At 32.1% G+C, this 72,089-nt stretch overlaps 6 protein-coding genes and 1 pseudogene across 7 annotated transcripts; 2 read left to right on the plus strand and 5 right to left on the minus strand.

The window, feature by feature from the left end:
- Positions 1-6,549: 6,549 nt before the first annotated feature.
- LOC118044157 (DNA repair RAD52-like protein 1, mitochondrial) lies at positions 6,550-9,649 on the minus strand. Of its 2 annotated transcripts, none has more exons than XM_035052346.2 (4): positions 9,136-9,643; positions 8,603-8,640; positions 8,407-8,501; positions 6,550-7,016 (listed from the first exon to the last, which is right to left on the minus strand). In XM_035052346.2, exons 1-4 carry the CDS (start codon positions 9,432-9,434, stop codon positions 6,873-6,875), a joined length of 576 nt encoding a protein of 191 aa, XP_034908237.1. In that variant the 5' UTR covers positions 9,435-9,643; the 3' UTR covers positions 6,550-6,872. The 2 variants fall into 2 exon arrangements, with proteins under 2 accessions (XP_034908237.1, XP_073262859.1); XM_073406758.1 differs by lacking the exon at positions 6,550-7,016 and adding an exon at positions 7,025-8,165 and having other exon boundaries at positions 9,136-9,649.
- A 3,082-nt stretch (positions 9,650-12,731) lies between these two features.
- Positions 12,732-24,704, minus strand: LOC118044286 (dynamin-2A). The gene is made up of 22 exons (XM_035052521.2): positions 24,249-24,704; positions 23,439-23,489; positions 23,234-23,354; positions 22,614-22,706; positions 22,320-22,381; positions 21,981-22,098; positions 21,048-21,381; positions 20,433-20,580; positions 19,833-19,934; positions 19,605-19,724; positions 19,071-19,154; positions 18,813-18,940; positions 18,365-18,449; positions 18,145-18,268; positions 17,613-17,689; positions 17,130-17,186; positions 15,911-16,058; positions 15,657-15,817; positions 15,219-15,332; positions 15,075-15,142; positions 14,673-14,845; positions 12,732-13,373 (listed from the first exon to the last, which is right to left on the minus strand). The coding sequence occupies exons 1-22, from the start codon at positions 24,393-24,395 to the stop codon at positions 13,123-13,125; spliced, it is 2,766 nt and encodes a 921-aa protein (XP_034908412.1). The 5' UTR covers positions 24,396-24,704; the 3' UTR covers positions 12,732-13,122.
- Positions 24,705-29,457: 4,753 nt separating this feature from the next.
- Positions 29,458-35,173, minus strand: LOC118044376 (uncharacterized). Its single transcript, XM_035052647.1, has 5 exons — positions 34,942-35,173; positions 34,643-34,703; positions 34,163-34,538; positions 32,906-33,952; positions 29,458-29,562 (listed from the first exon to the last, which is right to left on the minus strand). Exons 1-5 carry the CDS (start codon positions 35,171-35,173, stop codon positions 29,458-29,460), a joined length of 1,821 nt encoding a protein of 606 aa, XP_034908538.1.
- Positions 35,174-37,770: 2,597 nt separating this feature from the next.
- Positions 37,771-39,725, plus strand: LOC118044365 (DELLA protein RGL1-like; annotated as a pseudogene).
- Positions 39,726-41,554: 1,829 nt separating this feature from the next.
- Positions 41,555-46,523, minus strand: LOC118044275 (SUN domain-containing protein 4). The gene is made up of 5 exons (XM_035052511.2): positions 46,025-46,523; positions 45,308-45,530; positions 43,197-44,470; positions 43,019-43,104; positions 41,555-41,811 (listed from the first exon to the last, which is right to left on the minus strand). The coding sequence occupies exons 2-5, from the start codon at positions 45,465-45,467 to the stop codon at positions 41,568-41,570; spliced, it is 1,764 nt and encodes a 587-aa protein (XP_034908402.1). The 5' UTR covers positions 45,468-45,530; positions 46,025-46,523; the 3' UTR covers positions 41,555-41,567.
- Positions 46,524-56,382: 9,859 nt separating this feature from the next.
- Positions 56,383-57,834, plus strand: LOC118044087 (uncharacterized). Its single transcript, XM_035052247.2, has 4 exons — positions 56,383-56,538; positions 56,624-56,835; positions 57,109-57,289; positions 57,400-57,834. The coding sequence occupies exons 1-4, from the start codon at positions 56,505-56,507 to the stop codon at positions 57,558-57,560; spliced, it is 588 nt and encodes a 195-aa protein (XP_034908138.1). The 5' UTR covers positions 56,383-56,504; the 3' UTR covers positions 57,561-57,834.
- Positions 57,835-62,880: 5,046 nt separating this feature from the next.
- Positions 62,881-68,031, minus strand: LOC118044094 (TMV resistance protein N-like). The gene is given in 7 exon segments (XM_073406891.1): positions 62,881-63,161; positions 63,370-64,072; positions 64,187-65,284; positions 65,380-65,647; positions 65,649-65,685; positions 65,823-66,916; positions 67,260-68,031. Coding segments are annotated over 6 exon segments (3,678 nt in total). The 5' UTR covers positions 67,778-68,031; the 3' UTR covers positions 62,881-63,161; positions 63,370-63,409.
- Between the last annotated feature and the right edge of the window lie 4,058 nt (positions 68,032-72,089).

Here is a 72,089-nt window from a genome sequence, read left to right on the forward strand (position 1 = left end):
AAAAGTGCATTTTTATCAAGGTTTTATATCATTATTTTGCACTTAAAGTATCAATAACTCCTTAACTAAGGCATATTTTATAATAACATACCTAATAATATAAGATAACTTTAATTTATGGTAAATATTCATCTTAAATGCAGGCATATCACATAAATAAAAGGATTGATTGATGAGTTTAAGTATTGAAATTGAAAGGACAAAGAGATGGCCAAACCTAGAAAAGAGATGTTGGTGCAGTCCAAACTGGAACACTGTTCGGTAATTGGGTCATATCTAGACCTGTAGATCTCGGATTTAGGTCTGCTTTATATGGATGGAAAGGGAAGACATAGGCCTACAACTTTCATGTGGAGTCCCAGATTTAAAAAGGCAAGACATAGGCCTACAACTTTCATGTGGAGTCCCAGATTTAAAAAGGCTGTTTTCAAGTCCAAATTATAGCAACAACAGAAAAGTTTGAATCTGTCCTGCAACCCAGAAATTGTTCAGTGTTCAGCCCATATATCGAGTTCTAGAAGTCCAAATGAACTCAATTGTTTTTTTCCTGGAAAGATAAGACAATTTCCTATAACTTTCATTAGTACAGTTGATTCCAGTTCTGATGTTAGCAATGACGTTTTATTCAGACAAGAAGATAAGGATTTTCACCAAGTCAAGAGTTGGCCACCCACTCAACAATTAGTCATCAAATCAATAGTTTTAAATTTTGGCCTATAAAAAGGGGCATTTTCCATGCATTTAGAAGCTTGATTGTTCAAATCAAGAACTATCTCTTGCTCTCTCTTTATATTTTTTGTAATTCTTAAGTTTTGCTTTCATTAATACCTTGTTTATGCTTTTCATTTCCTTTTCTTTACTTAGTTAAATTGTATCTTATTTATGTTATTTTTATTTATTTTATGTTTCTATTCTTCATTATGTTTAGCTAAGTTTATTATGTCAAGGTGAAAAGGTTACACTAATGGTGTAAGAATAAGTATAGTGTAAACTCAACATGGACTTTAATGTTTGATACTACCATGTTTTGTATTTGTTATCTTGTTCACTCTTAATACTTTGCTTGTTAAATGGTTAATCTAGATTTGTGTTGTATAACACTAGGTACAACAAATGTTTGGCACTTTCATAGCCCAACCGGATGGTATAACCTCCACATGTGCTATGAAAGGAACTTGATTTGTTGTTAACATAAGTTATAATCATGAATACCTGACAATATTTACAAGTATTAGCATTTTTCGAATAAGATAATTAATGTAATCATGTTAATAATTTATAATCCAATTAGAACCTCCTTTGTGTGTAGTTTTCAGTTGAGTAATAAGAGTTTATAATATACTTGTTTGAAATACCATTAGTGGATTATCTAACATTGACATTTGTTTTTATCATTGTTTAATTCTCACATTGATCTTCCATCTCAAAATTCTCATCAACTTCTTCTTTATTATTATTATTATTATTATTGTTATTATTATTATTACTACTACTACTACTACCACTACTACTATTATTATTATTAATACTACTACTACTACTACTATTATTATTAATACTACTACTACTACTACTACTACTACTATTATTATTATTACTACTCTTACTATTATTGTTGTTATTGTTGTTGTTGTTGTACTATTGTTATTTATAATTTATACAATTAACCTTCATGTGGTTCAACCCTGGTCTTGCCGGGTTATTTATTACTTCGACACTCCTGCACTTAGAAGAAGATGTCAATCTTTTGATCGTGTCAGAAACCATATATTAGATACACTAAAATTAATATTTACAAGACAATGCTTAAAGGCAAAATCCTAAATTTTCCTTTGAATGTGTGTCAATTTAAGTATTTGAGATATATAAAGGATATAATAGCTTAAATATAAACGTGGTAAAAAAAACATGTAAAAACAGAGAAAATAAATATAACATATAGATTAATAAATTTACCCCTGAGAAAAGACAACTTGTAAGATTTTGAGCAACGAACAAAAATGGCAATGTGGAGATACGAAGGCATTAACGAGTGCATACATGTTATATTTGGTAATAATGGCTAGTTAAACAAACCTTTGATGCATACATGTGATGCATACATGTTACTGGACATAAACACCTTCATCTTTTTATAGCAAGAAAGCTTACACAACATACAGCCTAATACAACACTACTAAAACAAATATGGTTAAAAGGATGAGTCTTTTATTTGTGATTTTGCATGATTTTGGGCCATAGATGACATAAATAGAAACAATACCAACAGCTAACATTCATAGAACATTACCAGAATTTTGCATATTATCGACAGATTTTTCCATTGATATTTAAACACTCATTATGTCAGAGAAAAATTTACTAATGGAATCATAGATGGTAATTGCATGTCAGAAAACTTTATCATTAGTGATTTCAATTTTGTTAGTGATTTCATTAGTAATAAAATCATTGATAGAGTTTTAGATGGAAAAAAAAGAGCCAAAAAAAAAAAACTTTCCAGCATCATTCTATTGGTAATGCCATCAGAGATTTATTTTAAATTATCGATGAAATTAACCCATCAATGATTTGCGTGCTGGTAGTGGCATTTCTTGTAATTTTTTAACTCTATAAAACTCTCTGAAAGACTTAATCTTCAATGATTCCAATGTAATGATCAATGGTATTTCATGTAATTTGTTTTCAACTCTCTGGAATTTTTTGATGGACTTAGTTCGTCAATGATTCTGTCTATAATAGGCAGTAGCATTTCATGTAAATTGTTTTCAACTTTCTGGAACTTTTTGATTAACTTAGTCCATTAGTATTCCCGTCAAATAATGTGTTTAATACTTTTAAAAAAAATTAAAATAAAGAGAATAAATTAAAGAAATAAAACTAAAATAAAAAAACCAAATATTTATTACAAATTTAAAAATCATCAATTTGAATACAATTTATCTAGAGGAAAAAAGTTAGAGGAAGAGACAGATCTTCACTAGGACTGCATGGGTGAGGAGGTGGACCACTTATACCACCGATGTTTGACAACAACTCCATATACAATTATCCAAGTTTGGTCATCTCATCACTAAGTTGTTATGTATTAGCAGTAAACTGGGTCATTTGAACTTTAACTTTTTATCATAGAATCGCTTGGAACTTTGAACAATGGGAGCTTAAACTCGATTGGAAGGAACCAACAGTTAATACATTAATATGGCCCGTCTGCATATAATTAGTCGTAGTGTTTGAGATATCATACACATGATTTTTATCTAGTCCACTAGATGATCCATCAACCAACCACAAATTCAAATTAAGATCCGGATGGATTGAAGGATTGTCCTCGTATCTCTCTTACAATCTAGTGGTATATGTTTCCAAAAAAAAAATCAGTTAGATAATTTTAAAAAATAATAACTTATGGAAAAAAACAAATATGAAAATTCAACTTACCATGAACTTTTGAGCTTGGCTATCTATGAGTTGTTGCACCCATTTTCAACGATTATCATTTCACATGTGAGTTTCTACAAAAAGCTTTATCAGTCTTGGTTCGCGCGCAAGAACTACAGCATGCAAAAAGTTGTTATTAGTTAAACATTTTCATATAAAATAACAATTTAAAAAGTTGTTATTAATGGCAACACATTTTACTTAATAATGTGAGCTAAACAAATTATCAGCACCCAACTAATTAGCTATTATTAGTTTAACTCAAACTTACTCAATCTATTTTTATAGTACTCTTAAATAATTAATAATTTTGTATAAAAATTCAAATTCCTCCACGTTTACCAAAAAATTCAACTTAATAATAAAATTGATAAAATATGAAACATAGCCATTAAATAAGACATTATTTATTTTATTACAAAACACCTATATCATATAATCAAACTCAATTTCATAAAATTACAAGCAAATATAATTTTTTAAATTTTCAAACAAACTCTAACATGCACAAATAATGTATTCAGACAACAAATATCCATAGAAAAAAGCTATAAAACAAGTAAACACACATATATTCTACATAAAATGCTAAAAAATTAACGTTTTCAAAATGGACTATAACAAAAAATGGTTGGTTTTATTTACTTGGTGAGACGACTTTAAAAAAAAATCATAACAAGAATGTTGACAAATTAAATGTTAGGATGATCAGATTTGTGATGATAAAAATTTGTGATAAATTATGGAGTTGATGTGTGTTGTTTTCTGCACAATAATAAGAAGAAGAAACGGAGGGAGATGAGAGTTCGTTTGTCATATTATAACTTAAATATTAATAATAGATTTACTTACAGATTTTAGCAAGAGATATACTCTAATTTCATTGTAGCAATGTCATGTCCTCTCTCTTACTCTTTCTCTTTCTTCTTTTCTTTCTTTTTTTTTTCAATTATATTAATTCTCTTAATAGACATAGATAGACACTTTCTGTCAATAAGCACCAATGAACATACCCAAGAAATATTCCGTAAGTAAACATCACCGTAACGTAAATTACAGAAGAGTTTTGTTTTGTTTGACAATTTGCTGATGGTTGAAGAGATACTGAAAAGGAGTCCAGGCTAGCAAATAATAAAAGAAGAGGAGTGGGGCATGATGGGGCAGCTGTCTCCGACATCTTTGACGGGAAAGCATCATCATCCATCCAACCCTAACCAGGCAACCCCACTCTCTCTCTCTCTCTCTCTCTCTCTCTCTAAAAGTATGGATGCCCTCTCTGTCATATTATTGGGTATAGCAGGCATCACCGTATTTTTATTTTTATTTTTATTTCTATGAATTGAAGAGGTAGCAAACAGACTATACGATGCTTTCTTTCTCGGAGAAGAGTATAGACTAGCAAACAGTGTACTTTCTTTCTTTCTTTCTCTCGTGTGTAGGCTCAGGAAGAAGATGCAGAGGTGTGGGTGAGTGTGCGAGTGACTGACTCATACACATGCATGTCTCGCAGCTTTACCTCCTTCGCACTTTCTTGCTGGCCCCATTGCCTGCTCTCTTTTTTGAGAATTTGTTGCGCTGCCAATTAATAATACAATCTTATAAATTATTAAATTTATTCAGACCATTAATCTATAAATTATATTTTATAATGTGAATAAAATGATAATAATTAATAAGTCAATTATAAAATGATTTGAATAAATTTGATGGTATGTAAAACTTTTAATTGATTGCATTCATAATCTTAGATATAATCGGCTAAATTCACCAAATAATTAATTAAATTAGAATATATTTTTTTGTACAAAAACATTACAATATAAACTACAGTCTGATGGCAAAAATGTTTTTTTTGTTGGTACAAGCATAAATATTATGTGATCCACCAGTTTTCACTTATATCCATATGGTGCTTTTTTTCTTGGGATCCTCTGACAGCTTATCATTGGTTTACCTTATGGATTAACTTAAAATCTAGTTGGTTTAAAACATGATATATATTTATTTTTAAATTAAAAAGTTAATCCAATCAAATATGATTAACTTGATCTGTTTGATCCTATCAAAATTTAATTTAATTTAAAAAATAAAATTAAAACAATATTTTTTAAATTAATTTATATTAACCTACATAACCTATCACCCAAGCTTTAAATCAAGAGTAGACTTTGCTCAAGACAACGTTCCCTTCTTGGAAGATGGGGAGATAAAAGCCATTGGGCTAGTATCCAAAATGGCCCTTTAAATCTTTGGGGATTTTTCTTAAACACTTGTGACATAGCGTTATTCGAGTTTGTCCACCTCTGGGGAACTTTTTTAAATCAACACAATAAATTAAAAATATTGATGAACTAGTATAATTTAAAAAAATAATAATGAAATAGCACTGTGTGTGTAGAGAGAGAGAGAGAGATTGGGAAACACAACATTTATAACTTCTTATTATTTAGAATAGCAATGTTTTAAAAAATATAAAATAGGCAAGAGAGAAAAAATAAATAGATCTTGGATGTATATCAAAACTCTAATTATAATATTATTACTATTACTAAAAAAAATTTATGATATAAAATTAATAATATCAAAAAAGATTCTCAATGATGATCAAGTGGGTCACAATTACTTCAAAAGCAAGTGAATCATTTACCATCTTTAAACGACAAAGTATAGCATATTTAAGTTATCATTAGTGATTTTTTTTTATTATTATTGAATTTATCTTATAAGAAATTTTTTACTATATCAGTCATGGCGAGTTAACAGGAGATCACCGTTACCAATTCTCTTCATTTCAAAACTAGCCACCATTGGGGCAGATTCTTCCTGATATTACCCTTGAGATTCTAACCTTTGTGGCTCCATGAACTTGGTGTTCATTATTTCACCTATTGGCCATTGGATCGATTTGGTGACTTATCCCAACCATTTTGCTGTCCACATTGGTTGGCAATTGGACACCCAAATCTTCAAAAGCCTCATTAACAATGGGCTGAAGATGCAGTAGTGAGTCTAACTTTCCCACCCTAATGTAACAAGAGAAACAAGAAAACGCTTGGACTCCTACCACGAAAAAACGGAAAAAAGAAGGGAGCAAGAACAGCAGGCGATTTCGGCAAAATCAAGTAAAATTGCTCTAGAGAGTAGAGATACTTGAATCGACATTATCAGACTAGTTATCAACACAAGATGTTAACGATGGATAGATATCATTAAGAAGTAGTTAACCTAATCTAAAGCATTTAAACACTGGAAGTGGTGCTCTAAAGACAGGCACCAAATTAGCAACCAAGTGCTCCTCTGCTTTCCCAAAAAATGAGATGAGATTTAACATCAGGCCTTGCCCTTCCTGTTCTTCTAGAAAACATTGCGCATACCAAAAACCCTCAAAGCAAACGAGATGAGTTTAACTTGTACAACATAAACTGTTCTGCTAGCACATGTCTTCATGATAAAGATGAAGTCCAAGACCAAAGCGTGCACAGGCTCTACGAAATGCCATTGCTTCTGCCTTTTGCACAGGATCTCCAAAACCTGTCTCATCCAATGCGGCAGTTCCGGTCGACTCCCTGTGTAGCTGGTGGAATTAAAAAAGAGTGAGTTAACAGGAGATCAATGTTAGCAATTCTCTTCAATTCACGCAACTGAACTCAATGGAAATATAACTATTAGTAATGTGGGTAAAAGATGGCTTTCAGAAGGAGATAAATTTTATAAATTCTCGACATGAATATAAAAGTTGGACAAAAGCGGGTCATGGCTGATTAAAGGATCATGTAAAGAAACCCACTTAAGTAGACATCTAAACATTTTAGCGAATGTTGCAATACCATTTTACCAGATTTCAGGCGAGGGGGAGGGAGGAAAATGCAGTAAAAATATAACAAACAAATCAGCTACAATTTTTCATGACAACTAACAACTACATCAATGTTCCAAAGTACCAATTCTAGCCACCAACAACCTGAAAGGCTGAAACTATATTCACTTTCACTTTTATTTTTATTTTTTTTCCTATTTTTACTTTTGAAGATTTTTTTTTTTTTTTTGTAAGATACGTTGAACTTCATTCATTATATTGAAATCTGTAGTCTGCCTCAAACCCTATCTTCAGTTAGCACGCTATTCAATCAACAAGGACAGTTGCTCAGGTTGGAAACACAGCAGATGTATAGCATTCCACGTAAAGAAGGCAAATTACCAAATCACGACTTTCAGAATTTCTCTAGAAATTCAACTTCAGTTAACAAAAGGTACTATACCTTAACTGGAAAAGTATATCTCAGACATGGAGTTTGAGACCCCAAAATTTCTAATGTTGTTCCTTATTTTGGACTCTTTCACCAAACCGTTAGATTCTGTTAAGAACAAGCCACTTTCGAAAAACAAGAAACTGAAGAACTAAGAAGATCAATAAGAGAAATCTCCCATGTCATGAGCTGTCCTATTAGCTGTGTTGTCTACTCATTCATCAGAGAAATGCAGCGTCAATGGAGTTCTTAACACTCAATACTTTATGTTCTTAAAGACACATTTTGTCTACCTTAGTTGAAAAGGTCCCCCCTTACCTCTCAAGCAAAAAATATGAAATAAGATCACCTAAAGTAAAAAGTATCAACCAGTCTGCTCAGGAATGCACATCTTCTTGCTCTCAATTTTATTAGCCTTATATGCCTTTCACAACTACTCCCTCTGGTTTAGGCATCAGAGTTCGATTAAGACACAACTACACCATGCCAAAAGATTATGAGCATATATTAAGCAATCTTTCCAGGGAACCATTAAAGACAATATATCATGTCATGATTTCCAACTCCAGAGCCAGAAAGTAGTGATAAGGCAAGTGTGAGGCATCACAACTCAAGAAATCAGTCAGCCTATGCTGGCCATGAGAAAATGGCTATAGAAATTGAGCATACCATACACTAAAAACCACAAACAAAACGTGGGTAAAGCAAGAAAGATACCTCAGCATCGGTTCCATAGAGAGTGACACGGTAAACAACAGATACAGACTTGCTATCAGGTGAATAAGTGATGTTCCGAACCTCACCAGACCATTCTGTATGAGGTAAAGAAAGTAAATGTTAGGCTTGGATATCAAGTTCAAATATAATCATTAGTGAAAAACTTGTGTGATGTGTGAATTAACTCTTAGCATACCTGGAGCATGTAAATTCATAATCCTGTTAACAAGATGCCTAATAAAAACAATAGAAAACGATAATAAATAACAATAAAATCAGCCAATAGCCTTCTAAATCATTATAATTAGAGATTGTTTGTTTTCTGTTTTTCCCAATTGATTTTCAGCTGAAAAAATATAAATTAATATTTTTTTATATTTTTTTGTAATTTTAATATACTGATATAAAAAAACAAAAAAAATTACTTTTTAATTAAAAATATATTAAAATAGCATATTTTTTTAATCTTTTATAATTTTAAAATTAACGTATCAAAACAATTCAAAAACAAAAACAAACAAAAAAAAAACCCAATACCTCGCCGCAATACCTACCAAACAGGGCATTCTCCTCAAGAAAAGTCAAAATGAGATTGTACGATTAAAACAAAATGACCCTTTACCGAAATACTAGACTTTTTTCATCTTTCTACATCATAAGCCTAAAACCCCATTTTTTTCAAGGAAAAAAAAAAGTTGAAATCAAAACATATAGAGAGGAAGTAATTACCAAGGAACATATTTGATCGAAAACCCATTATCAACACGCTGACTAACTAGAGTATCAGGGACCTTTTTGTTGAGTTCTTTGAGTATTTCAGAGAGTGGCCTACTTATTCCTGAAGTGGGTACAGAATCGTTTTCATCGATGTCACTTAGCTTCTCTGTTGCTGTGTTTTTGTTTCTGGCACCAAAAGCAGAAGACTTGGTAGAGTAGTTGAGAGAAGACAAGAAAAGGAGTGATTGTTTCAAAGGAGAGCTGGATAGTGGGTTTAGAGTGAGGAATTTCCTCGTAGACATTGCTGCCATTTTTTAGCGAGAGGGGTAGACAGAGAGAGGAAGGACAAAGGTCTGTAGAAACCAAACTCTCTTTTGTATGTGGTTTTGTTGGATTCGAGACAGGGCTCTGCTTTTTCTCAGGGTAGTCCTTTGTATTGTGTGCCTGTATGGGCTTCTTATGGGTTTTGAAATTGATTGATTTTTGGAAAACTACATCGTTTTCTTCGTTTTTCTCCCATTCTTCGAGCATTTCTCATTTTGTTTGATGTCCATTCATTTGTTTTTAAATTAATACATTTTTATCATAGTTTACTCATTAAATTGCATTTGATTAATGTTTGACGATAAAAAACAAATAAAAAAAAAAGTATTTAATTATAAAAAAAAATATAAATACAAATAAAAAATATTTCTAAATTTCCTTTGTTACAGGCAAAAAAATATAGACAAGGATATTAAAAATTTAATGTGTTATCACAACCGATTATTATTATTATTATTTTATTAATTATATATATTGGTTTGTTTATACACATCTTAATTAATTTTTTTGAGATTTTAAAATTAACAATTATGTAAATTTTTAATAAATTAAAAATATATAATCAAACTAATATTTTTTACAAAATAAATTTAAAATTTAATTAATTAAGCTACAATTTTTATAATTCATCGCTTGTTATTATTTATAAGAGAGAATATTGATTATTTTAACAATGACTTTTTAGGTATTATCGGGTAAAATAAAAACAAAAAGCTACATATTATCTGAATTCATCTAAGACCTAAAAAATATGTCAATTTCTACAATGCAGCTACATATTATCCTAATTCAGGAAAATTGTTGACATGAGAGCTCTAACAGCAGACTAACTGTGAATCAGCAATGGTTAAACAACTACAAAAAGAATCATCAGACAAACAAATGTTTCTCTTTAATCCAGAGCCGTCCACAGCACATTCTTCTCTGCGTAATTGGATCTCTTGCATATTGATATACAGCTGCAACCTATTTCTGCACAATTCGCTCCACAGGAAATTATTGAGTAAAATAAACAAGGAATGGAACTAAACATCGATAGAGCAGAACAGAACATCGAAAACAGGAAGCCTTGTTTTCGCAGCACAAGGCAGTGGTTTCAAACCCCATCTCCGATGATACCTCGCCCTACTTTCTGAATCTACAAGAACCTCGACAGCCCTAGATATGATCCGATAGGCTAGTTTGGCTGCAAACGAATAATCGTTATCATCATCAGAACAGATCAATTTCCCCATTCGACAAAATCTACTCAATATCTTCTCCTCGGATTCCCAATAATAATCAACCCCGAGCACATTATACCAATTTATCTCCCCGTATCTATTTTTCAGTAGCGTAGCAGCGTGTACTCGGTACGCAGCGACGCATCTATGAACACAGCCATTCCCAAAAGATGGGTCCGCTAACAAAGCAATCTTGGCCGCATCATAGGCCTCTTTGAACTTATTTTGCAAGAACTCAGACTCGGCAGAATCCAGCAATTTTTCCACTACATTACGCGAATCTCCAAGAAGAGCCATTAACGCGCGCGTTGGAAATAAGCTCGTAGGCTCCTCGCGCAGCCGAGGAGGGATTGTAATCAGGATGTACTACTTTCAAGTTTTAATTATCTCTTTGCGTGATGCCCTGCGATCTTTGATCCCAAGAACGCAGTGCCAATCAGTATCGCCAGTCGCCAGCGAGACTGTTCTTGCAAAGCGAGGACCTGTGGACTCGATAAACTGCAAGATGCTTTTCAATACAGCCATCGCCAAAAAAGGGGTCGAGGGTTTTAGCGACCATGGCAGTGTCATAAGCCGCTCCGAACCTTTTGCCGAGGAACTGTTCCTCGGCGAAACTAAGCATAACATCAGTCATTTTCACAGCGGTGATCAGAATTAGGGTTCCGAAATTGAGAGGATGGGAATGAATGTGATGAAAGTGGTCGTTAGGGTTTCTGGATTTTGATGGAATTTGTTAGGAAGACAGAGAAGTCGTAGAAAGAACGCTGCAAATTTCGATTTCGAAAAATATCTAATACATACTAACGGCTAGGACGGTCATATTAAAATCTAGCCTCGCGCGCCTTCCGTCTTCTCAGGTTTTATTTTTGTTAACTATTTTTGAAATTGAAATGTTTTTTAAAACTACTTATTTTACATTTATTTGTTAAAAAAATGTTTTAATATTTTTTTTCCTATGAAGGTAACACATTTTATTTTCATTAAAATAGAGGCAAAAAAAATATAATCAAACCATTAAATTGCTGGTTTTCTCCGAAGTTTCACTTAGAATAACTGGAATTCAATACAAGTTCTATTGGGTAAAATCAATAATTAGAAATATTAGGGGTGTAATATTCTTAATCTATTCTCAAACTTTAAATAGTTAAGATGGTATGACTATTTACACCATAAAAGTTTTAAATAGGTTATTTTTTATATATCTTTAACGTGATTGATTTTGATTTACACCATAAAATTTCAAGATTTAAGCATTTGTCTCCAAGAATCTCCACAATTATATGTAAATATTATAACTAAGTTTGGTTTAAAATATCATATCAAGATTTAAGTACATTAATGTAAATAAATGTGCTTTTTTTCATTTTTAACTAGTGGAGGGATCTTCCTTAGCAAATTACTCTCAATTCTCAAACAAGATTATCAAGTGAAACTCTTATCAATTCTTCCTTTTTGGCAATACTGCCGTTAATGTTAAAAATAAGTAATAAATAAAAATATTTTAATATATTTTCAAACAAAAAAACAAAGTATTTAATATTGTAACACTTAAAAAATATTTTTTGTTTGTATATGTATTAAAAGAATTTTTTATATTTTATATTTAACATTAAAATCATTAAAAATATTTATAAAAAAAAAATAATTTAATTGTTTTTTAATTTCAAACACAAATAAACAGTGCCCGATACTCAGATCCAACACGACGGGCATATTTGTACCCTAAATAATTTTGTTTCTATAATTCTATTTTGATTTTTTTTCTTGATTAAAAAAACCACAGTTCAATCAAAAAATTTTGTTATTTTGACTAATCAGTTATGAACGAATTGAGAATTAATTGCAATTCAACTCGAAATTAATTTCAATTCAACTCGAAAAATCTGGTATATTTTGTACACATTCATGGGAGTGCACCCATGTTTGTGCTTTACAAATATGATATTTTTAGGGCATTTCTAATGATATCTAGACAAGAAAAACCAGACAGAGTACAGACCGGCAAAATCAGAACTGAACAGCGGCATTCAACAACCACGCGAAGAGGCAGTAGTCAGCAGCCACAAATCACAACTGGAAATCATAATATAGAGCTCCCCTTGATGGAAATATCACAAATGTTATACTGAGAGTTTTCAAGCACAAAAGTATTTATATATCAGAATGCAAGCAAATTGCACCTATAGCATGCAAAAATGTAGGGGCAATTTAGGGGGAAAAAAAGAATTAGAACTCTACTAATAGGGGGCAAAAAATATAATAGAAGGATTTCAAGGATTCTGGGGCAAGCCGTAAGAAACCCAGTATTGAGGAACTGTAGTCTTATGTACACAGACATGCTCTCTTCTTCTAATGATTCTTCTAAAGTATAGAATTTGAAGTGGGTTTTCCAGAATCTCACCCTCCAATAATGCAGTGGACGTATGAATTGTCAATTGGGATCTGCCCCCATTTAATATCTGTAACCTGAAGAACCAGACTGTGGAGGAGCGGGTGGAAACCGATTAGGAGTGCGATTAGGAGTGCGACGGCTGCTGGAGTTGGAACCGGTGCTCGCATCACCATTGCCGTAATATCGACTGTGACCATTTGATGCAGGTCTTGATAAGCTTCCATTGTCTAAAGGACTGTTGGCAGCTGCATCAAATGCAGATCTCCAGTCATCGCCAGCCGAACCATTTGTCCTTGGGCTTGGGGTGCTCTCTGCAATTAGGGTAATCCAAGAATTTCAAGGACATTAATAACAATGACAAATTGATATTCATTATGTGTGTGTGCGCGCGCGTGTCAATTTCCAAGTCATCATGCATGTTCCCTTCTTCCATAGTTTTAAATTGCAATTGTCTCAGTTGCAGATCACAGACTTCATGGATGTTAAAAAACAGTCACAGCTATCATTGTGAATTCATTAGTCTTAGCAAACTTCTGTAATACATGTTTTTCTCATTCGTCTGCTAAACATAGTCAATATTAACACTTTTAGCAGGTAAAAACTTATAACAATATATTATAACTATCAAAAAGTATAAAAAAAAACATTAACTTGAAATACAAAAACTATCAAAAGATCAATTTTGTAAGTGTACTGTTAGTGGGCTGTTATTGACCCGTTATATTTCACTACAACAGTCGATAACCACCACCATCATCACATAACAACTTTATAACCATTATTGTTCGGAATCGCCAATAACAATACTATAACACTGAATAATGGTAATGGGTGCTCCGAATCCATTAAATAAATCCCATTACATTATAATGACTGTTATTTAAAACTATGCCTCCATCCATGCATTGGTCAGGAAAGTGAATGAAGATGGACAAGTAAGAGTACTACAGTGAGTCCCTAAAAGGAGACATGAAAAGGTACTAAAACAAGCAGCTATCAGGGCAGCAAAGTGTTTAACTAGGCAAGGTAGCTAGGGGTTTAAGGCTCCAGGCATCATCATCAGGACCCTATATTTTAACAGCAAAAAACCTTGACTATGATCCATATGTATGGCTAAAAAAACACTGATCTCCTAAACAAATGTACTTTGAATAAAAGAGATTAATAAGCAATCAAAATTTATGATAGATTGACAGGTCAGGTGCCCTCCAGGTAGAGAAAAGACATCACAACATATAGAGACAACTGCAGCTTCATCTACCCATTCACATGAAGAGAAAAACACCTAATATGCTAATCTCCTTAGGGTATCCAAAGTCTCAAACCCATCAAATGACAACCACTCTCATCACATCTCTTCTAGTTATTTTCTTCCTCCAAATAATAGAGTCAAGGTTAGGGGTAACTTTCTCCCCTTCTATTGTAATTGTTGTGTGGAAAGATTTTGGAGCCTTTGAATAGCACAACCCACATCTTTCTCACAAAGATTTGGGAAAATTTGTCGGCAGACAGCATTAAATGTTTTGAATAATTTGACCAGTAAGTTCAACATTTCAATGTCCATGTGCCTTTAACCCTTTCTATCTGAACAACAATTTTCAACTACAAACCTGCTCCATCACCACTAGACCAGCTAGAAGCAGCAGAAGCTCGGTTGCCGTGGATGCTGAGTTGGCGTGTTAGCTTTGAAAGGAGAGAGGACTGTTTCTGGTATCGCTCCCTCCTGCGCTTTACATTCTGGTCCTCTTGAAGAAGCTCTTCAATCCTTGTTGTGCTTTGAGCGCTGACCATAGACAAATAAAAAAATTGATGTTACAGTTCCCTTAAAATAGTTTCAGAAATTTATGTTTCAACCATAGGCAGATTCCTGCAGAACAGGCATCCATGTGAAACCGTGACAAGATACTAAAATAATCACATGTAGTGATCTAACAAATAGCCATGTTGAATGAGCATCCTAGTAAAGCAATGAACAAAAGGCACCAAATGCAGACAAAGATAAAGCACCAAACCTGATAGAGCTATACAACTGATTTAGCATATCTTCCTTTGCCTTCTCAACTTGGCATAGAACAACTGCCTGATTGGTCAATTACAAATGTTATTAAAAGCCTCTCACAAAAGGAAAACATATAATAGAATGATGAACAGCTTACTTTGGGAACATTAGCAGCTAAGCTATTCAAAACTGCCTCTACATATCCACGCACTTCTTGGGACATCCATCGAAGTTCTTCTTCTGGATCAGCAGGTCTTCGAGCCATCGTATCCTGCACACAAAAAGTTGTTTTTAGGAATTTTAAGTCTAACTCAGCAATGTCCAAGTTTTGTACATTTAACCTTTATGCACATGCATATGGGACCAAAACTGCTAGCTGAAATTTCAGTGAGAAGATTTCCAGATACGCAAAATAAATAACTAAAACAACCCATAACATTGCAAAGAAAACATTGGAGGTAGCAAGAGATTAATCCAAGGAAGAGACTGTCAAATATGCATAATGAACTCTAAAAAGTTAGTAACTGCTTTGAATGCCCACATCACACCACCACTAATTCCCTAAAAAATCAAAATGCACAGCCTGTAATCATACCAAAGAGCCATCAGAAAGACTATGCCGCATTGCAGGACCACCTTCAGGAGATACACCCCTCATTTTCCCTCCTTTAGAAGGTTGAGCAATTTTTAATATCTTGTTTATCCACTCAACTTTGTCAGCCATACTCTCAGCCTTCAAAATAACAGCACTGTGAGCTGCAAGATAAAATATGGTTAAAAGTGTAATGGTAACTTCAAAAAGAAATACAAAGTAAGAAAATCCACCAGAGAAGTATATAAGATGCATACCTTTCAAAACGGTTTTGTATGGAACCTTGCTGGTAATCTTAAATACAAGACTGGGAGCTTTAGTATCTGGTCCATTGACTTTCTTCTTATCCTTTGAACTCTTTGGAGGAGGTTCTTCCTCATCTGGAACCTCTTCAATGTTGCATTCCTGCAAAATAAATAGATCAGATGGAACAAATCATTTGCATGCACAGCCATTTAAATGATCATAATTTATCCAGTCTTTACCCTGCAAAATGCATGTATTGTCTGACAGCATTTATCAAGTATAGTGCATGTAGAAACATAACCTGTTAGGGAGGCCACACATGGCTTTCTTAACTAATAAATAAAAACAGGTAATGGCATAACCTTTACTTGCTTAAAAGGCAAACGAGATGACACAAATACCAGAAGAAAGAACAGAGCAACAAAATGGGTGCACATCAGACTTAGTCCATCCCTCCACCAAGATTTTGATAGAGCAGGTTTGGTACCAGGTCTATCAATACTTGGTAAAAAGATTTGAGTATAGCATTCTTCAAACTACAATTTCACTGCATACTGGCCTCCTACCTTCCAAAGCATAAATTATATTCTAGGCCCAAAAAGAGCAAGAAGCAGGTCTTCAAAATGGCTATACCATCAATTCAACACAACCACAATACTACTGTGCCTGAAGTACTGCGTTCTCTTTTAAATTTATGGGAGCATAAGCTCTGGGGATAGACCAATGCTATTTCTGGAGACAAAATAAGTCTTTTTTTTCACTAAAGGAAAATGATCTTAAGTTGCAGTCTTCTCCATCTCAACAACGCACACCTGAATTCACATTGGGATCATAACATCAATTTATATTCTTTAATACCTTAACATTTGATATAATGGTGGACTTCAGGTAGGAAATAGACAGATGAATAAAAGCACAACTGCTAACATATGATTTCTCACCTCATGCACTACTCTTACATGTCCAATTCCTAAATAATCTTTGTTTCTAGAAACCTCCCACACAATAGACCAATGCTTCATCAGTAAATTACACTGCTGAACACCCCCCCCCAGCAACCTGACCGCACACATACCAGAAAAGCTATCCTTCATAGCACTATACATGTTACTAATAGCAGTCCCAAGGTAGTAGAAATTTAAAAAGAAAAATGCAGAAAAAGATGCCAGGAAATCCAGAACCATGCAATTAGTAGTGATACCAAATTAAAAGAGTGATTATTGACCATACCTCCAAAGTGATGACACCACGAAAATGTCTCTCCTCTTGTGTTTTTGTGTAACCAAGCTGTTAAATAAGATATAGGTGAGTTTTGTCCTACCCATCATCTATATAATAGTCATGTACGATTAAATACTAACAATTATAGCAATTCAATTAATTGCTTCCGCACTGCATACTCTCAAATCTTATTTTCTAAAATGGATACATAGAAACAACAGGATGAGAATGCAAGTCACTTCCAAACCATCAGACCACAGAGATGTGCACAATAAACATGCTTTAATACCATCCTCTAACAAGTATTTGCAGCAAGAAAAACAAAGGTGACACTATCTAATGAATGTTCAAAATTAAGTCTTCCCAACCAGCACATGTACAGGGACATAAATACCAGTCTTCATTTTAACCATTAAACAGAATAAAAAACAGAGTACACATTATACTAATTTAGTAACATGGAAGAAGAACGTGCCATAATATTTTACATACCTTCCCAGTCTTCTCGTTCAAAACAAACCATCGCTTGCTCCATCCATTAGTCTTTGCACTTTTCTTTGATAAAAAACCTGCAAATAACATGCAAACAGCTCACTAAACTTCAAACTTTCCTATCAATAAATAGTTGTGATTGTAGTGTTAGCACATGCAAAAATTCTCAATTATCAAAAAAAGAAAATATTTCCAAGCATGTTTTTGAGAACATGATTTAATATATTTGAAACCAAATACTAAATATGTAATGAAAGGCTCGTCCACATCAAGATCAAATTCTAAACTAGTTCCACACTTAAATTAGGCATCCATTGCTTTGTATTTTCAGAACTATGGTAGCTGTTAAAATTCTATAATGACATGAAAGAATTGAAGCAATTTAGATGTCCATAGCCCAAAAGATATTTCCAATTTTTGAAGGCAACAAGGACAATAAATTTCAGAAAATATCATCATAAAACTCAAAAAGCAGCGGTAGGACACATGGTAAAACTAAAATTCTTTAAAGAAATACAGTAACCCATGAAACCTGCTGTTAGTTCTCCTTCAGGACCAGCAGTCTTTAAGCTAGAAGCCTCCTGCCCTTCCTTATCAGCCTGATTGGATTTCTCTCTCATTGATTTCAAACTTCCACCTGTTTGAGGACTAGTCGCCTAAGGAGAAAATATAAAACAAAAGAAGCAAGGGTAGAGCATCAACAGCACAGAACAGAAATGACACATTTTGGTTAAGACTCCTGTTCACTATACCCTGTTTAATATAGCCTGCTCAGAATCATTTCCTTTCTTTGAGGACCGGTTCTTAAGCTCCTCCTCTCGGCGCTGTCTTTCCATCCTGTAGTAGATAAAAATGAAAGGATAACAATTAAGCTTGAGGTTAAGTTTCAGATATGCACCAACATGTGTAGGATACAATACAACAGAAGATTCTTGCATATGCACTAAAACATTTGGCATGCTCAGGCACACAAACACAAAATACAGACAACCAAGTTAATGCAGAGGTTGGAAACACTACACTTAACAGCTTTATTATTTTTGCACCTTTTCAAGTGACTGAAACAGAGATAGATAAGCATGCCATCACATAACAATAAAATTGCACAGTTTCCTTGTAATTGAGCTGCTACACCCAACATATTACAAGCAGACCTTGATAGCTACTCAAATCTATACAAGCCAGACATGTTCTCAGTACCTCCTTTGCACCAAGCGGATGAAATGTTGTGGCGGCACAAATAATCGCTCCATATCAACCAACGCGACAACCATCTTCTTTGATTCATTCTTAAACCCATCTAAAGCAGCACTTGCAATGGCTACAACCTTACAGCAGTAACCAAAAAATAAAAAATCAACTATACAAAAAGAATAAGATTTTAACCATGATAGGCACCCATGCAGATTCACAACATGCAACATAAATCATGGGACATGTAATTATAGAGCACTGTACCTCTCTCTTGAAAGGAGGGTATCTTCCCAGACCAGGTGTAGCATTTGCAGAAGCAGAAACTATATCCACCAGGACACGATGTACCTGTTATTAGTCAGGAAGGAACTCCATCAATAGCATGCAACAGGACCAGTTATTGATCATAGATCTTCAAAAAAAATTATAACAGAATACACAAGGTCCACCTCAAATCAGTTTCATCTGAATGGAAATTTCAGAAGTTACTTTCCAAAAAAAAAAACATAAACAACATTTTTTGATGTGTTAAAATAAGAAACAAGTAGAAGATAATCACAGAGCCTTCATAAAACACAAAAACAAATCATCAAGTGACTGCTTCATGGCATCAGAACCCAGTACACCATTAAACAAAGTATCGAGGAACACGAATAGATCAGAAGTCAGATATTCATTTGATGTTCACAACCACAATAAACATCAAATAAGGAGAGAAGAGTGGAAATGTTCAAAAGTATGAACTCAAAAGAATGAAGTATCATATTACAAAAAATGGTAGAACAAAATGTAATTTACCTCATCAACACAGAGACGGGATGGTTCTTTTGCAAGCTCCAGCACACCTTTTATTAAGGATCTTAAACCCTTTTCAGGTGATATAAGATATGGTTGATATCCATCTGCTTCTAAGACAATCTGATAGAGCATATATAGAAGAAAAGATTATGCAATAGCACAAGACAATTCCTAAAAGCAATAGAGCATGTACTGAAAAAAGGAAGTGAATAAAAGTGGCACAATTACCCTCTTAACATTATTGATATCAAAATGTCTATCCAAAGGAAGTTGCTTGATCCTATTTGGAAAATTCCCTTCAAAACTTGCAACAATTTTCCAACCAGAACCCTGCAGAAAAATATTTTAAGTAATAGCTAATATTCTGGATCATGAAACTTCACAGAAACCATTTCTAAATTAGTGTCTCTTAACCATAAGAAATCAACAAGTGCATCACTTAGCAGATTTCAGATTGACTATTCATATAACCGAAGCAAATAGCTAATGGTAAGATTTTTTCAAGCTACGGCAAGTCCCACTTGGAGAAACAAACTGAGAATAACATCTGAGATAATTTTAAAAATATCTACCATTTTATCCAAAACAAAAATGAAACATAAGAGCAAAAAACTGCACCATTTGAGTGACATGAAAAAAATAATAATAATAATGGAGGAAAAGAATAATAAGCATAGAATACAAAGATCCATAAATAACTACATAGGACAAAGGTCCATGGAGCACTACATTCTTTATGAGCATAACATCAATACATAACAGATCATCCTACAGGATACAGGCTACAGAACAAAGAACACGGGAATGCATAAGATATCAAACACTCACCTCACCCGTCATAATGTGTTGGAGAAATTTATCCTCAAATTCACGACAAAGCTCCAAAGCTATGGCTCTTGTGCCCTCAGCACTTTGAACCATCTGTTCCCCAAGCCTCATTAGTTCATCCTGAACTGTTTGAGACTTCCCTTGCAAACTGCATAGATACAAAGGACAAATGTATAAGGAAATAGCCAAAAAAAAAAACCTACAAATTAAGCATAAATTAATATATTGGACAGAAAGAAGGTTAAAACTATTGATTAAATTTGTCCCATCCTTGTCTATAATGTGGTTACCTTGACAAAACACTTTCATTTGTCTATTTACAGTTTACAGTCCAAGTGTGGCATGAACATAATCAAGAATAAAAAAAAGTGCACCAATTATCTCCAAATTACAAATAATGTACCAAGGGAGAACAGCAATAATAACAACAAAATCCATGTCGAGAAATTTCTTGGCAGCATGCTGACAACAAGACAGGTACATATAATAGAATATTACATTGAGAGGGCAATACAAGGCACACTGACAATAGAGAAAATTAACTAATAAAGGTAAGGTAAAAAATTGAAATTTCTTAAAGAGAAAAAGGCCACAAAAGAAGTATAAAACAATTACCCAGAGAGAAGATTTGGAAGCCGAACTTTCATGCGCTTACGAATTTGCTGTGCCAGAGCATCTACTAAAGCAATTCTGCCTAGCTTGCTCTGTGGGGCTCCAGTCAGTATTGATTTGAGACTTTCACTCTCTGCTTTCCATGCAGTTTCCAGAGAGCTTTCAGACCCAGACTGCGCAGAAGCAATTGAAACTGATTGACCAATTAAAGCAATCCATGGGATATCAGCAGTTTTCGGTGGCCCCTGATTTAGAAGGAGAGCCTGAACAGCTGCAAGAGCTTTCTGGTCCGTAGTAGCTTGATCTATTTTACTAATTACACCAACAGTTCTAGTACCTGTCATTGACAGAATAGGATACCTATTTAATTACATTAAAGATATGTTTGGTAGGGGGTGAGAAGAGATCCTAGTAACATTTTACCCCTTTCAACTAGTTTGGAACAGAAACAGGAAGGAAATTATCAGGTTTTACCCTCACAAAAAGTAATAAAGCGGGATCCACTAAAACCAATTTTCCTCATCACTTTTTATGCGCAAGTCCTAACAAATATTTACTTACAGTTTTTAAGTATAGGCCCCACTAATATACATCTCTTATCTTTCTAATTGCAGGTCCCACCAGCACCTTTATTTGCACCCTTAGGCATTCTAGATCTACTAAACATCATTGTCATTTACACCTTAATACTTTACTCTTGCAACATTTCTATGAAATTTTTTTGACACGTAATAAAACCAACATAAGAAAAGGCCTTTGGAACACTTAAAAGTAAAAAATTATAAAACACCTAACAGAAAGAGTGATGATGGAGACACACAAGAGTGGAAAGTATGTGCTAAAAAATATGAGTGTCTGAAATCACCCATGTAGCAAAATTGGCCTGTATTAAAACTATCACAGGTATCAGCACAATCAACTTTAACAGCCATTTACCTTCTCCATCATACTCCTTGGCAATCCTGAGGGCTCGATATGAAGCAATTTCAGGTGCCTGGGCTGCAGGCACAATAACTAGCAAAATGGCATCACTGTGCTCTGCATAGTCACCAACCTGAGCAATGGCCATATTGAAAAGTTATTACCGTAACATTTTGAGCACCACACTGAACTAATTACATGCACAAAAAATAAACAAATAAAGGAAACAGAGCCAAAAGCCTCCTTTTTTTTCACAGATTACATGCAAAGTAATGTTGATCACCATGGCAATGATGCTGGTTGATGTAAATTCATAAATGTAATACATGTCTGGAACCTTTAATTAACACTTACCATAGACTCATCCACAATCCGTTGATCCAAGCCAGGTAAGTCAATCAATTTCAAGGAAGGTGCTGAGAAAAAACATGTTAAACAGTAAGTACGGTAACAACAGTATCTGTTTGGCCAAGAGGCACAAGGGCATAGGATTAAATGAATCTTAATTAGTTAACTGAATCTTTGAATCTCCCATCCCATCATGGGACTCTATGACAATAGTCTTACACAAAACAACAGTTAATCCCAAATCTTAAAATCTTTATGCATAAATTAAACATGAATAAACAGTATTTATAATGAATGAACCTGTGCTTGTGCGCAGTTTCAGGTATATCTCATCCCGAATCCTGCCGGTGACACCCTTACTTAGCCTATCCTGCAAAGAATGCCGCAAAGCACCTGCAAAATAACAAAAATCATATTGACATTTTATAAATCTGAAAGGGGTCTTGTCATTTCATGTTTATTGACATTTCACCATATAGTGGTAAAGCAATTTTCCACCTCAGTCAAGTCCTATGCATATTTCTGTTTTCACCACTAACTCCTATATGTAAATTTTCTATATCTTATGAGTCAACTACACATATTGCTTTTAGCCTCACCAGTGGCCATTGCATATCTTACAGCCTCAAACAAAGATGAAAATTCAAAGCAGTGGTCAATATTGTCATCTAACCATGTTAGCAATTAGCAGCTGGGGGTTGTAAGTTATGATGGGAATTGTAAAGCTGCCAGCTCTGCAGAAGTTGGTGGCATTTTCAAAAAAACATTAGATGATAACATGAGATTCCTAAGACTTAAGAGGCTGTTTTGGAGTTAATCCTTAACCATATTATCATAAGCAACTGGCAAAGAGAACAAAATAAAAATATAACTTAAGGAACGAATGGTGCAAGTTTAGCCATTCAATTGCAATCACTAACTTGCAGAAACTTGTTGAGATTTATTGTCAATCTGCAAGACAATGGATTTGCTGCTCAAAGAACCATCTCTCTGTAAGTCAATGCTTATAGGGGCCCGAGTGGCGCCATTTTCACCAGTTGGCTGTACAAAAGAAAGAGAATTTCAGGAATCAACCTACATTCAGGAGAGAGGAAAAAAAACAAAGCCTCATGTAGACTAACTTACCAGAACAGGATGCCCAATTACACTGTTCAAAACAGCAGATTTACCTGCACCCTGACCAAAAACACAGAAGGGGAAATCAGACAAGGATTACATTACCCAAAAAAATTAGAAAAAGACATTTTTCATGAAGGACAAAAAAGATAAAAACAGCAAAAATATGGCAGCTGCAACAGCAGATAAACTAGAATTTTAGTAAGCTATAGAATCTCACGTTCAACAGTTCCTCATAGCTCATAACCACGAATTACATCCAAAACAAATAGTCAGTAAAGCATAATGACACAAAATAAAGAACATCCGTATCATCCAGTTATATTTAACAAATATAGCTCAGACACACCCACTCACACGACAGTAACACCTTCAAAATGACATCCATACTACTAATCAACACATTCAAAAACCAAATTCATTTCATTTTCTTCATACTAAGGCAATGCTTCATCAGCTGATGATTTCATCTTCATTTCCTTTTGGAGTTCAATCTATCCGAATATACAATATCCCTTCCTTCTATGGTGGAAGATAACACTCGTAAAAAAAGAAATCTCAGATCGTTTACGAAAACAAAACGCAGACAGAACAAACATCCTTCAATTCCAAAGAATTCATTTCCCAAATCAATATATTCCACCATAAGATTCTCGTTAACAACAACAAGAACAAGAAATTCTACTTGACAACAACAATAACAGTTATCAAAAATCCCAATCACTCGTAAACCAAAATACCAAAAAAACCTAAATCTAAAACTAAAAACTCATTTTCTTAACTAAAAAGAAACAAATTCAAGTAAAGCAAGTCACTTACTACACTGCCAAGAGCAACAACGTTAAGAAAAGTTGAACTCCGTCTTGAACTTGAACTCGGATTTTCATCAACATCCTCATCAGCAAGCAACGACGTTGCTTGCTTCATCGACTCCGATAACTGAGACAACTCTTCGATCGCTTCCATTTTTTTCTAGTCCAAGAATCGAAGATCTAAACTAACAAGTTCGTCTAATCGAAGCGATCGAGAGCTGATCGATAACCGATGAGATCTGATTGGTTTTTTTAAGAGAGGTCTGATTTTTCAATATTCAACGATTTGAAAAGGCTAAGAAATGTACTCGTAAGACGAAGGAGTCTTTTTTCTTCTTTTTTTTTTTTTTTTTTTTTGCGTGTTTTCTCTCTCCTCTCCCAATTTCTCTCAAAGATATTAGACGACGACGACGACTATTTCTATGCGTTTTGAAATGTATTTTTTTTCAAATGTTTCTCTTTCTCTGTCTTGCGTGTGTTTGAAAATTTAAACTTAAACTCCACCTTTCTTTTTTAAAAGTTAGAAAGATATTTCGGCCAGCTAATGCTGTTTTTTTTTTTTCAAGTGCCGACGACAGACAGTTACTATCGAAATAAATTCTATTCGATTTTAATATTCTTTTTTAATGTATGAATTCATGATGTTGTTTGTTTTTAAAAAAGTTCCCTGAATTGCGTTAAGAAAAAAATATATTTTTAATATTAAGATGTTAAAATTATTAAAAAATATTAATTTATATTTTTTTCAAATCAAACACACCTAAATCCAATTTCAAATACAAAAACAAATATAATTGTAACATTCAGTGAAAATATAATTTCAAATACAAAAACAAATATAATCATAACATTTAATTGAAACAAAGCAAGTGGTAAGAATTTTTCATTATTTTCTTCATTATTTGAGTGTGTGTTTTTTTTATTCTTCCATTATTTTTGTTCAGTTAGGTCACTATTTTTTTTCAATTTTGTATTCTTAATAATTTTATGAATTAATAGTTGTGTTGAATTTTAGTTATTATTGAAATAATTTTTATATTATTTTGTGGAATTTTAGTTACTATTTTGTATTTATTTCATTTAAAATAAGTTTTTTGTACATTTAGGGTCACAAATATTACCAATTAGAAATGATTGTTTTAGTTGTTATTGGAATAATGTTTTTACTATTTTGTTGATTTTTTTTTAATTTTGTTGTTCAATTTCAAATAAATATGTAAGATTAATTTAATTATTATTTTGAATTTTTGTAAATCTAGGATTATATATACTACCATTAAAAAATGAAAATTTTGTGCAAACTTAAATTATTCTAATTTGTTGCAATAAATTGAATAAAATCAATTAATTTATGACCTATATGTTGTGTGTTTATAGATTTAAAAATTTAAGTGGTCTCCCGCATAGGAGAGGTGTTGCTAATTGTTTTTTTAAATAGAAATCATTTAGTTTTTTTTATCCTTTAATTTATGTAGATATTTAAGGAAAAGTCTATTGTTTGTTGTAAAGATAGGATCGTTGCTAGTTCTTCTAGCAGCAATGCTGACAATCACGAGCCATTAGATGCGACGCCGCACAAACATCGAATCACAACGCAGGGTTTTGAGGTGCGACGCCGCAATGTCTAGGAGGAGTCCCATCACAATGAGATCCATTTACTCATAAGTACAAGGCTTAGTTGAAAGATGATTTTTCATTATAAGTTTGTTTTGTTTAGGGTTTAGGGTTTACAAACATTAAGACTACAAGAATAATAACATCGACCTTCAAATCATCAATGAAAATTTCATTGTTTTAATGGAGTCAGGTTTCTAAACATCTTGAATGAAAATTTGCAAGTCGATGCATGATTTTCAAGGTTTAAGGTTAGTAGCAACTTAAATATATTTTTTATTATGTTAATTCAATTAATTGAAATTACTGAAATTTTTCTTTTATAATTTTTTATTGAAAGGGAAAATTGAATGGGAGAAACCTGATAATAATGTTGCAATAAAAGTTTGGGAGAATCAAACTGCAACTAGGTAAAATCAAAATCAAGATAATTTTTTTTATTCTAAATATTTTTTTCATTTACTAACAGGTAATTTATTAGTAATATAGAGGTTGTATGACTTTTGGTACAAGATGCAAAAAAAAACAAAAAAAAACATGCAAGAGAAAGTGAGTTTCCAGCTTAGAGTGACATGGAGGTGTGTAAGGATGTTAGACCGCCATATATCTCACAGACTGCATGGGAAGAATACATTCAACACATGATGTCCATATGCTTCACATGACGGTCACAATCTAGTGCGGAAAACTGACATCGGCATGTTTACGGCTCCATTACCACGCACACTGGCAGCTCTATTCCATTTATTTTGCATGTAAAGCGGATGGTAGGATTTTTTTTTATTTGTTATGTTTTATAAATATATTTAACTAACAATATTTTTATATTATAGACTATGGTCCTTGGACTCGAGCCAGGCCTGATAAAGCTTTTTATTGAAACACATGTGCGGAGTGATGACCGCTAAAAAATGATGCAACAATTCATAGATAGCCGAGATTAGCAATTTGTGATATGTTGGTTTTCAACCATTTTTTTATTAAGTTATAATTTCCTTCAATTTGATGAATTTATTTTTTGTTTCCAAAATACATATAACAATCGCTCGAAGAAGAGATACATGGATGATCTTTTGACCGATCTATATTTATGGTTGGAGGAAGGATCATCCGGTTGACTCAATATAAATTGAGTGTACGGACTCTCTAATCCTATAGTCGAGAACTTGTGGATGACTCGTAGTATTTGGACCATTATATGCTCACAATTGGTTCCGAGCATTCAAACTCCAGAGTTTGCAGCAATGTTAGACCAATGAGTACAAGATCGGACAACCAATCTTAATGACAAATATAAACAACTCACTACAGATTATAGAGATAAAATCATAGATGAATGGTATATATATACTTGTAGTGCCAAAACAACAAAAACTATTATAATTCAACCGCTAACATAGTCCAATCCCATAATGCAAAACTGAGCACTTGTAGTTTTTTGTTAACACTAGAGATTTTTCATTCATTTTTAAAGTTTAGGGATTAAATTGAAGATAATCACCAAAAATAATGTACTTATTTGTAATTTATGCCAGGCAATGTTTCCGCTACTGGTATTGCAATAGTAATTGGCTATTAGTCAATCCGCGTACCAAAGTTAGAAATTTCTTTCAAGGAAGAAAAGTAATAAAACATCATTTTCTTCTCCATTAAGTATAAAATTAAAAAAAAAAATCCTTTTTTTCATAAAAAGTTTTGACTTTTTAAGAGCTATCAGAATATGTTATTGGTGGATGATGACATATTTGTTTGAAGACAAAATTATCAGCCTTTTCACTATTTAAAGCGGATCTTGGCATCATTGACCGTTTTCCTTGTAGCTAGTGGCCTTCGGTGTTTAACAAGAGGTCACTCAGCCAAGCACGCTCAAAGGGAAAAACAAAAAGAACAAGAGAGAGAAATCAAAAGGCATCAAGAAAAGATGAATTCATTAGACATCATAACTCTTTTATTACGAGAAACAAATGGTAAAACATTGGAGGATAAGTTTAAGAGGGATAATAATTGTTTTTTAAAGTATTTTTTTATTTAAAAATATATTAAAATAATATTTATTTTTAAATTTTTAAAATTTATTTTTAATATTAACACATTAAAACAATTTAAAATTATAAAAAAATTAAATTTTTTTTAAAAACACTTTTAAAATACAAGAACAAATATACTCGTAACATTCAGTATTCACCAAAATCATAAATAAATTAGTTTTAAAGTTAAAAAAAAACAAAAAAATATTTTTTAAAACACAAAAATAAATATGCTCATAACATTCATTATTAATAATTTTATAAATAAACCTGGAAGTATACTGATCTATTACTTTGTTACAGTAGTTGTTTTTTTTTCTTCCAACCCTGTAATAAAGTAAAAGAAAAATACCATGTTAAAATTATTCTATACTTCTAAGAGCATAATCGCACTCTAGCCTGCAATCTTATATTGTCAAAAGGATATTTGAAATAAAAATAAGAAAAAAATGAGACTTCTCTAAACCTCATCGAAGCATTTCGGGGTTTCCCAGACAATCATTATGAATACATTACTAAAAATAAATAAATTACAAATCATCCCCGTGAGATTCAAAGAGGTTTTTATACTTCGTATATTTGTAGAAAACAATTTATTTTATTGGTGCTATAAACATTTTATTCAAAAATAAAATACTTTTTACCGTTTGATCTTGTCATTAAAAAACAATCTGAAGACGTTCTTAAATGTTGGGTGTGCTATGAAAAATAAATTTAAAATATCTTATTAAATAAATCAATATAAACTCTATGATATGACAGGTTGTATTGCGTTGCGATTGGAATGACGACAGCCACGGTAATGTAAGGCGGTGCTGGTGGGGGTAGCTGGTAGAATAATAGCTGTTATTTTTTAAAATAATTTTTTATTTAAAAATATATTAAAATAATTTTTCAATTTTATTTTTGATATCAACTTATTAATATAATTCAAAAAATATTAAAAAAATAATAATATTTTAATAAAAAACATGTTTGAAACTTAATAAAAAACATAAATAAATATTTTCACACAAAAAAAATTAGGCTCAAAAGTTTATCATATATATATATATATATTGCAATTTACTGCATGGAATTGGATCGAATAAATCCGTCACCATCATTAGGATTTTAACAAACGAGAGAACTTTCCTGTCTTTTTATTTCCCTCACCGTCCGTGGGGGCCATTTAAGCAACGTCCGGATTCTCTGAATGAATATCAAGATTCATAACATAATTTTGGAAAATCAAGAACTCCAATTTCTAAATGGGTAGGCTAATCTTTTACTGTAGAGGATAGGGGTGTTCAAAAAAATCGATTAACCAAAAAAACTGAGAAAACCGAACCGAGATGGAAAACCGATTAAATCGATTTTTAAAACCATAAAATCTTACCGGTTCGGTTCGGTTTCGGTTTTACAACAGAAACCGGTGAACCGAACCGAACCAAGTCACCAACCATAAAATAAAAGACCTATAAATACTAGTTCACAGTTAACCTAACCCTAATAATATTACATTCGTCGTCGCCCAGACCAGAGACTAGTTTTCCCTTCTTCATTTCCCTTTTAATTTTCATCCATTCTGCGTCTCTACCCTCTATATCTGTCTCTTCTAACAAAAACCCACATCTTCATTTCCTTGGCTTCTCTCTTCACTTCACGTTTCGGTTTCTGTTTTATTTCTCGCTTGCATATCTGTCTTTAACCATTTGCAAATTTGCAGAGCCAAACAAATAGGTAGGCATGAGCTGTCACGATTCAAAGTTTTTCTCAACAACCAAAAAGGGTGAAATCCTTGAGCTCAAAGAAGAACTCAATTCTCAGTACAAAGTCCATTCGTTGTCTTTCTCCTTTCCATTTTGATCGAGTTGTTAGATTTGCTTGATTTTGATTTATTGATTCCGTTGAACTTTATTCTGCAACTAGAGTTTCATTAGAGGATTGACTTTTTTATTAATTATGTTCATGTTGTTGAGAAATCGTATAAAATTATGCTGAGATTTCCTTAGATTTGGTTTTTTGTTAATTATTATATATTGAGAATTAGATGGAGCTATTAGGGATCATTTTATGCAAAATATCCTTTCTTGAAGGAAATCTATTGTATAGTTTTCATGTTTGGCATTTGGATTTTAGGAATTCAGGTGATTAGGTTTCCTGGTTTTAAAGCTAAAAAACCAAAGTTAACTGAACCGAACTGGTTCGGTTTGAACTAGAATTCGGTTCGGTTCAGTTTGATTTTTCAAAAATTTGAATCCCTCGGTTCGGTTGGTTTTTGTGGTTCAAACCGAACCGAACCGAACCATGAACAAGCATAGTAGAGGGTGTTTTAGGTTGTATTTAAAAAGTGTTTTCTAAAAAAAATTTAAAATTTAGTTTTTTTAAATTAATATATTGTTGATGTTTTCAAATTATTTTAATATATTAATTTCAAAAATAATTTTTTTAAAAATAAAAAAATATTTTTAATATATTTTTCTAAATAAAAAATATTTTAAAATACAACTATAATTAAAAACACTCAACATGATGAGCTGTGGGTCCTTTTCTGGCGAGCTTCTTGATACTGACTTTCATTCTCCGAGCACAATGTCCATCTCCATCATTAAAGTGGAACGGGTGTCTGCCCCTTTCTAAAGATTTGGGGATTCTATCAATTTTTACTAGACAAGTAATAAAAATATGTTTAGTTTAGTTTATAATCATGCAAACATATAACAATAAATATTGTAATCATGCAATTATTATAAAAATCTAATATGCATGCCAGATAAATACTTTAATGTTTTTTTATCCATTCAAAATACTTATTTGTAGAACTTGAAAATAAAAATATTAATACTCATAATTCATAAATATTTTATTAATTATAATGAATATTTATAATCATGAATTACTTATAATTCATGAATAGTCATAATTAATGAAAGAATTCTTGAATTACTCATAATTAATATATCAATACATGTAATAAGATATTTTAAGAATTAAAAAAAATACTGATCAAACAAGGATTTATTAGTAAATAATTTTTATTAACTAAACTAAAACCTAAACTTATAGGCTCACAAGTTCATTATCGAATTCACAAAACTATTTTATATTTGAAATTCTTGTTATCTAAATGCTTTTTAGAATAATTTTTATTTACATTTAATTAAATTTTTTTACAAAAACATGTTAATATTTAATGTTTAAATATTCATTTTAAATCTTGTGATCGAACATTATTTTAATCTCAAAGGTAAATGAACATCACACATAATTTATTCTTAAATTACCGACTATATATTTTATAAACCAATTTCAACACATTTTATGATGGTCTTTATTTTGAATTACAAATTGAACAATTAAAAAAATGAGATTGAATTATTAGCAAGTTTCAAATTTTCCAAGGCCATCAACCGCTAACAATTTAACAATTCAACGATTTAAAGGACAGAATAAATTTAAATTCTAAATCATTATAACGAGTAATTAGAAGAACCTTCGTAGGGCCAGCTCCAAAACGTACCCCATCAACCTACAAGACGAGAAATTTCTTGGGGGGAAGCTTTGGGCTGCGTAATGTTGAAGAATGGTGGTGGCCTCCAGCTCCATTCAATGCCTTGAAGTTTACTTGAAATGTTCAATACGCCGCAGATGGCTGTTATGTTTTTTTTGTAGCAATATTTTTTTTTTTAAAAAAAATAATGTTGGTATTTAGCCAATTTATATACATTTTAATTAATTTTATGGATTTTAAAATTAATAACTATATAAATTTTTAATGGTTTTAAAGTTTATAAAATTTAAACTAATAACTTATAAAAAAACAAATTCAAAAACTAACTAGTTAATTTATATTTTATAAACTTTTTTCTATAGTAATATATTGAGCCTCCTCCTTAGTTTGTCTTTCCTCTAGGGGGTTGGATATTGAATTCTTTAGATGTTTTTTATTTTTAAATTTCAATTTATGTATTTTATAAGTTTAGATTTTATCTTTAAATTATCTAAAAGTTTTTTTTCAAGTATATTTAAGAGAATAGATTCTCTGAGATTTGATTTCAAAAAGTTTAGAGAATTGGAATTTCTTATTTATTAGCCTAGGCTTTCTTGTGACACTTTTTTATTCGATCCTATTATTTCTCGTGACTTTTGATCCTATTATATGTGCTGGATCATTCAAGGCACCCTAACAAATGACGAGGCAAGTCATTCTGGAGTTTTTGGATCAAACGTTAAGATTTGAATTAAAAAACATTAATTAATGAAATTACTAAATTAATTACTTAATTATATATTAATTTCTCGCTTCATTAAAAAAATATTTGGAAACACAGGCTAATTAATTTTTTTTATATGTTTTTGATTGTTTTAATATGTTGATCTCAAAAATAATTTTTTAAAAATAATATAAAAATTAATTCTAGAGTTTTGGGATCACACATTAAAATTTGAATAAAAAAGAATTAATAAATTAAACTACTAAATTAATTTCTTAACTTTATATTAATTTCTCACTACATTTAAAGAATGTTTGGAAACGCATGTTAATAATTAATTTTTTAATATATTTTGATTGTTTTGATATGCTAATTTAAAAAATAATTTTTAAAAGATAAAAAAATATCATTTTGATATATTTCGAAATGAAAATCACTTTAAAAAGCAACTGCAACCAGGGACGGAGCTAGGATTATTTGTTAGGGGGGTCAAAAAATATAATATATTTTTTTAATTTATTATATATAAAAAGTAAAAATAAAATAAAAACTGCTTGATTTAGTTTTATTTAAAGAACGTACTACAAAATATATAATAATCTTTGTACCTATTAAATACAAACATACAAAGTATATAAGAAGCATTAACTAAAACAAAACATTATTTATGTTTAATAAACTTTGAAATAAAATAATAAATAATAATTCTTACATATTTATTTTAATTGTGCTTGTCGTTCTTTCATCGAATAGAAATCATCGATTATCATATCAATTGAGAATCTTTCAGCAATTTCTTTTTCTATATAGACAATCAAATAATTTGCAAGAAAATCATCTTCCATCCGATTGCGAAGTCTTGTTTTAACAATCTTCATCGCTGAGAAAGCTCGTTCAGTAGTTGCTGTCGAAACAGGAAGAGTCAAGATAAGCCGAATCAACCTGTCAATGAATGGATAAATTGTTGATTTTTCTGTTTCAACCAATCCTTGACATAAATCCGCAATCGATGACATATTCTTTAACTTTGGATGATTGGGTACATCAAGCTCATAATGCTGCAACTGAAATCTCAAATGAATTTTTTCTTGGTCAGAAAAATCTTCAGGATAGAACTTGTCAACAAGTAAGCATATATCTTCAATATTGAATAATTTATAGCTATTTCTAGGATCTAAACCTGTGCTCAATTTAAGAAGCTCGATCGCCTGTTCATTGAATCTGTTATTTAGCTCTTGTAATTGCTGATCAATGATAGCTGCAAATATATCAACCCGGTAGTGATGCTTAACTGTTACTGATTTTGTTTTACGACGAGATCGTCCCACACTAGAAAAACAAGCATCCATATCAGGAACTTTAATGTCTTGATGCTTACAAAATGATGTCACTTCTTCTAAAAGAGTTTTCCAACCATCGTCTCTTAACTTCTGAATTAAAGTTTTTGTGCTAGTCACCAAATGCATAGCATTTAAAATGTCTTGAGATTTTTGTTGCAATGCTTGACAAAGCACATCAGTAATTCCCATAACATTCTTCATTATATGTAAGAAGAATGCAAAATCAAATGACATTAACAACTTAAATGAAAAGGCCGCACCACCACGTTGAGAATAAGTAGATCCATTTAAAGCAATGTTTTCAAGAACCAAGCAAGTTGCCCCATACATTTTTATCAAACTGCAAATTGATTTGAAATGTGAACTCCATCTGCTATCTCCAGGTCGTTGCAAACCACCTACTTGATTAACTCCTTTACCTGTTTCAATCTCACCAATATCAACTAGATGCTCAATTGTAGCTTCTTGAAAAGCCCGTAACTCATCATTACGCTTGCAAGAAGCACTAACAATGTTAATAATAAAGATCAAATTCTAAAAGAATGTGTGAACATCAGATATTTCTCTAGCTGCAACAATAAGAGCCAATTGTAACTGATGAGCTAAGCAATGTACATAATATGCATAAGGGCAATCATTAATGAATAAAGCTTGCAAACCATTCCACTCTTCACGCATATTACTAGCGCCATCATACCCTTGACCCCTAATATTTTGAACATCAAGATTGTGATGAGATAAAACAAAGGAAATCTCTTCCTTAAGAGTTGAAGCAGTTGTATCTTTGACATGAACTATATCCAAAAATCGTTCTCGTATAAATCCACTTCTATCAATAAACCTAATAACAAGGGCCATTTGCTCTCTTCTGGATTCATCTCGAGCTTCATCAACAATTAAACAAAATCTTGCATCACCAATCTCATGACGAATTGAAGACTGAAGATTTCTAGCAAAGACATGCAAAATTTCTTTTTGAATTTGATGTGAGGTGTATTTAGCATTTTGTGGAGCATTACCCAAAACAAGAGCTCCTACTTGCTCATTGTAAGATGCTAAAAGTTCCATCATTTCAAGAAAATTACCTCGGTTTTTTGATTCTGGACATTCATCATGCCCTCTAAAAGCACATGCTTGAAATGTGAGCCAACGAACAATATCTATTGAAGCTTTAATACGCAATCGATTATTTAGAATTTCTTGAGTAGTTTGTCACTTAACTACCTTCTCAATATGACATGACTGATTTTCAAATTCTCCAAGCACTTAGTAGCAAACCTGTGAGCTGAATTTGGAACTTTTCTCATATGAGTCAAAAAAGCACACCGCACACCGCTCTCCATCATTAACTTTCTTCCAACAATTGAATCCTTTAACAGTAAATATGTCTGATCCTAGCTTCCCAGATGGCTTACTTGAAAATAGATAGCAAGGAAAACAACATGCATTATTTTTCTCTGAATATTCAAGCCATGGATAACTTTTGAACCAATGAGATTGAAAGCGACGAGGATGTTTTTCACCAGTCAGCGGATATTCAGACATCAAAGGTTGATATGGCCCCAAATTAATGTATGCCTTTCGAATTTCATCCTGTTGATTAACTGGGTATTCCCAAATTTGAGGACGATTGCTTAAATCTCTAATTAAATGAGCAATGTCGATTCTAGTAGGAGGTGGTTCACTAGTCAATGCAGGTTCTTCGTAAACTGAAGCACATTGGGGCTGCTCAACCATAACTTCAACATTACACATTGGAGTTGGTTCACTAGGCTGTGAGTTATCAATATTTTTCCTCTTTTTCTCGAAAAAAGAATCAATTCTTCTTATTTTGTTCATGGTTCAACCTAAAATCAAAACATATACTGTGAGAAAAAATTGATAATTTTGGTGGTTCTACTAAAAACAAAACATAAAAAGAAAATTTAAGTATAGTCAAAACAAACCCATAAAATATATCAAATTAATTAGAAAAAAAAATCACTATAACAAGAATTAAAAAAAATTGGTAAAACTAGCATATATAAAAGAAGAAGAAGAAAAAATAACATAATTATATATATATAAAAAAAACATCATCAAATTCTTAACAAACATCCTAAAATAAAATAAAAATAAAATTTAAATTTAGATTATTAGTAATTAATTACCTTGTTTTATTTGATGAAAGATGTAAGTTTACTGTCTATTTTAGCTTTTCCACCTGCAGCCTGCCGTTTATATTTTTATATCTATTTTTTATATTATATTAGGGTTTTAAAAAGTGACGGCAATTTATATTCCTTTGTGTAGGGTTAAAACAAATTCATAACTACACTGTTACTAATATATTTACTATGAGGAGGGCCCACTTATTTAAAATAAAATTCATCCATTCTTCTCACGTTTAGTGTTGCATCTAGGAAAATGAAACAAAATAAATGTTTTGTAGGGGCCCTGCCCTTGCTTGCCTCCTCTAATTCCGCCATTACTGCAACTATACTTTCAAATAATATATGAACACACACACATAAACATAGAGAGAGAGAGAGAGATTTCTTGATTTTATATTATATACCATAATTTATTTGAAAGTATATATATATATAAACAAAGAAAAAAAAGAATATTTCTCACAATAAAAGAAAAGAATAACTTTTAAGTGCAATCCATGAGTGGAAATTATGATAATTTTGTTCAGTAAAATGATATCCATTCTGAAGACTGTTTTCTTCAGCTTATTCTCCAATTCTGATTTATCCACTCGTTGGCTTACACAATTCTGTTAAGGTGCTATAAAGACTCATCATGCAAAATGAAATTATTAGGGTTAAATTCTTAGAGAGAGAAGGATACATTAAATTAAAAAAACCTAATTCTCTTCTTGAAATTACTGTAGCCTATTTCAGTAATCATGGTGGATTACAATTTTGTTTTTTTGTTCCTTTGATATTTTATCTTTTGTTCCTTAATTGTTTTTAGCTTGGTCCTTTTATATTGAAATAATTTGGGTTTAGACTTGCTTGATGAAATATTTTGTTGCTTCACTTTGATAAATAAAATAAAATTTTATTAATTTAGAGTAATTAAAACTTTGAGATGGCTTTTGAAGCATCGACAAATTAATGTTAATCCTCTTAATTTTTTTGGATTGACGTGAGTATTTGGATCAGTTTGTATGTATCTCGACTAATCCTACAAATCCTGAAGTTAATGATCATATAAGCCTCCAATAGCCCGGTTTGTGAGACTCGAACTAATAATTTCTAGAAAGCAAATAACTTAAAATCTAACCAATTACACTATACCTCTCAGAATTAATCCCTTTAATTTTCTCCCATTAGAGATTGGGTTTTGCATGATAGGGAAAACTCAGGTTAAATTGTTTTTCCCAATTACTCCACTTTTATTTCGCCGAAGACATAAATTAGAGGGCGTTTGACATTATGGTGGAAAAACGTTTTTCAAAAAAATTTGAATTTTTTTTTTACTTTAAAGTAATATGTTTTTGATGTTTTTAAATTATTTTAATGTTCTGATCTCAAAAATAATTTTTAAAAATTAAAAAAATATTATTGACATACTTTTTTGAGTAAAAAACACTTTGAAAAGCAACAATAACCACACTGTCAAACACATCTGTTCTCCACCCGGCCACGTCATGAGAATGTTCCTATTCAAATTTTGGAGATTCCCTGTAGAATACCTTATGCATTAAGTTATCTGGCTCGTGACTCATTGTTTAGATTACAGTGCTTGTTTTTATCTTCCAAAGCTCGTAGTATCTGCTTCCACCTTTTGCCGTCTTAGAGTATTTTATTTCTATATATGCCAACGGCATAGAACTTGTTAAATCATAGTATATACGTGGGCTGCCTTGATAATATCACCATGAAGCTAACTGCTATAATTAAATTTTATACATGCTACTAACTATTTGTCATAGTTGAAATATTAATTAATATCACGCTTAGGTTAAAAAATAATATAAATTATATAATATGATTTTATTTAATAATTTAAATTATTAAATTAAAATAATTTTTTAATATAATATCATAGTTTTGATAACTAAACGGTCATGAATTTTAATATTTATTATTTTTATTTATTTAATAAAAATTAAATATAAAATAATATAATTATGTATAAATTTCAAGATAAAAGTGTTTTTTATATGAGGAAATATATTAAAAATAATATAAATTATATTATAAAATTTTAAAAATAAATAAAAATGAAAGGATTAGCATGGCGAATAAATTTTTTGTCTTGTGTAGATAGAAGCCTGGGACTGTTCAAGCTATCGAGTTAGTAGAAGCTATACCTCTGATACACCAAACTGTGAGCTGCTATCCATTTTGAGACGGAAAATGCTATATTGTCCTTGGAGGGGTATTATTCTGAAGTTGAAGAAAAGTCAAGTTATGCAAATAAAAGTTCTGAAAGTGTGGATGGAGGGAAGACATAGAAGCAAACTCCGTTCTATTATTCTGATGGATTGGGACTGTCTGCTGGTGTCGATTCTCTTTGTTCCGAGGATGAAGTGCTGTATCAAGACGAGCGAGAATTGCAAGATCAAACATTGTTGGGTTATGCAGCTTTTGATGATCTCAAATTTGATGGCTTGTCTCCGTCTACACAGAATTGTCAGGAGGAGATCACAAAGCTTGGTGAAATCGTCCAAAATGGGAATCAAGAGAGAGAAAACAAGAAGGAAAAACGATCTGAGGAATTGCATTTAGCTTCTCTTGAACTGCTAAGAAGATTTGGTAATGGGTTCAGACTCTTGAAGAGTGGAAGGATTTATGATGCACCACCGTACACAGCGGTGGAGAGCCAGGGATTCTCAACAGAAGAAATCATGGGGATTGCTGGTGCAAAGTTTATCCAGCCTGCTTCCCAATCAGTTGATGTTTCCTCTATGTTTGACAATCCCTTCGATCTTTCTTTGGCTGGTCTTTCCCACGAGGATGCCAAAATGGTGGAGCTCTCTGAATTCCTTTTGGCTTCTGCTGAGAAAGTAAGCTGTGAACAGTTTGACAGTGATCGGAGACTACTCGAACATTGCGAAGAATGTTCTTCTGATGTTGGAAATACAGTCGAAAGAGTAGTTTATTATTTCTCTGAAGCTCTTCGAGAGAGAATTGAAATAAAATCGGGAAGAGTTGCTTCAAACGGCTTGAAGAAGAATCAATCAGTTCATATCTATATATGATACAATGAAGACTTCAAAGCAATCATTTGATATGGACACTGCAATGATGAGGCCGAACCCGACCATTTTGCAGGAATACAAGCCATTGTGGAGAATGTGGCTGAGGCAAAAAGGATTCACATAATTGATCTTGAAATCAGGAATGGCGCACAATGGGCAATCTTAATGCAAGCTTTAGCATCTCGGTGTGAGTGCCCTCTTGAGCTTCTCAAGATTACTGCTATGGGGACGACTTCAAAGCATTTAATCGAGGATACAGGGAGGTGGCTAAAGAGTTTTGCGCAGAACATGAACATACCATTTTCTTTTAAGATAATAATGGTTTCGGACCTTTGGATCTGAAAGAGAATCTAGTAAAGATAGATGATGAAGAGAAAATAGCTGTTTACTCTTCATATCTGCCTCGGAAATTGATTGCAATGCCAAATCGGCTGGATTCTATGATGAAAATGATCAGAAACATCAATCCATGTATAATGGTGGTCACCGAAGTAGAGGAAAATCACAGTGCACCATCTTTTGTTCATCGTTTTGTTGATTTACTGTTTTACTACAGTGCATTTTTTGATTGCCTTGATGCTTGTATGGAGAGGGATGATCCAAATAGGATGATTACGGAGTCACTGTATCTTGGTGAAGGAATCAGAAACAGTGTAGCTAGTGAAGGAGAGGAAAGAATAATTCGAAGCGTGAAGCTTGATGTCTGGAGGGCATTCTTTGCTCGTTTTGGCATGGTGGAGACTGACCTAAGCTCATCATCGTTGTACCAAGCAAAACTGATAGTTAAGAAATTTAATTTTGCAAGCTCTTTTACACCTGATGTGGACGGGAAGAGCTTGGTGTTTGGATGGAAGGGGACACCACTCCACTCCCTTTCTGCTTGGAACTTCACTTGATCGCAAAAGGGTGTTGATAAAATCTGAATTCTTTCGAGTAATCCCTTCCAGGATCCTTTCTGGAGTCGTAATTGATCGATGAGCAGTTTCTTTCTCGATATATGTTGATTTATGTGGAAAGGAAGATCTCATGGTTAAGTCATGGTTGCTGTTCTGGAGCCTGACAATTGTTCTTTTAACCATAGAATCCTTCTATTTGCACTTCTTCTTAAACTTGGACGTATTTCACAATTACATTAAAATATTTGTCAAGCATTCACATTTAATAATGTCAGACTCTCACCTGAATATTAGAAATTTCTGTTTCTAAAAGTCCAGCCGCTGCACGAAGAATGAAAGGTACACTACTCAACTTCTTTTATCAAAACAGTTGAACAGTTCTGCAGTGTTTTGCTTCCAAAATGATGACAGATCAAAAATATTTGTACACAACGAAAAAAATGATAAAACTTCTGCATTGAAATCCCAAATTGAAGAAAAATTCCATGCTCCTACAAGGGGGAAAAACAAGAAGAAAAAGAGGGAAAATGTGTCCTTCCCTGCAGCAACATGCGGCCACCTGTAAATATTATCATCTTGAATGATATCCGGGCACCATAGGGGTGCTTCCATCAAATAAGTAACCGCAAGGTTCAGGATATGCACGCCTTGTTTAGAAGTCAATTGACTCAAAAAACATATTGCAAGTGAACAATCCTGTGGCCACAGTAATGCCTAGCTGGATTTCTCCGATTTAGAAAAGGTTAGTGAGCAATGTCAAGGTGAATAGTAGCAGCTTTCTCTCTGTTAGCTTCTGACCATGGCCATTTTGGAATGTAAATCGGCAAGGAACAAATTTTTCAAGTCCCAAGAGCTCCTTCAGGTGTTTCGTAGTTTAAAAGAGCAAAAGGGCCAAATGATTCAAGTCTAGAGTCTCAAACTAATTACGAACAAGATAGCTATGCTCAACCTTATCCAGACGTTTTTGCTTCAGTGACGAAATGTATAAACAATTTCCAGAAAGCATTCTTAAGATCCTCCCTGCAGAAATGAAAAGAAACAGACTAGAAGAATCATCTATCACGGGAACGAATTAGATCAGACAATTTGTATGAATCAGTCCCAGTACTGGTAGTGTTCAACTTGTAAGCTTGTATCTCATAATCAATTCTCCACATATAGTATTCTTCAAATTTCCACAGATCACGGTGGAAAAATTAACATCAGGGAGGCTCCTTGAACGTACATGCATAAGGACTTCATAATTTGAAGCTCTAATAAAATATGACCTCTCTCCTCTTAATTCTAATCAGATGAAATTTCAACTTGTGTGCAACAGACACATTCTGCACATTTCTTCTCCATTCTCAAACAAAAACACTTCCTCTACCGGCGGGCTTCTTTGGGCCAAACAATAAGTACAGAGATTAGTAGCGGGAGTTTCTTGTGCGCATAGAGGAGGCTTAATATACGACAGCAGCAACCTCCACCACAACCATAGCTATTGTACGAAGCTTCCTCCTAGTACACTTGGGAACCTTTCTGTCGTGGGATCAAATCATGAACTTCATACTTGGAAAAGATTTACCACGTACAGATTCAAAAGGACCATATTTGTGCATAGAAAAGATTACTCAAGCAATATGACAATACCTAAATTTCATTTATCTAATAAAGACACCACGACATTTTATGTTTTACCTACCTCCTTTCTGTCACAAGAACCTTCAAGTTTCCACAGATTAACCTCACCCTTCCCCCGCGATGACAAGCGCACAAAAAAAAATTATAAACTGCCGAAGGAAATACACAAGTTCCCAGAAAGTTTTCTTTTAAACAAACTTAAGACTGATAGTGATAGAGATTTTCCTTTCCAGGAACCAAAAAGCAGTGAACTCTACCAGAAAATAATCACAGTAGGAATCAAGGTAAATATCCTCAGTTATCTTTTCTTATTTTGTTTTGTTTTGTTTTCTATCCACACGCCACATAACCAGAAACCTTACAATCTCATAATTATCTACCAAATCATACCACCCGCCACCCTCCAAAGACAACTTGATGTGTTGTACCAAAATTATAATGATATTACCAAAATAATAACGGTACAGCTCAATAGTAAGAAGTGCCAGGAAGAGCCTGTCCAACAAAATTTCCTGGACTCTGTTCCTTGAACATTAAATGCCATATAAACACTCAACAACAAATCTACAAATAGCCTCACAAAAGCCAAAATCCCAAAAATTAAACATATAAGAAACACTGCTATACCCTTATTCTCCATAGATTTCTGAATCTCTAAAACCCTTTCAATCTTTGATCTGCAAATTAGAAACACTGATTAGATCCCCACATTTTCGAAAACATCAAGGGGGAAAAAGGGAGAAAAAACAAAAGACCCATTAACAACAAAATTGAAGGAAACAAGGAATAAAGAATTCTGTAATAAATAATTGAATAATTCTACTAAAAAAACATACAAGGGGAAAATAACAACAGGAGGGAAATATTTGTAATAAAAAAGATATAGTGGTAGATGAGAAATGGATAATCTAATTGTTCCCTTAATATCCTATTACTATTATGGGATAATCCAACATGGTCTGAAAATCATCAAGTCATTAAAAAGACATGTTGCTCAAAGCCATGCATGATCCTACCAGAAGCCAGTCCAGCACTTGACACATACTAATGATATCTCACAGGCACTTACAAATACCTTTGAGACTCATGTAAGGGGACCCAAGTTGATTAGGGTACTAATACATCTGCCCCGTCCCTTTCATTGCATCTATACGAAACTTAGACAGGTATTTTCAATGATGCCACTGATCAAGATGCACAAGGACACAGAAACCCATATTATTAGGAGGCCCCAAAAAACTGCATTATGTATAGATGTTCTTCTTCACATTATCTTAAGAGCTGAGTTTTTTTCCTTTTCTGCTTTCCTTTCTGACTCTCCCCTTTCCTTTTAAGAGAGAACTTATCCAAGGACAAGGCATAATCAATTCCTACACTTCCAGAAGATTAAGCCCTCTATCCCCAGGAAGGAAAAGTTATTTAACTTTCTGACTGCAATAGATGAGAAACCCTAATCCATTTTTCTTTTTGACTTTTTACTTTTCCTTAAAGCCATTAGTTTCTCAATACTTGGGATTTTTTTACACGGTTTATATTATGCTTGCTACAGCTAATATAGTTGCTAAAAAAAGTTGCTTCATTGTAGTTATTTGTTCAATTTTTTGCTCACTACCACTTCGGATTACTACAAATCACTAGCAAACCCGTCATTTTATTTTTTCCAAATAATGTTTAAGGCCATCCTCATATGCACTGTTTGAAGTTTAATAAAGCATGTTATGTTGCAAAGTTCTTTGATCTCAAAAGATTGGAGTCCTAGATCAATCCCTGTATCAAGGGTTCTTTTTATCAGAAAAACAATGCCAAATATAAGCTGTGTAAACAAATTTTAAAAGCATGGTACCCAAAAGCAGATGAAATATATCACTAAGGAAAAGAAGTAACCTGAGAATCAAATTATCCCTGAGGAGTCCGTCCAACTGTGTGGAAGCAAGGGATTTCCAAGAAATAAGATCATTAACATCTTTGGCCTGCAAATTGTAATAAACAGTAAAAGAGTTGAAAAACAACAGCTAGAATACAAGAAATAATCAAAACCAAAAGAGTTAAGAAATCCACGTACAATGAGATCCTGGCTGCTGTGGAGACTCTTTACATCTGATCTGATCTTCTCTAAAAGTACATCTTTCTCTCCTAAATCCTTGTCAATTTCTTTGAAAATATTGCCATATTTAGAATTCACTTCCTCAAGGTATCGCTCCAAAATGGATAAACTCAAGTCCAGAGAACGAACTTTTTGCATCAATATTTTGAGAACAGAGTCCCCAGGCATCCTGCCAACTTGTTGATGCCGAACTTCTTCAACTGGATCTGGCAATTTATTTTTCACAACTTCATTATTTGCATTTGAGTTTTCCACCGAAGAGTCTTCCATATCACTGTACAAGTCTGTATAAGTATCATCATCCTGAGTGGACTCTAGTTGGGATGATGGTGGTTTCTGCTCACCAGCTCCCACCTCATATCCAAATAAATTATCTTGATCAGAGATCATATCCTCCAGCATTTGCTCGACAGCATCCACTCCATAAATTTCAATAACACTTAACGTACAATAAAATTCTGAACCATAATGGCTCAGAAGATTCAACCTTAGATATCTCACCCCTATCAGCACCTGAAGAGTAAACCTCTGAGCATGCTTAACATTTGCAGCTGTAAAATTCCCAAGCTTCACCCAGTCGCCTGTTGGATAAACCAAGCTTCCAAGCAACTCAAAATGTTTCAAGTTAGAAGAATAATGCTCAAAATTTGCTATTTCAATAGTATCCACCAGTGTTTCTTCTGACAGTTCTATTACAACAAATTTCTCCTCTGCAGAGCATGGATTCCGAAGGTACTTATCCTTGTCTCCGACTAAGATATTGGAGGCCCCCTTTGCTTCCTTATTGAAAGCCAAAACCTTGGCTCCTTTGGAAGCTGAAGCATAGTTGTATTCTTTACCTCCAGGCTCCATCCTATGAATTACACCTCCAACTTGACCAGTTCCAGGTTTACTTTTAGAGCTAAATGCTCTACTTTTGAACTCATCAAGCCCGAGGGGCACAGCACGAGATGGTCGATCAGTCTTTTGAGCATTATTTTCAGGCTTCACAGCTGAACCAGAGTCTACCTCAGATTGCTCAACAGCAAAGGCATCATTTGTGTTTCCTTCACTAATAAGCAATGTGTCATTGGAACCTCGGGTTTCAGCACTATCTGTACACGAGCTCTCATCAGAACACACAGGACAAGTTTCTTTTGATTGATTTTTATCTACAGAAACAGAGCATTTGCTGGGTTCCGCTGTTGCTTCATTCCAAGTGGATATGCTAACTGGAAGGTCTCCAGACCCATCTAAATCGAAGGAAATAAAAGATTAGCTTGTATGAATCTATGAAAACAATGCAGCTAAAAGATGAAAGAATTTTGAAATAGCACATATCCGGAATAACATCACTAATTTATATCAAAGATACCTCATGGAAGAAGAATTAAAGTCACAGCCTAATTGAAAAAAAATTCTACTTCAACATGAATATTATTGTCCCATAAGCTTCCTATGAGTGGCAACATTGGCAATTTAAGATAACAATGTGTCTTTCTTTACAGATTTTGGGGGAAAAACTACCATGTTTAAGCTTTCCTAAGACGACATATTAATAATATTAAGGGAAAGAAAAGGCTAAAAATGTATTGAAAGATTAATTGCAGACGCTGGGACAATTGCATAGACCATGTCAGTTTGTAGGAAGTAGAAGATCAAGTTATGAACATAGACACTTCAAACAAATATAGTTAGAGGAAATGTAACATGAATCTAGTGGAGAGTAATGCCCTATCAGAACAAAGTTTACCAACCAAACAGTCTCAAACCCTACGGAATCAACATGCATGAGTAACACAAGATCAAAGAAAGCAGTTACTTATAAACACATCAACCACCACCACCACAGCTGGTGGTTATAAACAATCAACCACCACCACCACGGCCATTTCTTGCCCATTTCTCAATATGATTGTTGGTTTATTTATTAGAAAAACAACTTTAAAAAAAAAATCCATTTTTCATCTCTGGCACATTACTGGGCCATTTTTTATGGTAATTTCCATCAGATGAAAGCCTTTCTCTCTTCGCATCTTTTAACTTAATAGATCACTAAGAGCATCAAGAAAAATTCATAGGAAGCTTACCTGTATAACCATCGCCATGACTGATCCATATACTCAAGAGAAAGACAAGCACCCACAAAACAAAAACCAAAGACAAAGAAACCTTGTAGAATTGATTCTTTTCACTAACATCCTTCTCCAAAGCTCTTCTTTCAAGAAAAGCTCTACGTGATCTCTGCATCGCTCATCAATCCGACACAAATGCTGGCTAGCTTTCGAGTTTTAATCAAAAAAACAAATTAACCTACAACAAATAGCACAAGAACTTAACTTCATTTCCACAATCAAAATCCAAAAAAACAAGTATGACTTAAATCCAAATTCAGAGAATTATAAAGGGCATTCATTTAACTTGCAAATTCAGCTAAAAAAGACATTGACAACTCCTAATTCAACAAAGTGGGCAAATGGGTTTTCTTCAGAAACAAACAAAATACTCAAAAGAAAAAAGGAAAGTTACTCCTTAAGCAATGAAGTTGATATTCTACAGCAGGTCCATCATTAAACAGTCGGGGGTGAAATCAACTTAGCGGTAAAGAAAAATCAAAAGAACCACTTGGGTCATAAGCAACATACACAGTGAAACAACTCTGGCTATAACTAAACTAAATCAAGAAATCCCATTAAAAAAAAAAACAGATTTCCATAAATATCACCCCAAATAAAACTAAAAACAACTAAATATAGAGAAAATGATATGACAATCAATTTATTTAAAAAGGGTAATGAAGAAATCACCTGTATTGAATTGAGTTTGGGAAAAACAAAAAAAAGGAGTGATCTTTAAGATTTCTCGACCAAGGAGAGGAAGAGGTGAAAAATCGGGAAGGTCAACATAACGTGAAAGGAGGTGGAGAGGGGGCAGAGTTTAAGGCGAGTGTCTTCCGCGTTGTTGTGAAGAGTCCTTTTCTTGTTTGATCCAGCCTCTTTTTTTTTTTAATTTTACTATTACCGCAATTACTGCTTCTCACACAACAACTGCAAGCAACTCCTCATCATAGTAAGCATTGTCTCTCTTTGGCAACGCATGCATCTCTTCTCCCTGTTTGCTTTCGGCTTCTCTGTATCAATTTCGTTAGGTCTCTCTCTTTTTTTCAAACAAAAGTTCCGGACTGATTGATGATGCCGTTTTCTTTTAAATAATTCAAACACCACCTTGTCTTGTCTCCTCTCTAATTGGTACTCTCTTTAGTTTTGAATTTACCCCTTGTTTAAATTTGAATGAAAGGAAAGGATTTCTTTCATGGATATTAATTGAGGTCTCGTTTCCTACTTTAATACATACTTTGAATTTGGATTAGTATCTTGTGTCACGATTATCTTTGCAAATTGGATATTTAAGATTATGATAATGGTTATTTTTTAAAATTATTTTTATTTAAAAATATATTAAAAAAATTATTTTTAATATGATTTTATTAAAATAATTTAAAAATATAAAAATATTAAATTAAAATAAATTTAATTTAATTTAATTTAAAAAAAAGCTCTTTTAAAATACAAAAACAAATTAAAATCACATCTGCTAAATCTATTCAGACTTATAAGATCTATTTAAAATCTGATTAATTTAAAATTTATTTGGTATTGTGGTGATATTTGATTTTTCAAAATATTTTTTACTTTAAAATATATTAAAATAATATATTTTTATTTTTAAAAAGTTATTTTTGACTTTAACACATTAAAACAATTAGAAAACACAAAAAAATAATTTAAAGCAAAAAAAATAAAAAATATTTATTTTTAAAAAATACTTTTAAAACTTAAAAACAAAAAGATATTTATTTCAAGAATAGATGTAAAACTAATCAAAATTATATAGTTGATCGGATAAGTTAAGCAATTAAAAATTAATTTATAATTTTAAAATATCTAAAATAATTATTTTTTATATAATTTTAAAAGCTGAATTAATGGATTGACTTATAACTAGATTGAATTTTAAAAGAATAAAGAATGATAAAAACTCAAGTTGACGTTATAAAATCTAGTTAAAAATTCAAATGCATCCCAATTATTTATTTATTTTAACAATTATGACAATAATAATTAAGAGTCGACTGCCTCAAGCCTAAGGCCGAATTGATCACCGGACAAATTTAAAAACTATACTTTTTAACATAAAAAAAAGAATTATATTATTTTAATTTATATAGATTAATTCAGAAAACTGACAACTAGGTCCAGGTCGGTCTGATTTAATTACTATGTACAAAATCCCTATATTTACCAGAGCCAAAACAATTTACGTGCTACCATCGTGTAAAGTGTTACCCGTGTCCAGACGAAGAAATCTGTAAGCATTAGTTATCATTTCACTCGTGGACCAATAAAGTAGGACCACGTAGGCATTACAGCTCACAGCATTGTGAGGCGATCTTGGCTCCTCTAAACCACCTGGTTGACAGATAGACTCTAGGGTGCCGTGCGTGGATTCTTAGCGTGTCTAAAATAAAGTGAAAAATGAGCTGTCATGACGCCATTAGCTCGCACATCGAAATATTGCGTCGACAGCGTTGTGCTTGTATCTTTTTGACACGTGTAGACAGATGTTATCTGCTCAAAAATAATTTATTTGTTTTTACCTTTCAAAAATATATTTTTTAAAAAAATTAACTTCTATTTTTCTCTTCATTTTAAATTAATTTTTTTTAATTTTATATTATTTTAATATGTTGATGTCAAAAAAAATTAAAAAAATTTATTTCAATATATTTTCAAATAATTGTTTTTGAAAAATAATTATTATGACAATACCAAACAGGTTCTAAGACATTTTTTGTTTACAGATTGGATTTGTGAGAGCAAGAGCGAGGAACAATAATAATCAGTGTGGTACCTGCTATGTTTAAGTGTTTTTTAAAAGTGTATTTTAAAAAAAAAATAAAAAAATATTTTTAAACCCCTATACTCCACATAAAAAGATAAAATTAGAAACAAGCCAAACCTCTATTAACAAAAAGAAAGTGGGAGGCCAGGACTCAATATAAAAATAAAAAACTATAACATCATCCAACCTAAAATTATTAGCCCCACAAACATTATAAACAACCGCACATAAAAAATCATAACATGACACAAAAAAAAATCCACAAATATGCAATCCTATAAAAAATCCAATCATCCATAAACACAACACACAACATCATGACTAAAACCAAGCATGCCAAAACAAAAATAAAAAAATAGCAACAAGTCAGCATATGGTAAAAAAACTTTAATCCAAATATGGTACACAACTTCAAGTCCTATAACACTATAAACATATATAGTCCTATAACACTATAAACATAAAGACGCAAAGATATATAAAAAAAATCTAAAAACACACCTAACAAGTTAGTTATAACCTCCACAAAACTTTTAAGATTAGTTGTAACAAGTTAGCCTTCTACCTCAAGTGACTTGAATATTTAAAAAAAGAAAAAAAAACCAATAAAATAAGAAGCCTGAATCAACTAGGAAACCAAATAACAAAACTAACAATACTTAGCAACAAAAAACTTCATAAAAAAACCACTTGCCAAAAAGTGCAATGTTAGAATTGAAAGATAATGAAACAAAAATATAAGGTAAAAGAAGTTAGAGCAATAACCAATAAAAAAATAAAGGTAAAGTAACCATATAATGCAAAACTTAACTTCTAAGGTAATTTTTATAAAATATTTAATTTAAATCTCACCTATATATCTTTAATCATATATGATGTGAAAGATAAGAAATAACTTTAAGCCTAACACCCACCTAGCCCAAATAAAACTTGTCCAATCATCTTAATTGAAGCGATAAAATTAAAAAATTAATGACATATACAAATTAGGTAAAAATAGAATAAAAAAGCAACAACTTTTCCTTATTTGTTTTAATGGCAACAAGACTAAAATAAGAGCAAGAGAGAGTAACAAAGTGGAAAGAGAGAAATATGATTTCAAAATAACAAAACATCAAATCCAACCTAACCATTGCATCTCTTTTAATATATAATTGACAAAAAAAAAGGGTCAACATGATGATGCATTTAATATATAATGATGGCTAAATACCTAAGTTGTAAGTTAACCAAACCACAATAGAGATAAATAATGAACTTTCAGGGCCACTCTTGACAACTAATTGCAAAACAAAATCTCTTAACAATCAACTCTCCTGAACATTAAGTTGCCACCCAAAAACACATTCCAAATTAAAGACACTAAGCTTAATCCTCATGCAACATAGTTCTAAAAAAACTCAATCCTAAGCAACACAATGCCTACATCGCATAAAAGAAACACCTAAACCATATAAATGAAGCAAGGATAAGCTGAGATCTATTAAAATCCATAATGGATTTCTCTATTGATCCACAATGCTCACACAGTAATAATAATAATAATCTAACTAATTCATGATGTAATTCTTGCTCACAAAATCATTATATTTTTATATGTCAATAACTGTTATTATAATGAGGTTAAAACTTTTTTTTTGTTTTACTATTCTGGTGCATCTTTTGTTAGGATATTTTGCTAAGTTGAAAGTTGTGAGATAAAAGAGTATCTTTTATTGCCACTTTTTAAAGTTCACACTACTAAACTTATTAGGTTTCTTATCATATTTTATAAAAGATGATGGTTGAATCATCTATGCCAAAGCAATGCTTGCCAAATTAGCATTATAGTGTCTATTATTTTCTATCATAATAACCAAAAATAAATTTGATTATTTTGTGCAATAATTGATAAAAATAAATATTATATTAAATTATATAATTAACAATGATCTAGGCATAGAGATATAAAATTACACTAAAAATTATAGATCACAAGTTTCCGGATTAAGATTTTCATAAATGTTTACTTATATATATATATATATATATATATATATATATATAATGTTTTTGCATTCGGATATAAATGGGACTTCCCAAAATTAAATAGAAAAAATATATAGAAAAGTGGGGTCACCACCTAGTAATTAGAGAAAACTCAGAATTCTAAATATTAGCATTGGTTTCAAAGATTCAAGTAAGGGGTTAATTATGCTTAAAAAAAAAACATCACCTTTTTGCATCATTTCTTATGAAATGTTACCTTTAACATGTGTTTTATCATAAATCTATCTTTTTTATTTCTATTATTTACCCAAAATATTTTATGAAATTACCATTTGTTTATGATTTGAGAAAAAAATTAAGATCGATCCTTAATAGTAAGAGACTTGTCAATTAAATTGCTTTAAAAAAATTAACATTAGACCTTAAAAAAATAAGACTCGTCAATTAAGTGATTCAAAAAACTTTTAACATTGCTCTCTTAAAAAAAAAGACTAGTCAAATTTATCTTTTTTAAAATGAGAGTTGAACCCATACAGATGGCAAGCATTGATTATGTTTTTTTTTTTCTTGTGTACTTCAATTAGTTTTGAAACAAACTCGAACGCCATTACTCTTACCCAACGGGCTTTAATAAAATTGCATTGACCCAATCCTAAATTATTATTATATTACATAAATTCACACCTATATTAAATCATTTTTTTATTTTTCTTTAGAATGTTTAAATTTATTAGCTATTATCTTATTTTTTATTATTGTTTATGAGAACACTTGTTATTAGAAATATTTGGATTTGCAACATGCCTAAAAGTGTAAAAATCTTCATTTATGCAAATCACATTCTTACATTTTCATTCATAGAATAAGACACACACACAAAATCATATATAAACAAAATACTTTATGCACAAACATCCGCACACAAATCAAAAATGTGTAACCGACATAAAAAATCATATAAGTAAAATCCAAATACCTATACCAATACCAATCTAATAATAAAATTGTCTTATCCTCTTAAAATCAAATAAATTCAACACATCCTAATCAAATTCAAATAAGTCTAAATGCAAATTTAAAAAGTCCATATATAAATCCAAACATATCCATAAATGTTCAATTATAAAATTTTTATGGAGGCAAATTAATAATTGATCAATATGGGCTATTAAAAATGATTGTAGTCTATAGTTGATCATAAAATAATGAAATAGATTAAAGCAATGATAACATGCGCAAACCACATGCTAGAACATGGATTCATGCTGAAGAAAAAAGAAAGTGTCTTTCATGAACCTCTCTAAAATCTGCAGGAAAAAAGACCACTAAAATAGACTTAGAGTTTGAATTAAATGATTCTTGCTAGATCTTGAGTGGTTTCTATTGGGTTTTCATGAGAAAAAAAAAAGTATGGTTATTGGGTTGATTTTGTTATGATCATTTATTGAGTTTGTGAAATAAATAGCAAAAGTGTTATTTGTGGTTATGATTAACAATTTGACCTTGGTAATGAAATAGGCGGGAATTTAGCTTTGTTATTAGTTAGTTAATTAGTTAGTAAAAAAAAAAGTATGGTTATTGGGTTGATTTTGTTATGATCATTTATTGAGTTTGTGAAATAAATAGCAAAAGTGTTATTTGTGGTTATGATTAACAATTTGACCTTGGTAATGAAAGAGGCGGGAATTTAGCTTTGTTATTAGTTAGTTAATTAGTTAGTAGTTAATAGGTAGTTAAACATTTAGTTTGTTATACAAAAGGTTGTTACAGTTAGTTAAGAGGAGGAATTGTAAGGAATAATAAGTGTATATAAGGGATTGTAATCATTTACTAACGGGTAAACAATTATAGTCTAATTTTTTTTTTAATTCTCTTCTCTCTCTACTTTCTTTTCTATAACTACTTGTTAAAGTTAAACCGTAACAATTGATATTAGAGCTAGTTCTAAGAATCAAACTTTGATAAGAAATCATTGAAGATGGTGGAAAGTAATAAAATAAAAGTTATGGAGGAGTAATGTCATAGACTTGAAAATCAAATACAAGAAATTCATCAAGAACTAAGGAATTCCATGATTGAGAACAAAAAATAATGTTTAAAGTAAGGCAAATAGATAAATCTATAGATTAAGGCTTTAACAAACCAGTTTCAAGTGTTTTTGGCCAATCAGACAAAAGAAAAGGAAGACTAGTGTGATTACAAAAGGATACATGGCTAATTAGTTTAATGGAATAAAAATGAGAGTCAACACTAGTTCGGATGGAATATTATTCAAGTGTAGGTGCCATGATCACCATAAAACTGGGTATAATATATAATTGATAATGATGGATCTGTGGACATTAGTAAGAGACAATCTAAAAGGCTGGTTGAGAAAGTGCATGAAGTATTTCAAGCTTAACTTTATTTTTGCCTAATAATGGATAGAACTACCATATATTATTATATTTAGATGGAAGGGAAAAACTCTGGTTTGAATGATTTATAAACATAAATGATTATTTGTCTGGTTGGGAGGAATCTGCACAAGTTATATGCAAAAGGTTTGTCAGCATGGATGACAATGTGGAAGAATTTAACAAATTAGTGCAAGAAAAGAATGTAGAAGAATATGTAAAAAAGTTAAAAAATTTAAATCATTGATACATGTACTGAATCCTTCTCTACCTGAGTCTTGCTATGTATTTAGTTTCATTAGTGGTTTCTTCCCATGTCTCCTCATACAAGCTTGTACGAGTTAGTTGAGTCTTTTGTATGTAAAGTTCATGTTTTTTATGTTGAGATTATAAAATGAATTCAAACAAATAATAAATAATATAAAGTTCAGGTTGAGTGTTATAATGCATTTAATATTAAAAATTATTTTATGATGATATTAGATCTAAATGGTATCCTTTTGAAACCAGTCAACAATTGCATGCGAGTAATGTTATACCATATAAAGTGTTACAAATAGTTAATTCAAATATTTATGTCATTAAATTACCATTAAACTTTGATATTGTCCATACTTTTAACACAAAGGACCTAGCTAAATATAAATTACACATTTTATCAATGATGATCTTTTTGACACCTTTACCTTATTATCCTTATCATTAGCACACAAAAAAAACATATTAATATTATTTTAGATGCACAAATTGTTTTTAATAGGGATGACGATATTCAATGAATCCTAATTTATGAGCTAGATGATTAATTTAGGTTATACTTGGATTATTAAATAGATATCACAATAACTTGATCATGATCTTTGAGAGCATTATTAGAGTCGCCTTAAACTACACTTGACAGGTCAAGTTTCTGTAACCTTAAAAGAGTTGATGGAGATATTGGACCTAATATATGGTTTATACACATGGATGATCATAGATGCTGTAAAGTATACCAACCTACAACCTATTGAGAAATTAGGCTTTAGATTTTTTTTTATATTTAATTCATTTGAACTTTTAGATAAGTGTTATTAATTAGACTTTCTTTATTTTGAATAATTTTATATAGTGGATTGAGCCTAATAGTTGGTTGTTTTAGGAATTATTATTTATATGTAACTCTCTATACATTATTTTAAGTTATTAATGATTTGAAAAATTACAAAGTTACAAACTTTTCCAATCTTTTCTTCAACTTTCTCTTCTTTGGCTTATTATTCTTAATTTCTTTTTGTTCTTTCTTCTTTTCTTAAATCTTTTTTTTTATCTCACGTCAAGTACAACACGTGAGAACTCTTTGTTGGTAAACTCAAAATTATCTTTGTGTTGTAGCTATTTTTTTTTGTTTTTGATTCTTTAAAAAATTTATTAAACTTAAACTTGAATCTATTTGCTGAGTTTGAAAATCATATTTTCATGCATATGAATTTACATTAATTTTTTTTTATTTTAGAAATTGAGTTTATTTATAATTTTAAATTATGATTTAGAATGTTGTTAAGTTTACTTTGTGTTGTGTTAAGGAAAGTGTAATTTAGAAAATGAGGTTAAAGTATGTTTGGTAACAATTAGTTTCTGTATTTTTTTAAATAAAAAGCATTGTGATAAAAGTTTATCACATACGTTAACACAATGTATATTTGTGTGTGTGTATGCACACATATTGTGTTAAGGCACGTGATAATGAGTAAAAAATGGTTTTATAGTCTCTTCAAACCAATATTTATTTTACATTTTATTAAACATTTTATCATACCATAACTATAATAATAATCTTAACTATAAAAAATATAATTAACCCACTCCACTTGAATGCTCATATACAAGATTCATATTTAAAAATAAAATAAAAAAGTTGGATGAAAAATGGTTTGAGAATATATATTTTTAGCCAAGATAGTGGAGTCAGTATTCAATATATCTCTTACTATTAAAAAAAAATTGATAGACGATACATCATCTACCCATTTTAAACAAAAAATAAATAATAAAAAAATGATGGTTAGGCACAAGGGGTTGTCTCTGCAAGGCCACACACCTCGCCTTATATTTCATGAGCCAAATGTTTTAGCCAACCAAAGCATAAAAACCTATTTTTTTTTTCTATATTTTTTCTTTTCATTTTTATTAAAATTCATTAGAATAAATTAATCATAATTTTTTCTAGATATTATTTGATTAAATACTATTTGATTTGTTTTTTCAAATAAGGTTATAATTATTTTTTATAACATGAGTAAACACTTTTTTCTTACAACTTTTCATGATGATATTTAAAAAAAACATTTATTCGGTGGCTTTCATACACATGTCAATTTTTATTGTTGTACAACTAAATAAAAAATAGATTAAAAAAAGCTATTACACTTAACTAGGTCCATAACCTAGGTTGTGATTTTGATGGGTTAATTCGAGTTGATCCGAATCAATCTAAAATGTTATTGTCTTAATGTATAAAAAGAAATGGTTAAAATGAATTTGTCTTGACTTTTTTTAAAATAAAACAAGATTTTAACCAGGTCGTATTTGGACCTTGGTGACACTACCAAAAAATTCCTGCGCAAACCCATAGGTTGTGTATATTCTAATTTTTTAATACATTCTCATCAAAAATTATCTAAAAGAAAAATATATTTGACAAAAAATGCCTAGTAAAGATGGAATGTGTTGGTAAGATAAAATGGTTTTTATCACTCGTTTGATATAATAGTAAGAGTTGCTTTTTAAAGTGTTTTTTGTTTAAAAATTTATTGAAATAATATTTTTTTAAAAAATTTATTTTTAATATCAATATATTAAAATGATCTGAAAAAATATATAAAAAATTTAATTAAAACAAATAAAAAAATTTAAATTTTTTCAAAAACAATTTTAAAACAAAAAAAACAAATAGGTTCGTAATTAGAGAGATGCTTTTCTTTATTAATTAGATAGATGTTTTTTTTTACCCTTATTTCAAACCAATAATTTTTTTTATTTTTGATTTTTTTATTACATAAAGAAAAGAAAATAAAAGAGTTATATTTCTCTATAGAAAAAAAATTGGGAAAGGAGGTATCTTAGTAGCAAATCATTGTGTTTAAATTGAATTTAAGTTATTACGTTTTTTTACAAAATATAAATTTATTGTTATATAATTAAATAAAAATTTTTAAAAAACTTCTCATAAAACAAATCAAATATTTTAATTTATATTTATCTTTCAACTTTCCGATTTAATATCAATTTGTATCAATAAGTTTTTTTTTAATATTTATTAATGTATATAATTCTTAATTTGTTTGTATTAAATTAAAACACAAGTTTTTAATTAAGAATTAAAAGTTTGTTTGATGCTAGAAAAATGTGATGACAATACCTGTAACTTTTTATATATATATATATTATTATATATATATATATATATATATGTTAAAGAAGAATTTATCTGATTTGCGGCAAAGCATGACTCAACTAGTTAGTATTACCTTTTCTTTTTGCTCTATTCCTATCCTAGTGATAATAAAGTTTGTTCCTTTATTGGATTTGTCCAAGTAAGCTGCTTTTTTATATTTTTGTCTAAAAATTATTTTTTAAAATATTTTTTTTATTTAGAAGTGATTTAAAATATTATTTTATTTTTTAAATTTATTTTTAATATCAGTATGTTAAAATAATTTAAAAATATCTAAAATATTAATCTAAAATAAAAAAAATTAATTTTTTTTTTAAAAAGACAGTTAAACTGTAATACTAAATAAATAAATACTATTGGAGACTATGGTTAATTTATTGGTAAAATCTGAAGGCAATTTAAGGGTTAAGTAAGATAAATAAAATAAAAGATTGAAGGACAATGTTGTCTTCGTATTACAAAAAAGATAATTAAAATAATGCGGCAATAGCCACTCCAGGGAAAGCCAAACTTGAAAAGATATCTTGCTCAGATCCAAAACCACAAAAAGGAGAAGAGAGCGCCATGTCTGGTCCCTCGAGCTGCAGCATTTACATCGGTGAGTTCTCTACGATTGTTGCTTCAATCATGTGATAAACCATTGGATTATGTCTTAATTAGACCCTTAATTACTATTTGTACAGGTAATTTAGACGAGAGAGTTAGCGACAGGGTTTTGTATGACATTCTAATTCAAGCAGGCCGTGTCGTGGATTTACACATTCCTCGAGATAGAGAAACTGATAAGCCCAAAGGCTATGCTTTTGCCGAATATGAAACTGAAGAAATTGCCGATTATGCTGTCAAGCTATTCTCCGGCCTTGTCACTCTCTACAATCGCACCTTGAAATTCGCGGTGTGTACTTTTCTTCCTTTTCCTTCTTCCTTGTCTTCCTCAAGCTGTAGACCAAAATCTTGTCTTGCTGATCACGATTTCTGTGTGTTTAACTATTATTCACCTCTCCATGTGATTGTAATTGTTGAGATTTTTTGAAGAAAAGATGTTGGGTTTGAAAATATTGAAAGTTATACTATTTATTTAACAACCTCATGGAGGCTGGAGCCTTGGCCTGCCTGCTTATGTTATTTTGGGGTTTGGTTATTGATATATGGTGATTTTATTGAACAGATATCTGGACAGGATAAACTTGCGCAAAATAATTTCAATGGGGTTGTGCCTGTTCCCAATTCCTCTAACAGACAAAGGCCATCTCACCCTGTACCGATTAATAATTTAGAAATCCCTAATCATTCCATGAGGTTGTCGGCTCCTAGCAGGGTTTCAGCTTACCCTGCAAATGATTCTCTAGGTAATGTGGCTTACTTTATTTTTCTGTCTCCTATTGTCTTATGTGAAAGTTTGTTGTTTTTGTTTCTTTCGTTATTTGCTGAGCAAGTTTTTATCTTTCTTCACTGCTAGCTCCTCCTGGTGTTACAAACCTTTCTAATGGATATGGTTCAAATTCCAATGGCAACAGTAATGATAGTGATCGAAGACTTTTTGGGTCCGCAGTCAATGCCATTAGCCGTTCTAGGTCTCGTTGGTATGATACAAGTAACCCTATGCCATATACGCACTGATTTTTCAATAGAAGACCTTGTAGGGCGCAAAGTCTTATCTGTCACACTGGAAAGTCTCTTTGGTTAATCAGTCAGGTGTAGTTTGTTGTGAATATGTAGAAGGTTTGCAGAAAATGATTTCTTGCCTGCTGTCTTTTGCCTCTAATAGTCTGATTGGATGAGTGTTTGTTTCTTCATTTGCTTGCTTTGTTGTTGTTGTTGTTTTGTATTCGGGGACAGTTTATTCAACTAAAGTGGATAGTAACTTAAACCCCAACAGCTAAGTTCTTCCCCATTGCTTCATCTACCTCCTCTCTCTTGGATGGTGTTGGTCCCTTCAATTTTCTGTCAATTCATTTGTACTTATCCCATTTAACAGGAGGAGACAGATGAGGGTCTAGAATGGATATCTAGTGGTCTTATAGCATCCTACCACAAATAATTAAAACAAAAACAGACAGACAGACAGAGAGGCCATTAGTATCAATATGTGATAATATTGTATTAACTTCAATTCTCGGGCCATTATGTCCAAGATTATGCTAGTTACTGATTAGATTGTTTATTGCACATGTTTGGTTTAACCTTTCGCCATGTCCTACCTGTTGATTTTCTTAATAATAATAATGAGTTTTCGGTATATTCTGAATTAACCAGAATTGTTTCTTCCCATCTATAACTGCTTCTGATTTGATATTTGCATGCAACTGTTTTACACTATTAAACCTAGTTCCATTTTTATTAACCAGAAATGTTTTTGTTGTTGTTGCTGTTGTTGTTGGGATGCCTTATTTGCTGAAAATTATCAATTCAAGATTTACTTCATCAATTATTGGCTAAAGCTGTTTAGAGTGATGCTTGTGAGCAAAATAACCATTATTAAGAAAATCATCTTGGTTCATAAAAAAAATACCTAGCCCACTGTGGGGGTGTTATTGATATTGAAGGTGCATTTGTTAGGTGCCTTCATTCTGAAAAAAGCGTCAACTTGATGCGTTCTTGGGTTATTTTGACGCTTTTCAAAAAAAAAAAAAAACCATCAATTTGATGCTTTGTCAGCCTAAAAACTCTTCTGAATGCATTTATCAAACTCATTACTCTTTACAAGCTTGATTCATGGCTGATGTCTTAAAAATGCCACCTGTAGTTTTTTAATGTTTTTCTTTTCCTAGATATTATAATTTGCATGATACCAAATTTTATTGCTGCCCAAGTTACATGTGCATTTCCTGAATCTATGCTGGCTGTTGAAATTCAAGTGAGAACTATTTATTGGGGCACAACAAATTGTTTCTATTTGAGTTTTCCTTAAATGTAGGGAGTTCATACTTTGGAGTCCTGGATGAGTATGCAGCTTGTCTTGTAAATTAATGTGTGTTCTGTTCTCCCACTGTATGGGAAAAGCATCAAAAAGATGTTTTGGAAAAAACTGGTACTTGGCACTGTTCATGTTGGGAAAACTGCCCACCATAAAAACAAAAGTGTACATGGCTGTTGATTTCAGTATTGTTACTAATCTGAGGTTTGGAAATTGGAAGGGTGAGCTACTACCAGCTGGGTTGTATGAGATCTGGTTTATCTAACCTGAATTCCTCAACCTTAAGGTTTGCTGCTGGAAGTTTTTCTTTCCTATTCTCTTTTAAGTAGATATAGGCAATGATTTTCATTTTTTTCCTCGGAAAATTCAGCATTTCATGAGAAACTCAATTCTCTCTGTATACTAGTTTGCACCCTGTTGAATTTAGGGGTATCTTGCTTGCACAATCAGCGTGCTTTAGCCTTCTAATTAAAAATATGGTTCTTCCTCTGAGCTTTGACAGTGGATCGATGGCAAGTGAGATCTCAATTAGGGATTTCAATGATTTATATCTTTTGGTCCCTAGATTGTCTTAGAATGCTTGGCATCTGATCTTCCTGTGAGACAACCTGTATCATCATTAAAGCTGAGGTCGGCTGGCCTGTTGATTCTTTTGGTCTTCTTCAATTGCCTCTTGATGTTGTAGCCTTTTCTGAACTAGACTTTGCTAAAGAGCCTTGCATTAGATTAACCCCTGGCAGAAAATTTTTAGAATGAGATGTGTTTTCAAGTGTAGTCCCAAGTTAGTGGCTGCATTATTATGTTTAATAAGTAAAACACAGTGCATATAGGAAAATATAATCTGCATATCTGAAAGTTTCTCACTCAATTGTTGGTGTATGTTTGTTGTCAAGTAGTGAAGATTCTTGCCAGAACAAAAAAAAAGAAAAGGAAGAAGCTATTGCATGTTTAAGATTCTAATTTTATCGTGTTGTTCTCACTCTTGTATATACTTTAGGTGAGATTGTCATATATTTGTGAGTGCATGCTATTACAATTTGCCTATTTCATTTCTGTCATCATTTTACAACGTGTCCACAGTGTCTGGTTTGTTTCAAGTATGTACCTGACTTTAATTGTCTTCTTCATAAACCCTTGTTTTTTCTGAAAGACATTTATTGAGCTAAATGTTTATTATTCTTTTCCTCCCTTATGAAGATATGGTAAATTTAAAAAATCTGGCTTGTGCTTTAGCCCGGACCTTGCAATCTAACATACAGTTCTAAAGAAGAGGTGGATGATCATTCTTTGATAGCTTAATGCTAGAAAATTAAGACTTCAATTATACGCTGAGGAGGATGGATGAATAATGAATAAGAAGGCATGGGATAGATGAGTTGTAGATTGTTTCATTGGATGGACATCTATAGAGGACTTGTGGATTTCTTTCTAGATTATATGGAATGGAAGATTTAAGATGGCATGGATGACGTGGACATTCTCTCTCCTTACCTTTACTCCCAACCAAGAGATGGCGGACCTTGATCATTCTCCCCCATGAGTTGTAGATTGTTTCATTGGATTCTCTTTCCTATGGATGACGTGGACATTCTCTCTCCTTACCTTTACTCCCAACCAAGAGATGCCTAGATCTTTTCTCTCCATGTTTAACAAAGTAGATGAAACAGTTGCTTTTCTTATGCCTCTTTTTCTCGCTTTTCACTTCTGTCCACTTCTAGCCCTGCATGCTGCAGAGCATGCAAAGATCTTGTTCCTTACAAGTATGAGGTGATCGTTACTTCAATCCTGGAGACCTTCATATATTTGTCTATGAAGTTAGATGACTGGCATTCTGACCTTTGATTTGGGTGTCTAATGAATCAATCTTTGGGACAATGGGTAATTTTCAGCTGTTATTCCCGCTCTACAGCATTAACTGAAAGTTTCTGTTTTGCTGTATTCACAAATCACAAGACCTATCTTTGATCTAGATTGTGTCTGATCAAAGATGAGACTATCTGCTGCTGTCCCCCCTGCAATTCTCTAAATTTTGGGAAAGGAGCTCTTGTCATTGTTTGATGTTGGGCAGAGCAAACTGAAATACTTCCATATGGTGCCTAAACAGATACTACATCTCAGACGCTTCATGTTACCAATGCACACTGCTGCCCAGTATCAGTATCTTCTTTGTCTCCATCCTTTTTCCCCGATGATCTTATAAAAACACTGATTGATTATGGGAAGTACTGACCAGTGTGCCATTGTGATATCATACGATGCGACCCTATCTAATCCTGCAAATTGTTTATGGAATTGATGACTTCTCTTTCCCTTTTTTGCAAGGGAGCTAGAGAATCTGTCGCCATCTACAATTGCTGGATACGGCCAAGAAACAAACAGAAATTTTGGTTGCTCAAAGGAGTTTGGCATGTATGGACCAAGCTGCTTTGGCTTGCTGCACTTGGGAAAATCCTTTTGGACAAGGGAAATGTTGTGGATGTGTTAACAATTCCCATACATGTATAGCAATCGGATGATTTCACTGGGAATATGCGCTTTGGCCCAAAACAATTGTAATCCTCAGAGACGCGGTGGCGCTGACGACAATGCAAGTGAGGACTTTCTTGCTTGCTGAAATAAAGATGCTGCGGTGGTCGGCGTTTCACAACTGGTCATTGTAACTCCGCTCCAAGCCTCCGACTCGCAGCTGTGCTTCCATGTGTAGATTTGACCTCCATGGTAAAGGTTCATGAGTGAAACTGTCGAGATTTTCCAGGGGAGGTCTTTTACTCGCAGGAAATCTGAAGCTAAAAGAATTTATAAGATCTACCATGGAAGAATTTCAAAAATATCTTGAAATGTAAATTAAGAAAACTAAGAGCGGAGAACAAAGCCATATAGAGATCTTGTTCTGTTCATTTCCTGTTGCTCCAAGAAGAAACACGGAGGTGTACAGAATACAATTTTCTCGGGATTCTTGTTATTCGTAACAAGATAGATCTAAATTTCATGGCAGTTATTTTTATTTGAAAAATATATAAAAATAATATTTTAAAAAATATATTTTTAATATTAGTATATGAAAATGATCTGCAAATAAAAAAATAAAAAAATTAAATTATTTTAAAAATACATTTTAAATGAAAAAAAAAAATCCTTCTAATTCTCAATTCTCAATTCTCAATTGGAAAGGCGATGATAGAAGTGAAAAAGCATTTTTCAATAGATCAAGGATGAATAATTCTACTCAGAGGGAGGAAAATGATGTGACTGAAGGGTAATAATAATATTTAATTAATACAAAAGGCATATATGTACTTGATTACCTTAACAATTATATATATAAAAAATCAATGTAAAAAATCTAAAAACCCTTAACCCTATGGTTTAAATTTTTTGACCCCAATAGACATGCTTGTAAATTCACTACACATTAACGAACAAAAAGACTTCAGTTTTATAATTATTTAATTTTATGGGTAATTATATTATTTTATTATGCAAAAAAAAAAATAGCTATACTCCCAAACAAATTTTTAATGAATAATGCATTATATAAAAAAACTAAAATACCCCCAAAATAAAAGCATGTTGATTTTTTTAGAATGACAAAACAGTAATTTTATTATTATAGTAAATAGAAAAATATATCTATGATATAATGAAATTACATTCCCTTTTCTTTTTTTTTCTTTTTTTTTTTCTATTAGCATCCAACCTTTTAAATGCACAACAATCCTACTCAATAAAAAAATGTGGTGTGATCTCACCGTGCACGCCTGTCACTCCCGCAGTGCCTTACATGCTTACTGTGTTTGCAGGATGTTCAATAAATCGTGGGATTAGTCGTGGTGCACGCAAGCTGGCCCGGACACCTACGTAAATCAAATAAAAAAAATGGTGTTATAACTGTGTAAAATAACCAATTTACCCTAAACTTTAAATCTCACACACTAGTATTTATTTATGTGAGCCCCATATTTTATAAAATTTTAAGCCAATCACCCACAATATTCATTTTGATTACAAACTAGCTATGAAAAATTATTTTTCTTCAAGATAAACAATTGCAATTTTATTCATAAATAACTTAATTATATAATTCAACACACATGTTTTTTAATAATTTAGAAATGGACTGAATTACAACTAGATAATACATAAGGACTTAATTGCACTAATGTGAACCATAAAGACTTGACCAAGATTTTTGCTGAAAAATTCTAGCAGCACCCTTCCACCTCCTTCCTCCTCCTTCCTCCATGCACATCTCCCATTCGCTGCTTGGTCACCACTCCTCAGGCAATCAAGTCACCTCAAATGATCTAAGGAAAAAAAAAAAAAAACCATTTTTATCTTCTAAACAACACCTGACATTTAAAATTAACAATTTTCAAACTCAAATCTTTAACTTTTAGATATAAAATATTTAAATCTTATAACAATCATATCAGATTGTAATGTGGATCCAAATTTGATTTGAATAAACTCTTAGTGATGAGACCTTATAACAATCATATCAGATTTGAATACCTGCCGCCATGAGTGTAAGCGGATGCAAGTGCAACTTCTGCTATATTTGTTTCAGCTTTTTTGTGGGGGGCTGCTCATGAGAACTAACACTTCCGCTGGTCTCTCCAACATTATTAGTATGACCGAGTCGTTTCACCAGGGCGCTGCCGCCACGCATTGTGGAACCGCCAGATTCTTGAAAACATTCATCAACACCCTCGAAAGTTGAGTTCTCATGTAGATTTGTCATCCGGTTTAACCCTTCAACATCTTGATGGTATACTAGACGAACTCCGCACTTGATCACCTTCATTTGAGGCCGGTAGGTTTCAAACCTGAAGCTAATGTGACGGTCGAATATTTTGGAACGAGAAGGGAAAAACAGATACCAAAGGTGATCTGACGAAATGCTGTCCCGTTTCCATTTCATCTCAATGCCACTATGAAAAACAGACATCATATTCCCATATATTTTGCCGTTAAAAATACATAGCACAGGAACTAGAGATGCCCAATATGGAATATCAGCACATCTTTCCGAAGAAGCACATCCATCATATTCCAAAGAAGCACATAGAGCATATCCCAAACACTCATCATTTTCAAGGGATTGGGGAGGTGTTTGTATACTCACTGATGATCCCTCACTCTGATGGCTGAACCAAGTTGGAATTTCACTTCCAGGAATAACGACACTAAATGACTCGCTTAAATTAAGAGGGCCCTACAGCATAGAATGAAAATTGTTAGAGAGAGAGACACTAAATGACCCGATTAAATTAGGAGGGCCCTACAGCATAGAGTACAAGTTGTTAGAGAGAGAGAGATAGAGAGAGACCTGAAAGAATTTTCTGAGCAGGGTATGAAACATGTTATTCCAGCAATCACTCTCAGACAATCTCCAGCAATTTATAAAGCAAAAACTCAGATAATTGAATTTGCATGGATTGCTTGAAAATTGCATTTTTTCTAATGATGTACAACCGTTGACGCTGAAATGTTCGAGATTCGGTGGGAGTTGAGGGAGTGATTGAAGCATCTTGCAATCTTCCATGCAAAGACATTGAAGTCCTGAAAGTTGATCGATGTTTGTAGGCAGGCTAACAAATTTATTACAGCTTAGATCCAAATGCGTTAAGGAGGACAAGTAGCCAATATCATTGGGTACTGCTCCTTCCCCAAGATTGCAATTTCTTAGATCCAGATTTGTAAGAGAAGATAAACCTGATAAAGAAGGTAACACCAGACTTGTTGAGGTTGCTCTTTTTCTTGGCATCAGTGGAAACATTAAACGCTGCAAAATATTTTTGGTGGACCTCGAAGATTCCGCGCATCCATGAAAAGACAATATTTTAAGATTCGTCAGGGAAAAAATGGAGACTGGTGGTTCTCTTATGGCAGTTCCACTTACATCAAGCTCGTTCAAACATTCTAACTGGCCCAAATTCTCTGGCAGATTCTCAAGTTCAGAGCAGCCAGATAGATGGAGAGTTTTGAGGGACTTTAAACCATTTATGCTGCTTGGAAGACGAGAAAGTTTCTTACAGTCTTTGAGGCTCAATGAAATTAGGCCAACCAAATATTGAATTGATAGGGGCAGTTCTTCAATGCTAGTCTGATCTAAACAAAGCTTCCGCAAACATTTTTTATTTCCCTCAATTTCTGGAAACTCCTTCAGTTTTGAGCAGCCAGAGAGATGAAGTTCTTCTAGCAAATTTAAACCACTTATTCTACTTGGGAGACTTGTAAGACTTTTGCAGTCTATTAAATTCACATAAATCAGCTTATTGTGATGACCAATTGATGAATGGACCTCAGACAGCCTTCGACAACCTTGTAGAATCAACCTCTCAAGATTCGGAATCCCAGTGAAATCAGGGGTCTTGGTTAAATATTCGGAGTAACTGAGATCAATGACTTTCAAACTGTCAAGAATCTGTTGTCAAAATCCAAAGATAAAAGCAAATAGGTGTCATTACTTCATATTTATTTCAAACACAAAGTCTGAAATCTCTAAACTGATGATGTTACCTTATTACCAAGCCGAAGTTGTCGCAAGTTACTGTAACACAAGTGAACTTCAACAAGATTTTCTGGCTGGAAACTGGATGGCAAAGATTTTGAGGGATAATTACACCATTCAAGAAACCGTAACTCGTTAGAAAGATATTCCGGTCCTGAATCAAAGCATGCATTACGAATTCTGAGCAACCTTAGCCTGCTCATTTTTGAGAAGACTCCCGTGTTCCATGCTGACCTTTTGGTTTTTTGCATTGTGGCTTCCACATCTTCTGGGTTAGCCCAGTCCAGGGCTATGCTTTTCTATTTCTTCTGTCCCTGCCATCAAAAAAGCCAATGGTGTGAAGTGCAAAAGGAAAATTAAAAATAGGAATGATATATTAAAAATGGTCATTAAAATCAATTCTTTCAGTGCAATGAACATTTCTGGCTAAATTTCTATATATAGCTGCTTACCGTGTTTTTCCCGAGCACATGAAAGACATCTTTACTTGCCCATAATCTACTACGCCTTCCAGGCTCTGCAGTAGATTCTTGACGAACAACTTCTCTACCCATTGCTTGTAACAAATCATGCATCGACAATGTATCATTTGACACCCATATGAGAGATTTATCTTGGAGAATTTGTATTCCATAATTTGCATGAAAACCACATTGGTTAAGTATCCTTGTTACTTGATCTTTATTCATCCCCTTAAAGAAACAAGCAATATCTAAGAATATTTTCTTCTCTAGTTCCTCTAATCCATCAAAACTTATTTTTAGAACATCCATGACGTCCCTATTTGGAATTTCATTTAGTCTCTTAATGAAACTTTCCCAAAAATCCATGCTTCTGCCATAGAGGCAAGAACCCAAGACTCTAGCAGCTAATGGAAGGCCCCTGGCATGGCCCAGAACACTTTTGCATAGCTCCCAGTAACCTTCTATTGGTTGGTCTTGTTTGAATGCTTTTCGACTCAATAGGACAAGAGCATCATGATAATTTAACTCCTCGGCCTCGTATATACCATCCACTGCATGAGTACTCAACAAATTCTTATCCCTACTTGTTATGATTATTCGGCTCTCTGGAAGAAACCATTTTCGGTCCACAGCCCAGAAATGCAGCTGTTTTAGACTATCTACATCATCAAGAATGACAAGCACCTTCCTGTTTTGCAGCCTGTTCTTTATCTCAGTGATTCCTTTCTCCGGATCCCATATCTTTGGGCTCTTTTCCCTTAGGATCTCAGAAAGAAGTTGATTTTGTAATGGAACTGCCCCTCGTTTCGCAAAACCTTCTCTGACATTTGCAAGGAAGCAGCTACCTTCAAATTGATACCTAATCTTATCGTAGACCGCTCTGGCAATGGTGCTTTTACCGATGCCACCCATCCCACAAATCCCAATAATGCGAACATCATTTTGTCCTCCAAATAACATATCACTCACTACTCTCACTCGAGAATCTATTCCAACTAAGTCTTCGCTGACACTTGAGAATGTTTGACTCAATTCGTAATCTATCTTTTGAACAATTTCTTCAATTATTTCTGACTCGTTCCTGCAGCAAAAGAAGAAACAATAGGCATTCACTTGTGGGATGAGGATTCCCGTGTTTTAAAATTATAAAATCATGAAAAATAAATAAATTTAGGCCAGTCCAGAAATTGTAGAAAAACGCAATTTGTTCAAATGTGATAAACACAAACAAGACAAGAAGCAAGGTCTGGATTCTGAATAGTATCTAATCTAGGGCAAGGAACTTATTAGGTTGAATAGATCAAACACTTGTCTCTAGCCCATTATCTGGAAATTAATACTTCCGAGTTCAAATTCTATATCTTCCAATTTGGAACCTATAACATTGAATTGCATGAGCCAAATATAAAGTGAATAAACCTAACCTGTTCTTGGAAGTCCATCCAGATAGATTGGCTACCTGTGTCATAGCAGCCCTCCATTTTCTAACCTTGTCTATGTTCTCTCTGTACTTTTCTTCATGTTTTGAAAAGTCATCCTGGAAGCTCCCTGTTTGTTTCCTCACGTCTGACGGGTCAACATCATAAAACACAGGAAAAATCTTCTGCCCTTTTTGATCACCACATTCTATAATCTTAGCCAGTTCTTCTAAGCACCAAGATGAACAAGCGTAGTTCTTAGAAAGAACAATGACTGAAAACATTGACTGCTCAATTGCTTTTAAGAGCTCTGGTGCGATCTCTTTTCCTCTCTCAAGCTTCTCATCATCCTTGAAAACACGAAGCCCCCTACTTCCCAAGCCACTGTACAAATGATCAGTGAAGTTCGTGCGGGTGTCTTCACCCCTGAAACTCAGGAACACATCATATGTCCATTTACAATTATTTTGGGTAGGAGGAAAGGGTGGAGAGGTTGTGTTGCATCTGGAGCTTGTTGCAGCCATTGATTATATTAAAACTGACACAACCCTTGCTTGCTTGGTTGTGCCGATCTGTAGCTATTAAAAGAGATCCTGCTCTGTTTCTAGCTGTGTTTGTAATGAAGAATTGAGGCTTCTGCTGTGCTTCCCAACACCTTCCTTTATAACCTCCATCCTCCATCCTTCCGGGTCACCAAAGAAGGCACCTGGCACTTTCCATAATTCCTTTCTAACCTCCATCCTCCATCCTTCCGGGTCACCAAAGAAGGCACCTGGCACGTTCCCCTTTGTAACCTCCATCCTCTTATACAAAATGATAAAAAAAAAAATTATTGATGAATCAAAATAACTTTTTCAAAATTTAAACATACATAACACCATAAAAAACAATCTCTATAAAAAAAAAGTTAAATAAACAAAAACAATCATAAATGAGGGAAATTAATTGAAACATAAATTTATTTATTTTTAAATATAAAACAAAGATGCCAGAAAAAAAAATATCAAAAAAAATAATTGCTCGATTGTTGTGGCTTAACTTGTTAAACTTGTGACTCGGACTATAAAATGAATCGGGTTCAATATTTTCTTCATTAAATTTATATTTAACATTTAACAAAAAATGAAAGAAGAAGAACTTAAACATGCGACAAATACCATGAACTCAACATAGTTCAATATTTTTTTTCTTTAATTTTTTTAAAAATTAAACTCTTAACTTGGATAAAAAACTCTGTGAGGTTCAATATTATTTTTCCCTTTAATTTATATTCAACCTTTAAAAAAAAATCAAAAGTTAAGTATGCACAACATCATCAAAAAAACAATCTCTATCCAGAAAATGTCAAATAAGCAAAAAACAATCACATATAAGTGATATTCATTGAAACAGAAATTTAAAAAATTATTTAAAATATATACATATAAAAGAAGATACTGGTAAAAAAGCAATATAAAAAGAAAAAATAATTTTTCAGATGTTGTGACTTAGCTCGTTAAATCCATTACCCAGACCATGATCAACCGGAGTCAATATTTTTTTACCTTTAAATTTATATCTAATATTTAAAAACACTAAAAAATTAAACACATACAACACTATCAAAAAACAATCTTTATATATAAAAAATTTAAATAAGAACAAATAATCACATATAAGGGATATTAATTGAAACATGAATTTAAAAATTAATTTATATATATATATGTATAATTATTATTTTTCTTATATTATTTTTTACTAATATCTTTTATATAAAATAATATAAAAGATACCAATAAAAAAAAGAGCAATATAAGAAAAAAAACAATTTTCCGGTTGTTGTGGCTTAACTCATTAAACCCGTGACTAGACTATGAACTCAATGAGGTTCAATAATTTTTTCCTTTTAATTTATATTCAACCTTTTAAAAAAAATACATTACTTGGACCATGAATTCAACTAGGTTCAATACTTTTTTTTCCCTTAAATTTATAGCAAACCATAAAAAAAAAGTGAACATGAACTCAAACATATGGAGTGGATGGGTACTATGAACTCAACCAGGTTCAATATTTATTTTTCCTTAAATTTATAATCAATCTTTAAATTAAATATTGATGAATCAAAATAATTTTTTCAAAATTTAAACACGCACAACACCATAAAAAACAATCTCTATAAAAAAAAGTTAAATAAAAAAAAACAATCACAAATGAGGGAAATTAATTGAAACATAAATTTATTTATTTTTAAATATAAAACAAAGATGCCAGAAAAAAAATATCAGAAAAAAATAATTGCTCAGTTGTTGTGTCTTAACTTGTTAAACCTGTGACTCGGGGCATGAAATGAATCGGGTTCAATATTTTCTTCCTTAAATTTATATTCAACCTTTAACAAAAAAAAGAAAGAAGAAGAACTTAAACATGTGACAAATACCATGAACTCAACAGAGTTCAATATTTTTTTTTTCTTTAATTTTTTTAAAAATTAAACTCTTAACTTGGATCAAAAACTGTGTCAGGTTCAATATTATTTTCCCCTTTAATTTATATTCAACCTTTTAAAAAAAATCAAAATTTAAGTATGCACAACATCATCAAAAAACAATCTCTATCTAGAAAATGTTAAATAAGCTAAAAAACAATCACATATAAGTGATATTAATTGAAACATAAATTTAAAAATTATTTAAAATATATGCATATAAAAAAAATACTAGTAAAAAAAAGCAATATAAAAAGAAAAAAATAATTTTCCAGATGTTGTGACTTAGCTCATTAAATCCATGACCCAGAACATGAAATCAACCGGAGTCAATATTTGTTTACCTTTAAATTTATATCTAATCTTTAAAAAAACTAAAAAATTAAACACATACAACACTATCAAAAAAAATCTTTATATAAAAAAAAGTTAAATAAGAACAAATAATCACATATAAGGGATATTAATTGAAACATGAATTTAAATATATATATGTATAATTATTTTTTTATTATATTATTTTTTAATAATATCTTTTATATAAAATAATATAAAAGATGCCAATAAAAAAAAAGCAATATAAGAAAAAACAATTTTCCGGTTGTTGTGGCTTAACTCGTTAAACCCGTGACTAAACCATGAACTCAACGAGATTCAATATTTTTTTCCAATAAATTTATATTCAACCTTTTAAAAAAACACATTACATGGACCTTGAATTCAACTAGGTTCAATACTTTTTTTTCCTTAAATTTATAAACCATAAAAAAAAAAATGAACAGTGTCATCTACAGTAAAACATGTGGATCTCAGAATTGCTTTGTTGGATCTCAGAATTGAAAATATTGGATCTCAGAATTGAAAATGTTACAATGTTGTTTTAGCTATAAAAAATAGCTTCGCACTCTCCCACTTATGTAATGAGAAACACAACACATATCTCCATTACATGCATTACTAGGTATATAGACAACTCCAATTCCCTTAAAAGATTAGAAAAAATTGTGTACAAGAAAGTAGGTATGAAACCACTTATATTCAAACATTTTGAATAAGTCACTCCCATTACGGAAAGCATTTCGGAAAAAGTTCTATCCACATTAATGGTTGTTTTTGTCATAATCCAATTTTTTATTTTTTTATTTCTATTTTTACCAAATAAAAATGAAATGAAATGAAGAAAAATGGAATGAATGAAGAAAAATTGAAATTTAGGTTAAGGCTGTCGATACACGACATCAGGCGACGGCTCCTTTTTTTTTTGTTTATTTAACAAAAGATTTTTTTTTTTATTGGGAAATAAAGATTTCATTGGAGTCGTCATCTAGTAATTTGAGGGAACTAGAAATCCCAAATTAGACACTAGTTCTAGAGATTCGGGTACTGGGTTAGTTATGATTAAGGGAAGGTAGATACCACCCTTAAAATATCCTTTCAAGAGAAAGGTTACCTTTACTTGTGTGTTTTTTATTTGATTTAAATGTTATTATATTTTGAGCTTATTTGCAATTTTATTTTTTATTTTTATAAAATAGTTAACGTCGGTCCCTAAAAATAGAAGCCACATTAAAAATGACATCATTCTCTAAAAATAGGAGACTTGTCTAAAATATTGATGTTTAACCCTAAAAAGGAGATTTATGTCTGAGTTACCAAAAAACAAAATTATGGACATAATCCAGATTTGTTTAGTATTTAAACTTTTTTTTTTTTTTGACATCGGTCCTTTTCTATAAAAAAAGACTTGTCGACAAACAATATTTGTTTATAAAAATAAATATTTTGATATCGTTGAGATATGGGTATAACTATATTTGAAAATTGGGCTTTGAACCCACGAATGATAACATAATAGGATGAGTGTTGGACCCGCGTTGTTATTCCTTTTTTTATATATTTTTTTTGTTTGTTTTACAACATGCAAGAAAATCTATATACAAAATAAAAAAATGTTAGAAATCTAAAAAAATTTACCTAAGTGACACAGTATAGGTAAAAGACTGAAATACCCTCGGATTTAGTAGAAATTTACGAAATGCCACTGGCGGCGCCTGTGGCTCACGCGCGGCTACTGTTGGTGGCGGCTAGATTTTCAGGCGAGCTTTCTGGCAAACCGATGGTCGATTATGGTAGATCTGAGGTCGAGGATTCTGTTGGTGGTGGTCTTGACGTCCGTTGATGGCTGACGAGGGAGAATCGACGACTTGAAGCTTCGGTGGCCGACGAAGATCGCGGCTTTTTCAGGCCAGATAAGGCGGAGAAAACGATGAAAATCGCGGGGGTTTTGCTTTACATCAGGGTAGCTACTTTTCTGTGGTGGTCCGGAGGCTTGAGATGGCCGGAAAGTGGAGATCGGATGAGAGAGG

The sequence above is a fragment of the Populus alba genome, chromosome 19 (assembly GCF_005239225.2).
Source record: "Populus alba chromosome 19, ASM523922v2, whole genome shotgun sequence".
Lineage (NCBI taxonomy): Eukaryota > Viridiplantae > Streptophyta > Magnoliopsida > Malpighiales > Salicaceae > Populus > Populus alba.

What these genes read in the sequence shown, in the direction of transcription:
- LOC118044157 (XM_035052346.2), bottom strand. Translation starts at nt 9,434, where the DNA reads ATGGCAGCAATGTCTACGAGGAAATTCCTCACTCTAAACCCACTATCC. An exon ending in TATGAATTTACATGCTCCAG is followed by an intron (nt 8,502 to 8,602) that starts GTATGCTAAGAG and finishes TACCTCATACAG; the next exon opens with AATGGTCTGGTGAGGTTCGG. An exon ending in TCTATGGAACCGATGCTGAG is followed by an intron (nt 7,017 to 8,406) that starts GTATCTTTCTTG and finishes TAATTCCACCAG; the next exon opens with CTACACAGGGAGTCGACCGG.
- LOC118044286 (XM_035052521.2), bottom strand. Translation starts at nt 24,395, where the DNA reads ATGGAAGCGATCGAAGAGTTGTCTCAGTTATCGGAGTCGATGAAGCAA. An exon ending in CCCGTCTCTGTGTTGATGAG is followed by an intron (nt 19,155 to 19,604) that starts GTAAATTACATT and finishes GACTAATAACAG; the next exon opens with GTACATCGTGTCCTGGTGGA. An exon ending in CAGTTGTATAGCTCTATCAG is followed by an intron (nt 14,846 to 15,074) that starts GTTTGGTGCTTT and finishes GTCTATGGTCAG; the next exon opens with CGCTCAAAGCACAACAAGGA.
- LOC118044376 (XM_035052647.1), bottom strand. Translation starts at nt 35,173, where the DNA reads ATGTGTAATGTTGAAGTTATGGTTGAGCAGCCCCAATGTGCTTCAGTT. An exon ending in GTCTGAATATCCGCTGACTG is followed by an intron (nt 34,704 to 34,941) that starts GTGAAAAACATC and finishes TTCCAAATTCAG; the next exon opens with CTCACAGGTTTGCTACTAAG. An exon ending in AGTCATGTCATATTGAGAAG is followed by an intron (nt 34,539 to 34,642) that starts GTAGTTAAGTGA and finishes ATGTGCTTTTAG; the next exon opens with AGGGCATGATGAATGTCCAG.
- LOC118044275 (XM_035052511.2), bottom strand. Translation starts at nt 45,467, where the DNA reads ATGCAGAGATCACGTAGAGCTTTTCTTGAAAGAAGAGCTTTGGAGAAG. An exon ending in TCATGGCGATGGTTATACAG is followed by an intron (nt 44,471 to 45,307) that starts GTAAGCTTCCTA and finishes CCTTCGATTTAG; the next exon opens with ATGGGTCTGGAGACCTTCCA. An exon ending in ACAGCAGCCAGGATCTCATT is followed by an intron (nt 43,105 to 43,196) that starts GTACGTGGATTT and finishes TACAATTTGCAG; the next exon opens with GCCAAAGATGTTAATGATCT.
- LOC118044087 (XM_035052247.2), top strand. Translation starts at nt 56,505, where the DNA reads ATGTCTGGTCCCTCGAGCTGCAGCATTTACATCG. An exon ending in GAGCTGCAGCATTTACATCG is followed by an intron (nt 56,539 to 56,623) that starts GTGAGTTCTCTA and finishes CTATTTGTACAG; the next exon opens with GTAATTTAGACGAGAGAGTT. An exon ending in ATCGCACCTTGAAATTCGCG is followed by an intron (nt 56,836 to 57,108) that starts GTGTGTACTTTT and finishes TTTATTGAACAG; the next exon opens with ATATCTGGACAGGATAAACT.